The 72,089-nt window shown below is 39.2% G+C and overlaps 2 protein-coding genes across 3 annotated transcripts in view; one reads left to right on the forward strand and one right to left on the reverse strand.

Moving 5' to 3' along the window:
- Window positions 1-2,270: 2,270 nt before the first annotated feature.
- ECT2 (epithelial cell transforming 2) lies at window positions 2,271-29,385 on the forward strand. 2 transcript variants are annotated; one of them, XM_009288020.2, is made up of 24 exons: window positions 2,271-2,400; window positions 3,468-3,547; window positions 3,651-3,743; window positions 4,683-4,865; window positions 5,428-5,517; window positions 6,544-6,651; window positions 7,800-7,873; window positions 8,007-8,137; window positions 9,143-9,258; window positions 9,455-9,517; window positions 9,910-10,132; window positions 11,818-11,954; window positions 12,630-12,749; window positions 14,442-14,510; window positions 15,651-15,761; window positions 16,779-16,875; window positions 17,609-17,690; window positions 18,641-18,719; window positions 18,908-19,027; window positions 20,408-20,546; window positions 22,125-22,279; window positions 24,272-24,379; window positions 25,529-25,675; window positions 29,044-29,385. In XM_009288020.2, the coding sequence occupies exons 1-24, from the start codon at window positions 2,271-2,273 to the stop codon at window positions 29,131-29,133; spliced, it is 2,745 nt and encodes a 914-aa protein (XP_009286295.1). In that variant the 3' UTR covers window positions 29,134-29,385. The 2 variants fall into 2 exon arrangements, with proteins under 2 accessions (XP_009286295.1, XP_009286296.1); XM_009288021.2 differs by lacking the exon at window positions 3,651-3,743.
- Window positions 29,386-41,096: 11,711 nt separating this feature from the next.
- SPATA16 (spermatogenesis associated 16) overlaps window positions 41,097-72,089 on the reverse strand; it is a 103,609-nt gene continuing 72,616 nt past the window's right edge. The window contains 6 exon segments of the mRNA XM_019474306.1: window positions 41,097-41,297; window positions 53,901-53,984; window positions 59,131-59,295; window positions 66,268-66,380; window positions 66,619-66,765; window positions 69,911-70,058. Of these exon segments, the coding sequence (XP_019329851.1) occupies window positions 41,097-41,297; window positions 53,901-53,984; window positions 59,131-59,295; window positions 66,268-66,380; window positions 66,619-66,765; window positions 69,911-70,058 (858 nt within the window).

Genomic DNA, 72,089 nt, shown 5'->3' on the forward strand with positions numbered 1-72,089 from the left:
CCCGCTGCTCAGCGCCGCCCCGGGCCCTCTTTAGGCCGTTAGCCGTCTCCTCTGGGCAGAGCGGAGTTCCGGGCCCGCTGGCACCTGCTAGCTCGTAAGGTGAGAGTAGCTGGCGGTATCTAATCTTGCCTCCGGCCACCTCCCAGCAGGGCAGCTTGGTCACGCTCCTGGGTGGTTCCTCGGGAGCGAAATGGGCAACATGGGAAGTTTTTTAATATCGTCTCCTTGCTTTAGAAAACGTATTTTAGCGTGTGGATGTTTTGTGACCTTCAGGCTTTCCACAAACTATTGGGAGGTCATTTGTAAGTGTAACGCTGTAAGGGCATTCAGGTCTGCCTGAATCCTGTAGTGATGGTGTTCTGCTTTTTGTTCTTTTTTATGTGAGGGGAAACTTATGTTCGTATCTTCTGTGTGCTGTTTGTTCTCTTCTGTATCTTGGCACTCTCAGTGTCAGTGACTAGTATTATGGTATTAATTAATATGTGACTATTAAAACAGGGAATATTTTTTTAAATACACCCAGAATGGAACTCCATAAATAAAAAAATTGGAAAAGCCATAAAGACAATAAATGCCCAGCCCAAAGTATGGGCTTCTCCCAAATATGCTATGAAATTCTCTGTAAGTGTGTGTTCATACACATGCTATAGGTATAACAAAAGCAGCATGACAGGAATTGTATCGATGTCTCAGACTTTTTAAAAATAATCTGTAGGGTTTAAACTTAATGGTGCCCTTAACTGGAGGGTTTTTTTGGTCTGATTTTACATACAACTGTGTGTGGTGATCATGATTAACAATATGGTTTGAATCTTCCAAGATTATGCTTCCCTCCACCCTCACTGCCAAAGAAGAGGTAATTGTCTAACAGTTCCCAGTGGTATCTTTATAACCTTCTGGACAGGTGATTCCTAAAGACTCTTTCTGGTTAAAGTTACTTTCTCCTCTTGCTAGGTCTCAAGCTATTCTGAGATAAACTAGCTGGGTGACTGGGACTTACTGCTAGAAAACTTAATTTTGTGGAGCCTGCACAGTTGTGTGTGACATTAAAATTGCAACTAGGGTGGCAATTTTGAGAACTGAATATGCCTAGAATTATGATAGATTTCTAGTGTTGACTTATTGCGCATCACTATATTAGGAACTTACCTGATGTTTTATGAAGACATGAATTCTGTCCAAGAGTCTCAAACATGATCTACTAAACTCTAGAAGATAAACTCTTTTCTATATTGCCGTTATGCCAAAACACCCATTGTTTTTTGTCTTCTGACTTTTTGCTTTGCTATGTAATTGGACAGGCATTGCACAACTTGAAAAATAGCATGTGCTATTCTCTAAGGGTTTTACTACCTCATGAGTCCTCTTTCAGACAATGCTTTAATGTACTATTTGGGTGGCTGCTGTTTTAAAGGGGCATTTACAGTCATGAGGAGAACGACTTCAGTTAAAGTGATGATGAATGGATGCTTCTACTATATTATAGCTAATGTAGGACAATAGACTATATCATACAGATAGACGTAGATATGCTTATTAACTTTGTAGAGACTCTCATGCATTTTGAGAAACCTAATTTTTCATTCAGTAAATACTGCTGGTTCTAGTCCCTGGGTGGTCATTTTTATGTAACCACAGTAACTCTAGCCAGTTCACCTGAAAAATCAAATTTTAGCAAGGTGCTTTGTGTACCCTAATTCTTCTGCTAATGTTTCACTTTAACAATGCTAACCTTGGTCTCAAATCCAAGTTATAATAGTTTATCGCTGAAGGAAATGAGTGCTTTTAATTTGTTGGTGTTTTGTGATGAATTTTTTAAAATGAACATTAGAGTTAGTGCCTCCCTGTTGCTCAGAGTTGAATTACCCTCAAAGAATCATAGAATCATTAAGGTTGGAAAAGACCTCTAAGATCATCGAGTCCAACTGTCAACCCAACACCACCATGCCCACTAAACCATGTCCCTAACCCTCTCTGCAGCTTTCTGTGCAAATGAATTATTTCTGCGGTAAGCAGCCTGCTCAGAACCATTTCTGTAATAGGTTTGTTGCCAGTCCTTTCTACCAGTTGTGTGACTCCTAATACTCTTTCGGAACTACTCTGTCAGTGTGAGTGGGATTTTAATGAGTCTAAATGTTTTGTTTTCAGAAGTCTGAAGTTACTTCTGACTGCCTTAGTCATAAAACTCTTATTAATGAGCTTTTTTGCAACTGTAACTTAGTTTAGCACATCTATCTTCTAGCTGTTGAAGAAAGAAACAAGGCATAATCATGGCTGACAACAGTACGCTGGCGTCTGAAACCGGGAGGAGCCTCTTGGCTGATTCTTCTGTTCTTGATTCAAAAATTATAGAAACCTCCAAAGAGAATGTATTTCCTGGATCTGTTTTGGATGTTGAAGGTAATGGGAGAAGCTTATTTTAAGACTACTATGTTTTTATAATGACCGATTACTTTGTAGGTATTTGGTAGTTTTTCAAAACCAAAAGTACTTTGCTGAACTACGGAATTGTATGTAGGGTAGCCAAAAGTGTGTTGGTTTGGTATCCTTTCACCAGCAAAGGGACTGTCCTGACTTTTAACTCATCTTGTTATAAAAATTTGGGGTTACAGCCATGAAATCAAATGTCTTCTGGCTAATGTATAGAAAGCGGTTCATTCCATTTGATGCCTCTTCTGTGGAGCAAATCATTCCAGGTAATATTTTGACACCAGTGTTTGGAAGCTACAGCTGCTCTGTTGTGTAGGATTACAGGTAGTCCTTAGGGAGATGAATAGTCTTGAGCGTAAAATTAATTCAAGAACAAATCTTGAAATTAAAAAAACAACGAAAAAGGTGTTTTTGTTTTCCTGCAGTGCAGGAGCCAAAACCCAGTGGCAGTCTTTTCGTGCAAATGGCATGGAGGCAGCACTTGTCTCTTCCTCCTAATATTTTGAAAGCTTATTAATACATGGATTAAAAAGAACAAGATATCTAACTTCAGTTCCAATATTCCTTGGTGAAATTGAGCAGTTACTAGGAAGTAATGGACCTTGTCAGCCAGGAACACAGAAACTAGAAAAGAAACCAGCTGTCTATTTTCCAGCAAGTCTTGGTATCTAATTCTGCTAGAAGCATTAAGTCAATAATTTTGTTGTTTTTCTTTCTTTTTTTATTTTTTTCTTACTCTTGCTGACTCTCTTGCATGTTCTTGCCTTGACTGTAAGGTAACTGGTCTTGAATTGCAGGATCTTGTTTCACCATAAGTGAAAATTTAGGCTCTAAGGTCAATTGGGTATGCCTTAATTAAAGGACAGGCTTCTTGAGGTAACATTTATTTTCAGGCTTGTTCCTGATAAACAAGGTATCTTGAAAGGATGCAGTCTGCCTATATTCTTCTATATATTATTGATTGATTATTTTTTTTTAGACCTAACATGGATTTTTCTATTAAAATATTCATATTATCCTTGTTTCTCTATAAACAGAAGAAATGCCTCAAATAGAAACAAGAGTGATTTTGGTTCAGGAAGCAGGGAAACATGAGGAGCTTCTGAAAGCCTTGGAGGTATGTGGGTCTAAGATAAAACAGTCATTGGAATGAGATGGTATGCTTTTATAGACTTCTAGTAACCAATTTGGTTCTGTACTAAAGTTCTCCTCTTCCACAGACCGTTAAGATAATGGAAGTACCAGTTATAAAGATAAAGGAAACTAGTCCTGGTAAATCAGAAGAAAAACTAATAAAAAGTATTATTCATATGGTATGTCATGCAATTAAGCACATGTGATTGCATGCAGCATGTTGTACTTCACTGGGACTGAAATGTGCACACGCTTTAATTTATATTAATTGGGCATAATGGTCACAATATATGCTAATGTTTCTGATGGTGTCACTTAAAGCTTGTCAAAATTGGCACTTTTTTACAAACACTTTCTCAAATATGGAAGTAATATCTGCAGCTGTTAATTAGTGGTGTTTTCTAATGGGGATAGAAATATCAATGGAGACATTCAACTGCATGCTTATATTGAGTCAACACATAAGTTTTTGCTATGAACTGACTTCATAATTGGTTAATTGACTTCTCTTTCAATTGAAAGCTGCATTTAAAATTCAGTGTAAGAAATGGTTCTCCATTTCTTGATGTGAAAAACCTAGAAAATAAAATTTGGAACTAATGATTGAAATTGGAACAGACCAAATTTTTAAAGTCCTTAAAAATATCAAGCAATGAAGAAAACTGACTTCTGTTCTTTAGATCTTATGCAGCATGGAGCTTGCTATTGCAAGCTGGACGCTACTTTTTGGTCACATCCAGAAGTACCTAAAGCTGTTCTGATAGTCTGAAATTTCATTTCTCTTTTTTGCTTAGTTTGGTTTTTTTTCTATCTGTAGATATTTCCATTACTATATTATTAGTGTGAACTGATATGTAAACTACTAAAGTAACTAGAATTCTTATTCTTCAGAAGCAGGAATTGCTTTAAGACCTTTATTTTAGGTGCAGTTCATAGCTATTCTTATGCTAGAGAACAGTGCATCTCATTCAGCTTTCACAAATCCGAAGAGTCTGTCTCTGTTAAAATCTGAATCATACATTTTTCTAATGGTCCAAAATAAAAAATCAGTTGAATTTTGACACTACTGTAAGTATGTTGCCTGAATAATGCTTTCCCCTTCATCCCCATAAATCAAGGAAATTAAAGTGCCCTACATAAAGACAAACACAATAGAAGAGCTTGGAGATTCTGATTCCCCAGAATTTGAGACTATCTTCGTCATATCAGACTTCCAAGATTCTATCTTTAACAACCTTTGCAAAGCAGATTGCCGTGTCATTGGACCTCCAGTAGTACTGCACTGTGCACAAAAAGGAGAGGTATGTGCTTTCTGTTGAAATCAGCTGAGTAGTTCTCTGGTGCAGTGAGTTCTAAATATTAAATGTTCAAAATAAAATCTATTTTGCTTCACCAATCAATCATAAATATTCTTAGCAAGAGAATTTTAAGAAAAGCAAGTTTCTAATATCGTGTTAGAATATTGCGTGTAGTGAGAAAGCACAGGCAGGCAGTAGTAAGGCTACAACTACCGCAGTAGTTGTGGGAGCTGTTGACCCATTAGTTGGGATTGTGCCATTGGGAAAGGCAGCATACAAATCATGCTCCGGCAAACACTTTATATTTCCAAAGGTTGTCACGTAGAGAGGATGGATTGGGGAGGAAAAAAAGGATGGAGCGCTACCTGTGGAACTTGGGGATGCTCTAGTTACTTTATCCAGAATGCTGGCAGGTCTAGAGCTGAGGTATAACTTGAATACACAGACTTGGGCTAGTGTCTGATGCGTTTTAATGCTAGGAACAATAGTACTGTATTAAAGATAATGTTAAAACTTTAATGGAAGCAGTATGCTTTTGACTAATAAACTTACATCTTACTTTCAGCCTTTACCTTTCTCCTGTCGTCCACTGTACTGTGCAAGTATGTTGAACTTGGTACTGTGCTTTACAGGATTCAGAAAGAAAGATGAATTAGTAAGACTTTTTTTCCTTTGGATTGGTAAAACTATGTTAAGTTTATTTTCAAAATACTCTTCTGTTCTATCACCCATAGGGTTTAACCATGACTAGAGCTCGTATGGGGGGAATGAATTATTTGTCCTTTTGTTTTGTTGCACGTCCAGAGGCTGTGATATTTGAGGATGGGAAGAAAACTGTTTCCTTGCCCAAGTAATTTTGTCCATGCCATTTTTGGTCACTCTTGTTGAATGACATTAAACAGCTCTAATTCAGTAGGGCTTGAAGACTTGTAGATTTAGGCTTCAGATAAGATGATGTTTACCCAATAGTGTCCTCTTATTTTTGCAGGTAGTAGTGTGGTCAAGTAAAGCTTTGTAGTCCTGTTCAGAGCACTTGCAGACATGCTATCTTGCTATCATGCTATTGGGACTTAAGTCTTAACGTATCTAGGTATGAAGTGGTTTGATACTCTAGCACTTTGCTTTTCCACTTCAGTGATGCAGTTGGCAGCTAATTTCCCTATTGGACACCTGGGAATCAACAATATAGCTCCACATCTTCATCTGGGGGAAAAAAAAACCCAAAACAAAAGCCTTTCCTCAGTGTTAGCGATAGTTAGGTTTGATCTGGTAGATTCAAACTGGACAAATTGCAATCTTATGTAAATTCTGGCAATTGCCCCTTCAGGTAGAATTGACTAAATCAATGAGGATAACATGCCTCAAAACTATTGTGCGTGAAAAGGTGAAGGTATTATGTATGATGATCACAAGAGTACTGGTGGCTTGGGTAGTTTTCCTCAAGCTATGAAGCAAGGCTATATTAAATGTTTAAAAATAGAAGTTCTTCTGATACCTTCTGATATACCTTCTCCTGTAGATGTGAACAAGTTGTTTTAAGAACAAATCAGAGCATTTCTATTCCTAGACATTTAATGTAACCTCCTATAGCTTGCTTTGTAAACTATTTTTGTACCGCGCTCAATCTGCACTGTATGCTTCAAAAGAGATACTGAAAACTTATTTCATCTTTATTTTTCAGGTTAAGCTAGTGACCTTGGTTCATCATATGGGTGGAATTATTCGAAGGGACTTTAGCTCAAAAGTTACACATCTGGTGGCTAACTCAACACATGGAGATAAATTCAGAGTATGTAAGCTTGAGTTGGTACTTCATGGAAACTTTCAGAATTTGGCTCTTGTAGGCTAGGTCTGTAAATTATACTTCAGCTCGTAAGTTGCTAGGTTTTTTCCTGTGCTAACAACAGTGACTTGTAATGGTGAGTTCATCTCCGTCTGGTGTTGAGTTTTGACATGTTTTTGTCTCTGTTAGAGATCTAAATAATATAAATTGCCTAAATGCAGAGATTTTGGAATAGACTAGTAAATAACAAGAACCAAAGTGTTTCTTTGGTTCTGAAGACCTTGATGAACACTTGTTCATCAACGAAGAAGTGTTTATATATGGACATGCCTGTTTTTTTCTGTCCAAACAAACTTCAAGGTAACTTGCAAAAAACTTTAGTACCCAATTTGTGTGCATCTTCTTTTAAAAATTATTTAACTTGTTATGTTTAAGCATTCAAATCTTCCTTTATGTATAAATATATGTGGGTTTTTTTTTCTGAGAATACCAAAAGGGAATCCTTCAGGACATGTATGTCCAGTTGACAAGTAAATACAAGCTTATAGGTTTTTGTAGCATGGAATATGACAGCAATGCTTATGTCCCTCGATTCTCCCTTGTTTGAATTCTTAGTAGGCTCTTGCTTTTTTCCTAGTCTGTCTTTCTAATCTTCCAGTTGGAAGAGAAGACCTACTTCTAACTCTGTTCAAACACTCCTTTCTGCCAACTCAAAGGGAGAAAGTAGGAAAACTTTACAATCTCTCTTAAGCAGTCATGGAAGTTACCTTTGGAATAGTCACTTTCTCTTTGGTAAAAGCAGGCTGGGATATTTGTCTTCATACAAAGTATCAAAAGCAGAAAAAAGATCCCATATTCCACTGGAACAGAGGTTTGGTTTTGCGCGTTTGTGGGTGATGAAGGATATCAGACTAACAAAATGGTGCACTTTTGAGTAAGTGTCAAAATAGCTATTGATCTGATCTCCTAGTCACTGAAGAATTAATACATTCTAACTCTGGGGAGTTACAGTTGGACATGATTCTTGAAGGAATATGTTCACTTTTTGCAGTATCTGTCTTAAAGTAAAAGCAAGCGTATGAATTTTCTTGGCATGGGAAAGACTTAAATGGAAATACTTACTTGGTACAACTTGTGCTTTTCCTGTTTTGTAGATTGCTGTAAGTCTTGGTACTCCTATCGTGAAAGCTGAGTGGATTTATAAGGCTTGGGAGAAAAGGAATGAAATGTAGGTGTTTGTTTTCCTTCAACCTTAACCTTGCATCCTGTTCACCTGTAGTATTGTGAGCTTCTGTTTAAATAATGATGTAGCACTGATTTAGTGACCTTCTTGTGTATGTTTTTTCTTTTTTTTTTCCCAGTGATTTCTGTGCAGCTGATGATGACTTTAGAAATCAGTTCAAGGTTCCTCCCTTCCAGGATTGCATGTTAAGTTTCCTTGGATTCTCTGATGATGAGAAAGCTAACATGGAAGAAATGACAGAAATGCAAGGTTATTGTTTATGAAAGTTGACCTGTGGAATGAATGGGGTTTATAGCTGATAAATACTTCACTGAAGCTGAAATGCTAGATTGTGAATCCTGAAGCATTAATGAAGACTCTTCAACTTGGCGAGCTATAAGTTGGTTTTTAGATGTTGGTGTATGCATAAGTTCTGGTAGCTGTTGAAGACTTCAGATTTTGTAGGCTGATCGAAACTGGACAATTTAAAAAGAAGTAATTATAGGATGCTTGAAGGTATCCTGGACAACTTGCTATGTGATATGTATATTGTGCTTCAGTTTTCATAATCAGTTTTGTGGTATGCATCTTTACATAATTCACAGAAAGTATCTACAACGTTTACACCTTTGATATGAATCATCGCTGGTAAAACACTTGATTCGAAGTGTTCCATTTTTTGGTAGTGTAGTACAATATTAATAATCACATTAACAGTAATGATGTAACAGATAAAAGGCTGGAGACTGGGAAGTTATTGCTAGAGTTGCATGTAACAGAACTATAGAAATGGGGAAGGAGCAAGCTTGTAACAGCAAGGCTTTCTCAAAGAGGTGAAAGTTGGCTGGGTTTGCTTTTCCTCCCCTGACCTGTTTACCTAAAGCTACTTATGAGATTGTGACATGCAGAGGTTCTAGGTTGTGGATGTCTTTAGGGTGAGTATTCCTGGCTTGCTCTTCCAAGAAACAAGAAAAGCTTTCCAGGAGAATATTGCATTTATTGCCAGACAGGTTTAAATGCTCTCTGAACTCCGTGTACTCTTGACTTTTCAATGTCTGCTTTACTACTGCGTGATACATGCTGCTTCCTAAAAGCTGTCCACTGCTGATAATATCTGGGCTGTTATGTAAGCCCAACAACTGATCGGCTCACTGAAGAGTTCATCTCTCTTGGCTCTTCTCTCATTAATGATAGGTGCCACAGAACTATCAAGTGAGCTACTAATTTCTAACAATAATATTCTTCAGTCTTGCTAATGTGCCTTTTTTTATCTAGGAGGACATTATTTACCAGTTGGTGATGAAAGGTGTACACACTTAGTGGTTGAAGAAAGTACAGTAAAAGACCTTCCATTTGAACCTTTAAAAAAACTTTATGTTGTAAAGCAAGAGGTTAGTGCTGACAAATTTTTGAAAGAATATTGCTATATAATACTCAGTATGTGAGATACACTTTTTTCAGAATAAGCCACATGTTTGCATTTAGTAGGCAAACTGCCTTACTATTATATATATTATTTTGAATATTTTTAACTTCGGGTGAAGCCCTGTAATGTGTTCTTAAGGTGTGTTTTCTTTTTTCCTTTAGTGGTTCTGGGGAAGCATTCAAATGGATGCCAGAGCTGGAGAGTCCATGTATTTATTTGAGAAGGTATGTTGAACTCTCTCACATAATGTGCAGCATGTATTTGGTGGTAAAATTAGCATGTGCAATAGTATGTGTGGGGCCAGAGATAAAATGTTTTAAAGCAGCTTTTAAGTTTCAGATAATCTGTTATAAATTTATACATAAATAATAATTTGCAAAACACTTTTTTCTGCTTCCCAAGGGCTGCACTTATTTTTAGTCAAAGAAAATAGTAGTGGTGTTTCTAGGTTAAAAGAAAAAAATAAAAAAAAAGGGGGGGGACTTCACCTGTTTTCCCTCAGCTTCCTTAAGAAGGGAAGTGTTGTGTGCTGGTCTCTACAATTCACTTACCTTTGCACTGACTTGAGCTGGACAGAGCAGGTGAAAACACTAAACTAAACTTTCTTTTACTACAGTCAGAGAGTCCTGGCCTCAAGAAGTCTGTGTCACTACTTTCTCTGAATACTCCAAATAGCAATCGTAAAAGACGCCGTTTGAAAGAAACTCTTGCACAACTGACCAGAGAAACAGACATGTCACCATTCCCTCCTCGGAAACGCCCATCAGCTGAACATTCACTTTCTATTGGGTCCTTGCTGGATATTTCGAACACTCCAGAGTCAAGCACTACCAATGGAGGTAGAGCTAAAAAACTTTCATTCAGACCCACTTGCAATGTTCAAGAGCTCTCTGCATACAAGTGGTAGCGGTAGGGAAGTCTTACAGGTTTTGCTACAGATTTTCTAAGTAATTCCAGGCTTTCTCCTTTTCAAAGTGTGCAGAAAGCAGAATTGGTGTGAAGAGTTCAGACACAGACAGAGGCCAGGCTGCCTCTTGTCATTGCAGTAAGTGTATTCATACCCGAAGGAAAACAAGGAAAAGATATGGAGTTGATAAATATGAAGTACAGTACAGTGTTACTCCAAAATGCTTCAAATACTCTGCTGAAAATCTGCAGCAAATAAGCAACATAGTTAACAGTAAATCATCTAAAAGCCTCTCCAGTAGGATGTTTGGAGAAAGGAGGTTAAAGATTCTTTTCTAAAGGAATTAAAGGGAAAATTCCTGCAAAGGCCGCTCCTCCTAGGTCTTTGAAAAGTTCTGTTGAGGTAACACTATTTGTGCCAGCAAACTGATGTCTAAAACTTCACAAGAATATAAATCACCAACTGATTTTGATCAGTTAATTGGCAAAGAGATTTTAATGCCTCGGCACATGGTTCTTGTGGAAGAGAGGAAACTGCAAAATTGTGGATTACTCAAAAGCTAATATCTGAATCTAAAAAAAAAAAAACCCAACAAAAAAAACAAAAAAAAAAAAACCACAACCAAAAAAAAAAATTCCCCCCCCCCCCCCCCCCCCCAGTTCCATCATAGGTATCTGGAGTTACTACTTACTACTGCTTTTAAAAAGCCCCTGTATACAAGTCAAGTAAGTAATCTCAGTGAGGCACAACCTGTAAGTGATAATTCAGAAGGAACACAGGAAAGATAAGCTTACTCTTGAAGACCAGCTTTCTTAGGTCATGCTAGCGCTCTTGTAACCGCTGGTATGGACGTTTCTTCTAATCCAACATCAGCAGATAGTTTCAGAAAAAGTGCTATTTTGAAAACAACTGGCAAGGTACTTATTTCATAGTAACTGTGACAGTAATGAACTCGTGACATCAGAATGAGTGAGTACAGGTCTCTGAGGTCCCAATACCTGAGCAAGTATTTAAAACTAATGGACTGCTCCCGGTTGACCTTGGCTTTAGCTTTAAGAGAAATGATTTTCTTGTGTCCTTCCCGCCCTCCCCCCCCCCAGTAGGATGAAACGTGTTTCATGCAAGGACTGATTTTTAATAAATGGTGTTGAGCTACATACCTAATGCAAGGATGGTAGGCAGCTGAAAGATAATTGTTTACATGGCAAAATAAAAGTAGAAAAGTGCTTTTACACATAGTGTATGTATAAATAACGTTCAGCACCTAACCCTATTATGTTTAGTAGGAAGTGAGGATTAAGTCATTGACCTGCCCATAAATGGCTTACGAGTTTCAGACTAATTTTGAGGAATAATCTATTACTGTTGTTCTATAATTAGGCTGTAATAAAGAAAGCCATTTTCTAGAAAGAGCTCTGATAACTATAGAATAACCTACAGAATAGCCTTTTAAAAAAAAAAAAAAGCTTCTTCCCTTAAAAATTCTGAAGGTTTTTTCCTGTCTTTTGAGGGTGAGCTCTTAAAAATTGAAGGTGTTTTCCTGTCTTTGAGGGTGAGCTTTTTTTAGGGACTCTGTTGTAATAAAGCTCTGTTTTCATTTGGGAATCTCTTCATCAGAAACACCAAAATCCTGTGCCAGGCCTTCCAAAAACTCAACTCCTCTTCCACTAAAGCAGTCTGCAAGATGGCAGGTTGCAAAGGAATTGTATCAGACAGAAAGTAACTACGTTGATATTCTAACAACAATCATTCAGGTGAGCTGGTTTTAAAGCAAGTACAGGTCAATTGTAATAAGACATCCAGTGTTTACATCAATGATTATCTTCAACCTGTGATCTGCAGGCTTTTGAGGGCTTGGGTGCATCAAAGGTTCATAAAAAGATGACAATGTAAACAGTCTCATGTAATTTTACTAACATATTAAAATGTTTAGTATCTGTTAATAATAAAGGCTGGAAAATACAATTTCTAATCTGGGATCTGCTGTGGAATTGCAGTTTGTATGAAAATTCCAAGCTTCAGGGGAATAGGGTCTTCGTGACTATATTAGTGAATAGAGAGAGATGGCAGGGGAAAAAAACTTTTTTTAATTATTCCAAGAAAAGCAGAATAGCAAACAGCTTACAGGAAGAGCTTAATTTCTAGAAGTTTGTTTCCATTGCAGCTGATTATCTACTTAAAGAATGAGCTAAGATGTGTGTGAAATGAAAAGTAGATGAAAGGGGGTTATGCTGTAGTGATGTATCGAACTCGGTGTTTGTATCATAAAACCACTCCTCTATAACCCACTCTTGCTAAATGGGAGTATCTCAAGATTGTGACTGCAGGAAAGTATGATCTGGAAGGAAAACACTGGTGCTTTCATAACTCTTTCTAACACAATGCGTGGCGGTTGGGAAGGACATTAACTTTTTTGTCTAATTCATCAGTTATTTCAAGTTCCGTTGGAGAAGGAAGGACAACTTGGAGGACCAATCCTTGCACAGGAAGAGATTAAGACCATATTTGGCAGCATTCCAGATATTCTTGATGTGCATACTAAAATCAAGGCAAGCTGCAACTTCTCCCCCGCAGGGGAAGCTTTGATACAGACTTTGACTCTTTTCTGCATGCTTTAAGTTGTATCTGCTAGATAGGTGTAGATTCATCCTGGTGCTGTTACATACTGTTCAACCTATGGAATTATGTGCAAATCCAAAGTAAGCTTCAAGATTTAACGCTTATTTATAAATATCTGAAGTCTGAGTATTGTGCACATAACTAATATTGTCATTCATGAGCTGGAGTCTCCTTTTCCCATTTTAATACCTTTTCCTGGAGGAGGTTTTCTGTAACTGATACAAAACTGGTCAAAAGGGCCAGTGGTATCAAATGGTAGTCTAGCTCTTACAAGTGCTTATAACATACATGTTTCTATTAAAACAGTAAGCAAGGACTCTTGGAAGGATAGCTAAAACTATGGAATTAAAAAAAAAAATCTCGGTGTTTTCCTGGGCTTTAGACATGTTCATATAAGGAGACTTCTATCATTTGGTAGGAAAAACTAATTCCTCCTTAAATGGCTTTGAACCAATTGTCAGGAACTACCAGCTCATAAAACTGGCTTGCATTTCAGCCTCTGAAGCAGTTGACCTGGTACTGAGGCCTAATAAGAGCTGATTAGAATTCCCTATGAGATTGTTTTCTTGAGGCTTTCTTTATTTTATATTTTGATCTGGATTGCAAGCGCTCTTTGAAGCCATCTCTGGTCTCACAATAGATTATGATGCAATTCTTTCTCAAATATGAAGTCATAAAATCTTCAAATAATGGCATATGTCTGTTCCTGTCTGCATTTCAAAGTAGTCTTTTAAAATAGAGGGACTTGCAGACTGCCTGTAACTCAGTGGTTTGGGTTTTTTATTTGTTTTTTGTTTTGCTTTTTTACCAACCGTTGGGATCCAGTCTAGTTAATCACGATAGGTATTGATAAGTGCTCACTGAGACTGAGATGAAAGTAGAGCATGCGTGTCCATGTGTCAAGTACGATTCACCTGCAGCATGCAGTGTAGACAGAGTTGCTGAGATGTAATGATTGTGTTTTCCTTCATCTTTGGTGTAATAAAGATAAGAGAAGTGGCAGCAACAAACCAATATTAATGGTGAATCCTTTTCACTTAAGGTGAACCCTGAACCTTCAGCTGTACCCTCCTGCCCCTGTTGTTAGCTGACAGTGAATAAGCTTGATCCTTATCAAGCTGATACAGGCTTAACAGCTTGGTCTCACTTTCCTTGACACCCTGGTGCAGCAAGTGAGGGAAATCTATGCTAATTCTATTTCAATCCTATCTTACAGACTTAAGAGTCCTATATTAGTTGTGCACTCTTAATTAGAATTGGTTCAACTGTCTTCTGTGTATACTTTTTCAATAATCATCTGGGATATATTCAGTAGTGTGTTGGACACAACAGCAGCATCTTGTTGCTGAGTTGGCTAGTGCTGATACACTGCTAGGCTCTGCTTGCATTGATTCAAAACTATATATTCAGTAAGTCAGAGCTCTCTTGCTTTCAGCTCTCAGTAGACTGAAGGGGCTTAATGTGAAATTGTACAGTTTTTAGGATTGCCTGGTTTGTCAGCATGGAAACACACAGCTAATTATATGTGTTTGGCAGAACACTGATCCCATCTTACAGCTTTATGGAGTTCATTCTCATCTTATTCTCTTCCCCCCCCCCCCCGGTCCCTGCATGTATTCTAGGAAGATCTGGAAGATCTTATGATGAACTGGACTGAAAGCAAAAGTATTGGTGATATCATTCTTAAATATGTAAGTTGCTGTTTCTTTTTTTGTGCATTAGAGCTATTATCTTGCCTTACAAATAATCCGTTTGTAGGAGCTAGAAAACACAAGCAAAGCACTACTGAGTGAGAAAGAACACTAACTTGTATCATTGTATTTTCTGTTTAGACTTTTCAGTTGAGTTAGATGATAAACTTGACATGGATTACCTATATAAAGTATAAGTCTATGTGTCTGTCCACTTGTATGAGGGGGTAAAACTCCAGATAGATATGGTTTGAGAACAGTAATTTGCAACACTACAGACATGCTTTTTACTCAGACATTAAAAGGGTCTCTTCCTGTAACCTTAGCTATCCGCTGCCTCTGATTAATAGTAAATAACTAGGAAAAGAACTTTTCATGGAAATGTCTTGTGTTCTTCCTTCAAGACTTGAAATACATAAGTGAATAAGGACTCCTTGTTTTCCCAAGTACAGAATGTGCAGAACAGGAAAGCTAGGTCTGGGACTGCAATGCATTTTAACCTAAGTAGTCTGCTAGGTATCTTGTGTTTTTGCTGACCTGATCATTTTGAGGCAAATGGTGTTTGGCATTCAAAAGTTTTCAGTTTAAGGTATTGCTTCTGGTGGTTTAGTGTCTTTTAAAGGTGATTGCAGTAACTGGAGAAAATACCTGTCTGAAACTTCCAAAATTCTCACCAAAAGCATCTTGCTAGGTGAGAATCTGCCTTCTATTGGAATAATCTCCCCAGGGAAGTGGTGGATTCCCCAACATTGGACACTTAAGATTTGGCTGGACAGGGTGCTGGGCCATCTTGTCTAGACTGTGCTTTTGCCAAGAAAGGTTGGACCAGATGATCCTTGTGGTCCCTTCCGACCTGGTATTCTATGATTCTACTTGAGCTGCTCAGCAGCTTCGAAGATTGTCACATGTGTACTTGATGTTTCTGAGAGCAGTCTGCATTTAATCAGCAGCATTGAATCTTGGGCATCTGGCATGCAAAAATGTCTTAACTTGTTCTGTGAACATGCATAGGTTTACAACACATTTTTTATTCTTTATTGAAATGTGCCTTTGAGCAGCTTTGTATGGCTCAGGGCATATGAACATATGTACAATGCTACATAATATGTAAAGCAGAGCCGTAACAGTTGTTTCTTTCAGTCAAAAGACTTGTTGAAAACATACCCTCCATTTGTGAATTTCTTCGAAATGAGCAAAGAGACTATTACTAGATGTGAAAGACAGAAGCCAAGGTTTCATGCCTTCCTAAAGGTAAGTGTCTGCAGAACTAAGTCTTTGAGTAGAACATGGAGACCATTACCAAGTAAACTACTTAATGCACTAGATAGAAGAATGTGGCATTTTTGGAAGCTTGGCAGTATGTGAACATCTCTTGGTGAGACGGAAATAGAAAAGATTTGAACTCCTTGTAAGACTTTTTCATAAGAGGTCCACGTTCTTCCTCTGCTATACAGCTTTTAGGGTAGTTTGATTATATGCATTTGTTGCTGGAAAAAGTGCATTCTGATTACTTTCTCCCAAATACATGTCTTCTCTTTTCTGTAAAGCTAGCTAGAGCTGCTGCTTTTCATTGGTCCCCCTCCCTGTGTATAAAAGACTTGTATTTCTGAAATAGCTTTTAACTCGCTTTTGGCAGCTGTGAAGTTACAGGGAGGTAGAATCTCTCAACATTCTTGTGACTAATGAATAGGAGCATAACAGTGGAGATTTAACAGGAAGATGATCTTCAAAGAAAGAGTTACCTGAAGATGAGTCTTAAGACTCTTGAACCCTTCAGGTAAAGGTATATAGTTGACTAATAGTGCAGCATAGCTTGAAGTCCTCTTCTATATCCAACAAGTGTGTCTCAAATAGTGGAGTAACCAAACTGACAGATTTCAGCTCATTTTTTTTGAGGTACCAGGAATTATATCCAAGTATCGATGTCTGAAAGATGAGGAAATGAATAAGAGAATAGGCTGCCCACTGTCCCACTCCATGTTAGCATCTGAAACAAGGACTGAGGGGTTGATAATATGGACAGCTTAAAACTAGACATTCTGAGAACATAAATCATGTGATAAATACTGCGCAGATTTGAGTATAACGTGCTTTTTAACATGACCTGTTAATGACTGAGTATCTGTGGTAAACGATTCTCAAACTTTATTGCCATGCTAGTTTCAAGGAAGAAAACTTTTCTCCTAGTTCGTGATTTTTTGGGGTTTTGTGTGTGTGTGCATGTGGAAAAATAAGAATTACTTCCTTTCTCCCCTTTCTGTTCCCCAGATAAACCAAGCTAAACCTGAATGTGGCCGCCAAAGCCTAGCTGAACTCCTTATCCGTCCTGTTCAAAGGCTGCCTAGTGTTGCTCTACTACTAAATGGTAATCTAGTGATGTATTTTTTTAGTAGTTTGTCTGTGAAAGTGTTAAAACCAAGGTAATGTCTGCTTTTAGTCATAATTAGCAACAGCTTTTCTCATATAAAACAAGCCTGATTCTGGGAGTTAATCATGCTTAATGGCAGTCAGCAAGACCAATTACTGCAGAAAGCATACTTTTGCCTAAATTTTACTTGTTCATATATTTGTCTGCAGGATACAGGTAGAGGAAAAGTTTGCTCTGACAACAGTTTTCTCTTCAAATACAAATATAATTAAGATTCAAATGCAGCTAGTATAAACTAGAGAGCAATTTGTATTGACAAAGCTTACAGCTTCATGTGTTCCACCTGGTCTCAACCACTTGCTGTAATAACGATTATGTTAATAAAAATAATAATAAAAAAACGCACACCACCACCCTTTGCTTCAGTTAGAAAAAGACTTCTATACTTGTCTCTGCACTTCAACAAAACCAGCATGTGGTCTTGTTGGTTTTTTTTTTAATAGTTTGAGGGTTTGGTCTTATATGGCCTTGTATTGTAGGTGGGTTTTTTCTTAATGAGATGCATGGACAATTGCTGCTCAGCCTACTTCCCCACTTAATCAAGGCTGTTTGAAGAAATCACAGCTATCCCGGAGTCCAGTCATCTTATCTGACTTACAGTTTAAACTTGAATTTTTCATATTACTTTTCAGGCACTTGTAATGTGTGTGGTTTTTTTTTTCAATTGTAGATATTAAGAAGCATACAGCAGAAGAGAACCCAGATAAAATAACCCTAGAGAAAGCTATTGAATCATTAAAGGAAGTGATGACGTAAGTGATGCTTGTTCTATGAAACTTACTGTTACACATTTAGATCTCTCTGTTCCTTCTAAATTGCTCTTAGTGTGTTGTTGCCATAACATTAGCCTCCATGTAAGTATATGTAATTGTATGTGTTCTTCAGTCTCCCTTTGGCCACTGTTGTCACTTTGGCATTCTGTGCCAGAGCTCTTGAAGTCTCTGGCGTTGTTACCCAGCACTTCTACTGAACCTCTGCTGACTCCCTGCCTCAGTATGAAGCTGAACCTCCTGAGTCCTCTGTTCTCTTCCAACTCTTATTTCTATCTATTCCCTCCAGAATGGAAGAGATGTGTTTTGTCTTCAAATCTTACTTCTGTGCATATATATCCACTGAAAGGACACGCTATTGGTGGAAGATTAGTTTCTCTTCTGGCCCTGAATTAGCTATTCTTGGCACCATTCCATGAGTTAATTAGCTTAAAGCTGAAGCTGTTTAGATTGTAAGTCTCACCTCTTTTGAAGTGTAGCGTATGTCTTCAGCAATGAGACCTCCTGTACTAATTGGGTAAATGTTTGTCCAATTTTAACAACAGCTTTTAAATTGTAATTATTCTTGCATCTGCCTCTTGGTGAGCTGCAGTCCTGACTTGGGGGGATAAAATGCAGGCTGTGAAGAACTGCATTGGGTTGGTCTCTAGTTCAAAATCTTATGGGGCAGAGGAGGGGAACTACATATTAACTGAATGGTGTGTCCACTGATAACATGACAAGAAGATTGTTCTAGGTCTGAAGTTTCCTATGTGCTTAGCATATAGTATTTGGATACTTTAATGAGCAAGTGTGGTGGATTTTGTTTTCCAGTGCTGCTATGTAAACTGTATCTCTGAATGTTTAGCTTCATTATTTTTGTATGTCTTAAATGCAGTGCATTCATTTACTGTTGCTTGGTATTGAAGATAAATATAATATGCTTCCCTCAGACATATTAATGAAGACAAAAGAAAAACAGAGGCACAAAGGCAGTTCTTTGATGTTGTCTATGAAGTTGATGGATGTCCAGTAAGTAATTTCTCTGAAGCTGCAGACCTGTAAAATGACTGTGCACTAGTTTGCTCCCTTTGCAAAAGTATGTGAGGTTAAAATGCAATGGTGCTGGTTTAAACAGATTTTCAGTGTTAAGTTGTAAGCAAGCAGTAATCCAGTCCTTGAACTAAATGCTTAATGAGCCTTTTGCTTGTATCACTTAGGCCAATCTCTTGTCCTCTCACCGAAGCTTAGTTCAGCGTTTGGAAACCGTAGCACTTGGTGATGACCTCTGTGACAGGGGAGAACAGGTCACACTCTTTCTGTTCAATGATTGCCTAGAGGTAAGATGACTATATAAGTACATCTCATGAACTGAATTAGAAAAGGCTTGGCACTACATATGAATATAAACAAGTAAAATTTAAAAACTCTTGAAGCAGAATTCTAAGACACGGAAAGCTGATAGCTCAACACATGCTGATGTTACCTTTACATTAGCTATTGTATAAGCCAACACAAGTAGCTAGTCAATTCTAGATGGTTGAGAGGTGTTAATGTAGCCTTTAATGTCTTGCAGCCAGATCAAAAATTTAAAAGCAGCTCAATATGTTAAGAAATAAATGTTTATCTGAATAGCACTTTGAGTAATATCAATGGATGAAAAAGTGCTGGAGTCCTTGGCTCAGCAGGATGTTTGTCCTTTTAAAGTTTAGTCATATTTAATATGAGTAAACAGTGGGCCTCTGGGGTAGGTCTGTCTGTGCTTAGGCTACAAAAAAAAAAAAATCACCTATTAAATGCCTTAGATTAACAGTATGTTAGGAAGAACTAGGAGAGAAAAGTAATCTAACTGGGTTTTGGAGACTTACGTGGAGAAACTAAGGCTGTAAAGGACACCTTATGAAAGTACTTGTTACTGTCTACAGCAGTAAAGAACATTGTCTTCATAGAAGACCAACTCTAAAATAATCCAAAATTAGTGCTGTCTTAAGCAGCACTTAGAGACAAAGGCCTATTGTTGTGACTAGTGATGAACTCTTCCTGGGAGTCAAGTTGACTCGGCTTCATTACTTCTTGTAAAGGAAGGAAAGGAAAATGAAAATGAAAAAGCTTTTAATAAAGCTTCTTGACTTATCTCTTGTACAAGATACATGTGTTTTAAGTAAGGTATTTTTAGTTGCTTGTAAGATACCTATGTGTTAATGTAAAGTAAAAACTGACTGACCAACCTCCACTGCAAAATCCACTTGATGGCTGCATGCACAAGCAACAGCAAGCGGTATTTCTAGGACACAACACACCACAGCCTAAGTTCGTTCATGCATATAGCTGTTGTCTTTTCTGTTTAAATCTAGACTACCTTGTGGTAGGTTTAAAAGGGCTCTTGCTTGCTATGCAGGGTAGAATTGAGGTCTGTAATGCAAAATTACTTCCCCTCTTGATATTTTTTTTTTAATTTATTTTATTTTTGAGGTGAGTGTATTGATGCTAAGTAACAAGTATTGCTGGGCCACTTGAATTGTAGACAGTGAATAGTGAGATAAGTGAGTTCCTTAAAGATTTATGTGGTAGAGTAAATAGAGTAAAATACTCTTTAGAGTATTTTTCTGTAGCAAGGCTTTCTGTGCCTTCCTGTATACTAGAAGGTAAAAGAATAGAGTAACAAAACAACGGCAATAGACCTTCTAACTTTAACCTCTTTGTCTTCTATTTAACTGCAGATTGCGAGGAAACGGCATAAAGTTATTGGTGCTTTCAAGAGTCCGCATGGCCACACAAGGCCTCCTGCATCTCTCAAGCATGTTGTTCTCATGCCTCTCTCCCAGATCAAGAAAGTCCTAGACATCAGGGAGACAGAAGGTCTGTATGTTTTGAAGTGCTGTGATAGCTAATGAAAACTGTGGTTCAGAGTATAAAGGATGAAGGTCTGGGGATAGAATGCTAAGGTATGTTTGTTGTATGGTATGTTAGGTATGTGATTTTAGTATAAGCTTCTGTTTGAAGCTCTCTATGAGCTTGAGAATTCCTTGCATTTGACACCTTTTGGCTTTTCAAGAATAGCTGCAGGATGCTGAATTTGGCAGAACTACTAGATGGCATTAGCACAAGCCAATCAAATGGCAGTGTGAGTTAAACAGAGGAGTACACTTGACAGCTCTGGATTTACAAAACAGAAAAACCCAAACTTCAGAGCACTAGACTGACCAGAGACAAGTGCTATTGCTGTGAAACCAAAGCTTCATTTAACTGGTGATAATGATGCTCAGGAGGAGCTGTGCTTAGCGTCTTAAATGAAAGATTTAGATGACGTAATTTCTGTGGCTGCTTTGCCATACTGAGACTGTAGGGGTTTCACTGAAGTAATACCTTGCTACAGCAGCAAAACTCATGCTACAATACTGTTCCAGCCTTGATAGTGACTTCTAAAGAAGTCTAGTCAGACTAGTTTCTAGATCTATGTCCTAGAAAGCTAGATTTGATATTTCACTGTAGGTGATGGTATGCACGTCATACTTGTTCTGCCTAATGTTCTCTGAAGCACCTGAACATAGAAACCCAATAAAAAATAGAAATGGCAAAGAGGGTAGGTAGTAAACGTGATGCCTACCTGCATTTTTAAAAGGTACTTTAGGGTTTCTCTCTAAGAATTCTCTTTAAATTACTGTGCAGCAATTAAGTTTTATTTGGGACTTGGGCGATGGGAGCGATTTGTAAGCATACCATTAATATTTGCTATGAACTTTAGTATGCAAATCTTGGGAGAGGTCAGCTACTTTCTTTTATATACACACACTTATAGGGCTGCTTTTCCAGTGCTGCTTTTCTGAATTGGTGATGGGTAGTTTTTTCTTTTTCTCTCTCAACTGTGTTTAGCATGCTTCAGCTGTGTCTCCTATAAAGGAGTATCAGCAATGGATTAATTTTCCGCTATCAAGTGAGCGATCTTTGTCAAGTTTAAACAGTAAAATAGTCAAGTTACAACAGTTTGAATGTGTCATATATAGTACTGATGTCTCTGTTGCTTTTTCCTGCTTTACAAAATAGGGTAAACGTTGTTTTCCTCGTTCTGATTAAAAAAAAAATGATCTGTCTAACACTTCATGAGTTAGAGAATGAAATTATATTTACTGCTATATCCAGCAAAGACTGACTAGTCTGCAGACTATGGTATGCAGATTATTTGCTGAATAAACAACTGTTGCATGAACAGCTGATTGCAGCCTCTTGATGAAGGTTGTGGACAGAACTCAGTGCTCTTGCAAGTGATACAACAGCTATAGTGTAAATAAAGATAAAATCCTTGCACCAAATCATATTGTCCTTAACTCTAGCTCCTGGCAGATGGAGGGTTAACTCTTCTGAAGGTTCCCCCCTGAATTATATGAAAAATTATTATTCTTTGTCTTAACTCCTTGTCTCTCTTTTTATAAACTGTAGATTGCCATAAAGCTTTTGCCTTAGTTGTGCGGCCACCTACAGAACTCAACAACAAGCTACTTAGTTTCCAGATGACAACTGAAGAACCTCCTAAAGAAGATTGGTTGAAGATGCTGTGTCGGCATGTGGCTAACACTATTTGTAAAGCAGATGCAGTAAGTACTCTGGAACCATGTTGCTGATTGGAAATATTTCTCTCTTTTTGGCTTAAGCACATGAAGCTGAGGAACTTGTTAATAGTGGACATGCTTGAGGTGAAGTAGAGCAGAAAACATTTGTGCTAGCAGGTCTGCAAGTGAGTGGTTAAAAGGTGGAAAAGGAAACAGCCTGGAATTTAGCTTCTACAGAAGCTAATAACTACTTAAAAATCAAGAATCATGCTCTTCCCCCATCACAACTTAATTATAAATAATTTAAACTCTGCACTGCAGATCTAAACAGAATTGTGTTGAGCTTGCTTCTTTCACAGCTATGTTCCAATTTACAATCCCAGCATTATGAATCGTATGTTTTGGTTTAACTCTGTGTTAGGTTGAATTCTGTGTTCTATACCTTATTTGCATGGGCACCATAATGTAAGAGACATGAAGCATCTTCCTCCTATAGACAGAAGCCTACAACCTTTAAACAAGGAAATAAAGAAAGCAATGAAATAAAGGAGATACTGGCCTCCTCGCATTTTCAGACGTTCAATGTGTGGGCTCTCCACAGCCAGAAAACTACTAATTTGAAGAGTAGATCCTCTCCAATTAGGGCAAGAGACTTTCAGCTAACGTTTTAATTATGTAAGAGTGTATGCATATCAGTCATCCAAATTTGCTGAAAATATGTGCAGTACATAGCTGAAACAACTTGCGTTTAAGCTAGAAATGTTTTATGTTCTGCATTGTACTCTTACAGTAAAACATTTGATTGATTTTTTTTTTTTTTTAAAGACATGCTTGTTTCAGGAGAGGTAGTTAAGTAATCAAAATAGCATCTTAGTTTTATTTTGTTTGGCTTGTCATCTAGGGACTTAATGAGAAACTTGGCTTTGTGCTTTTCCTTCCTTTTAGGTACTGAGTAGGAAAAGTACTGATTCAGAAGTGTTAATTTACTTTAATCTGTCTGCCGCCTATCTTCAGTCTTGTGTTACATATAACACAAAGGGATGGAAAAATGTTGGGTTTTCTTAATAGAAATTAAATCTTTGTGTAATAAATGTATCATTCCCTCTTGCCCTAGAACATCCAGAATCATATGCTGACAAATTGTAACCTACTATGCTGAATTCCATTAGTTATAATTTCTGTAACTACTGCTTTGTACCAACTATATAAGACTTTTTTTCTTGCTGATTTAAATGTCAAATTGAGCTTCAATTTAAGCACACTTCCCCTTTTCCCTGTTCTCAAGAACTCTGTAGCATCATGTGAGAATGAGATAGCATTGGCTTTGCCACATGGTGGCAGTAAAGGCTTTAACTGCTCTTTGTTAGACGTTAGGAATAGCCATACAGCTTGCTGTCTGGTGTCCTTATGATTTCTTTTTTCAAAACTTTTTTTTTTGGTAAACTGTCTTTTCTCAAAATAAAAACCCAAAACAACAACAAAAAAACCCCAGCAACTTCCCACTCCCATGCATGTCCCCCCGCCCCCAAGTTTTGTAAGTAGCTAGCCAGAGGTTGCTTTGCACATGCTAGAGTTGAAGAATGAGGCATGAAAAAAAAAAAACAGAACTTGTGGGTATTCTGAAACATCTATTGGGCTTAAGCTGAAAGACTTAGTCTTAATGTTTGACAGCTGGAGCTATCAAGATTTCACTTCAGAAGTGTGCTGGATGTGTTAGTGAAACAGAGGCATGTATCTTGTGAAACTCCCTAGGTATACTTCAGAACTACTGCCTTTTACTTTGGTCAACCCTGAACTTGAAACTGAATCAAACCAACCAAATGTAAAACTACTGATGAAGTGGTTTCATAAACTGATTGTAACAGCAGTTAATCTAATGAAATGGCATGAAAGAAAATAGCTGCTTAACTGTATATTAAGAGTTAAATATGGAGGAATATGGCAATTAAAACCTCTAAATCTGACCTAATGAACTAGAGAGTGATATTTTGAGAAGTGCTGATGTTTGACCATTACTAAGACTATTTTTGTCTATAGGAAAATCTCATTTATACTGCTGATCCTGATTCAGTTGAAGTAAATACTAAAGATATGGACAGTACTTTAAGCAGAGCATCCAGGGCAATAAAGAAAACATCAAAAAAGGTAAGATACTGTAAAGATAGTGCTTTACAGTAAACCCCATTTTAGTCAGGGAATTGTGCTAGTATTCCTGTTTCAGGTCTCTTGTAGTACTTAGCGTGACAGGAAAAACTTAATCTGAACTAAAACTCTTAAGTATAAGCTCCTTAAAGAAGGTGGGGAATGTTTTTGAGGTTTTGACTGAGTAGTTTTGGAGTATCTGTATATAGTCTTAAGTATTATGGTCATAAGTATTATGTAGTCATTTTTGAGTCTGTTATGGAACTTACTCTGTTTAATATTTTGAATCTTTGAATCTCTGTATATATTACAAAAAAACCCCCAACCCTCAGCTGTAACTGGTTTTAGCATATTGAATGGAGTTTTAAAGCTGTATGCAATTATCTAAATCTAAGTACCTTCAAAAGTGTGGGTGTAGAGTATGTGTGTCCTGGTAACAAAATAAACTTTGAAATAGCAACAGAATAAGTGCTGAATGCTGGTGTCTGCCTGTGTACGCTTTCCTTTTGTGTGTGGCTTAGCTGCTCTCAACTAATGGACTGAGGAACTGTGCCCTGTTCTGCTAAGAGGACCTGGCTGGGAGGCAGGAGGAAGGCTGCCTGTCTGCTCTGTCTTGTTGGCCGTGCACAGGGTTTGGTTTTGCTAAAGTTTGTGGTGTGTGAGAAGGGGTGACAGAGAATGATGCAGCAAGGAGGAATCTGTTCCCCATTCTCAGCAGCCTCGCAGCAGGCTTAGTATGTTCAAGATGATAATACTGTTTCTTAGAGAAAACTGTAGAGGCTGCTGTAGTTTGGAAGCTGCTGAAGACTAAATTGAGAGCAACTTAAAGGAGGGGGGCCTGACTCTGCAGAACCCAAGGGATGTGGGAAAGCCTAGTTGACTAGACCTTATTTTGACTTCTCCCTGAATATCCACCCCTCCCCATCCCCATGTTGTCTTCATATTTGGACAGAGTGAGAAGAGCAGGGGTGATGGGGGGGCCTTAAAAGTCAGATCAACTTGTGGGTGTGTGTGTTTGGCTAGTTTTGATACAGTCATATTAACATTTGATACATGTCCTACAGATGTTCAAAGCTTGAATGGTAGCCTGTATTGTAGTAGGTATTGCAGCCTGATTTTTGTCAGTGTATAACTGCTTGTCAAACTCCTCAGGTTACAAGAGCGTTTTCTTTCTCAAAAACACCAAAGAGAGCTCTTCGAAGGGCTCTAATGTCGCATAGTGCAACAGAAGGAAGAAGTCCCAGTTCAGCTAATGAGAGTTATCTAGGCAGCCAACTGACTAGTACGTCGTCATTAGCGGTAAGTGATTTGGCTGTGCAGGCCAAATAAGTAACCTTTTTAAGATCACAGTTATTTTAATGTCTGGTGTTGATCTTACTTTAACAATTTCAAGATCCACAGTGGAAAAATGTATTTTTAACTACATTCATAGACATGTTATTTTCTGAGCAAGAGTTGTTTAATGAGAAGGCTTACTTGCTGAAAATGCAGAAATACTGTATGTACTAGAAACTGGGAGATGCCTTGTACAATTAAGTTGAGGGGGAAAAAACCCCAAGCTCTTTTGCCGGAGATGGAATATGTATCCTCTTCTGAGAGAGTGAGAAACTTCCAACACGCTCTCTTATGTTGGTTCATGCTTTTGATTTTGGACAATATATACAAATGTGGTGTACAATCCTGAATAGTATGGTGAAATTATCAATGAAAGTAGCGAGATGCTAGACATCCTGTGAAACAAACTGGGAAGAAAGGGTAGAGAAATAATAGATGCTGCAGCCTGAGAGTTTTTGAAAAGATAAGGGAATTATCTCCTTATACATATTTAAGAAAACTTGGTAAAATAATGTATTGTCCTACATACTGCAACTCTTTCAATTTCCTAGTACAGTCTAGTAAAGCAGACTAGATTTGAAGGAATTTTTTCATCCTCTTTACTTTTATTCTAGTGTTTGAGTAAATCTCTATGCTGAGTAAACATACTTTAAAGTCTGTAGTTTGTAGGACAGAAGGCCAAGAACAGGATTTCCTGTGTATCTTTCTACTACTGCAATCTCTATGGAGTAAACATACTTTAAAGTCTGTAGTTTGTAGGACAGAAGGCCAAGAACAGGATTTCCTGTGTATCTTTCTACTACTGCCTGATATGTCAGTACCTTAATATAGAGATAATTCAGTGTGTTTGAGTGGCCATTAAGTTGTACAACATAAAGATATTGCCCTGCTCTCCCACATGAGATAGGCAGGAGAAAATGTGAATTAATAAGGGAGGAAGTATCACAGTGGACTCCCTTGCTTTAGAGGAAATAAAAAAATCTACCAGTGGGGCTATACCCCAGTTCTCTGTACAGATTTTCTTCCTTCCAATTATGTTTGCTCCAACAATTGTTTTCGAATTCTAATATTCTGTCTTCATTTTGATACAGCACTGTATCTCATTTCTCATGAAAATGCAAGTCATGCACTTTTCTTTTTGTGTGTGTCTACCCCATACAAAAATACTTTTTTCCACAAAATGATAGGAACTTATAGTAGTAAAAACTATTTTCCTATTTCAAATTCTTCCCAGAGTTCTTGGACCTCTGAGGTAGTAAGCTGCAGCTTGGCAGCAGATCATGTGTTGTGTGTGATGTGTGTTTTTTGGTTTTTTGTGGTTTTTTTTTTTTTAACCGATCCCACACACCACTGAACTTGCATAACATCTTTTTGGTTGAATCATAAGGTTGAGGGGAAAAGAGAGGTTTAGATTCCAGCCCCTCAAGCTGGGATACCAGTGCAGTTCTTGAATAGGAAACTAAAGCTGCAGGAAACCTGTCTGAGTCCATTGAGAGAGTCAAAGCTGTTATTCAGACATATTGTTTTATTTAAATAAAATCCTGGCCTGTGCTTAAGTGGGGATTTTTGGTGTAGAAAAACTATAGACTAAAAGTATCAATAAAGCTTGAATGCTTAGGTTTTTTTTCTTGTTTGGACTAACTCTTGAACCCCTTCCTAATTGTAGATTGCTCGTTCATCTTCTACGTGCAGCCTAAATGGATCTGTCAAATGTGCTGTTAATGTTCACCGCTCCAATTCTGTTGATTGGAGCTCTCAAAATTCCAGGCCTCGACCTGTGCTGTGTCCTGGCTCTCCAAATATTCGTCTTTCAAATGCTGTAGAAGAAAAAACCTCTTCCAACTTGGAAAGCTTAAATGGTCATGCCTTGGACAGACCGTGTCCTATCCCTATTATTACTAGCACTTATGGTGATGCTGGAGATAATAACCAGTGTGGTGCTGAAAAATTCTGTACATCACATCCTGACTGTTAATGCCCATCTTGCATGAAGTGAGCAAAAAAACCTTGATTCCTCTAAACTAAGATAGCGCGGTACAACTATATAAAACCCTAGAATCCACAAAGTGTTTTAAATGGTGTTGGGTTTTTCTTTGACTTGTTCTAATGCAAGGGGTTGGAGTCACTACTCACGTGTGGTCTAGTTCTATTTCTGGTTCTGGGTACAAAGTTAATTCTTTTACAAATCCTTTTAACTTTTCTGTGTGTTTTTCTTAATTCAATTGTATAGAAATTAATTACTTACTGTTTCAGTTCAGTTGTCCAAGTGGCAGTATAGTTCACTGACCAGAGTTCTGAGGACTTTAATAACTTGGTTTGCAGGGAAGTCTTAAGCAGCTAATTTTACCTATGGTTTTTGTTCCCCTATCTGTAAATAGAAAAAATATCCTGTATAAAATACTTTAAAGTCTAATAAAAGCTGCTGTATAAAGAGGAGTTTGGGATTTAATTTTCAAATATTGCCTATGACTGCAAATAGATGATGTGCCATAAACAGGCATTAGACTTCATAGTGAAGTGGTATAGCCTTACCTGCTCAAAATATCCCTATTTAAAAGATTCTTGAAGCATGCAGGTGTAGCAAGTTGCCTAACTACCATGACCTGTTTATATGCTGAAAGGCTTGGCTGTGCTATAAAGAGCAACAGAAGATTGCTTGTGAAAGTATCTTGAGGTCTAATGTAAAAAGAATATAAAATCTCAGCTGATCCAAAGAGGTTAACTTTTAGGACTACATATTGATGTAGAAGCAGCCTATGTTCCTAGCACCAGAAAAATCAGCTTTTTGCCTAGTTTGTGCCCATCCAGGCGCAGCTAAAGCAAGCTTTGACAAATCATTGTGATGTTTATTGCCTTCTGTAGCCAAGAAGGCATATGTTCAACATCTGATTTGGGGCTCAGAGCTGGTAAGAATACAGAAAGTTGTAGGATCTGAGGGGAGCTCCATTTCTCTAAGAGATTATCATAATGTATCTTGCTTTCAAGTTGGAGGGAGATTATTATAGCAAAAAGTGTGATGCAAGATGTATGCTAATACTTGGTTAACAGCTACTCTTCAAAAACATGTTCTTGTATTCTGAATCTCTCAAGGCTGGTAACAAGGAAAAATCTTTCTTCTGCATTTTTTAAAATATGCATTCTACTCACTTGGTGCTCTTAACTTTTCTGTTCAAAATCTAGAAATGCTGTATCATTAATTTCAAAAGCTGCCAAACAAATATCTTCTGTGCTGTTACATTCCTTATGCTATGTATCAGGGTTGAGAAATGACTACTTAACTATTGACATAGGCTAACAAATGATCAAATAACTTTTTTTTTCTTCCCCAACAGGGTATTCCTTCTCCTTCCTTGGTCAGTCTTCCCTCGATCTTTGAAAAAAGGAGTCATACATTAAGTCGATCAACAACCCATTTGATATGAAGCAGGTTTAAAATACAATGCTGTATTGTAATGACCGACAAGCAGCTGGCTGTTCAAATGACTTGTTACTGACATTAATGGTACCTTAGTCATTAGCACTTAGCAATGATTAGCAAAATGTTAGATAACACTAAGTTAATCACAAGGGGTTTTTAGTTGTATTGAAGCAGATCAGCTAATCAGTGGAATAAGTAACTTGGTCTTCATTTAAGACACAGTATTCCCTTGCACAAATTTATTTTCTCACCACCATAGCATTTTCTTCTATGGAAATTGTCCCCTTTAGGCAATAACCTAGTCTGTCAGATTTTGAAATGAAGATGATGTTCACATAACTTACCGCTAGTTTGGATGACTCTTATGCTTGCCTAACTTCATCAATTGGCAGAGCACTCTAATGTTTGAATTGTTGATTTCTTAAACGGAGATGCATTATGAAGTACCTGACCTTTCAAGTATGACAGTTAACCTGTTGTACAGCTGCTTATTCCAGATATTTTATAAATGTAGTTGTTTATAAAAAGGTAGAATTGAGTTTCCGAGATTATGGTCTTCTGCAGCCTCACTGTAACACGGTGGTATGTTACGTGGGTTTATTTGAACAGTAAGTTTGAAGGCTGCGCCTAGCTTTGACCACCAAAAATGATCAATTGAATTCCTTGAATTTCTTTGAAATGGATGTCTGAGGAAAATAATTACACTACCTTTTAGTAGGGCTGTTAAACAAACTGACCCCCCAAAACCCCACACCTTCCACATACTTGGTTAATGAGTCATTATTTAATGCATGGGATTATTGGTGTGACATGGTAATTTCATGGCCCAATTTGGGTGTGTCAAATTTCAGGTGTAGTACTCCTAAGGCTTTTACCTGGCTTTCTCATGTATTTGTACCTTCCTTCAAAACTATATGTTCACTTCCTTCATCTCTGAACAGTTGGTATGATGCAATGCTATCTCAGGAACTATCTAAATATGTATATTTCTGCATTTCATTAACGGTTTAACTGTCTGTATTAGCAGGAGTTCTCAACTTCTGGTTTCTTTTTAACCACCAGTGTCTTGTCTTATGTCTATATGTAACTAGTGATGCTTCTGAATGTGTCAGACTTAACTGTTTTTATATCTCTCTTTGCCAATCCAAGCAATGTAAATAAACTGTTTAAAATAACACTGCTTATGGCTTTGCTAAACAGGCTTTTATGAGAGTCTACTTTGTCTTTTCACATAAAAAGCGTTGTGTTGGGCTCCAGCCTCCAAATGTACTCTGATTAACTATATAGCTATTCCTAATAACGTATATGACTTGGTAGGCCTGAATCTGCCAGAACCAACCTTTTTTTTTTCCCCCCCTTAATATATTCACCATTCTCCCCTCTTCCCCTGGATATATGTATCCATGGGTTTTTTGTCCTTATCCATTCAAAATAAACATCTGAGGTAAATATGCACTGACACTTGCATAATGAAGTGGCTCTAGGAAATAAACTATTCAATAAATACTATGCTAAAAAATCAACAATGGTTTTTGGTTTCTTTTTTGTTTTTGGAAGGGCATCTTCAACCTGGTAAACTCCATACAAACTTACGATAATATCAGCCTGTCATTATTCCTCTGGTTGTCTTTAATTTCCAAATTATTTGTATTTAGCTTCTATATCAAGTTCACTTGCACTCAAAACCGATTGAACCTCTAGTGCTTACTGTATTGCCTAATCTTGTCACTACCACTACTGCACAGCTCTGTTTATGCTAAATGAAGGGAAAATGATTGTTCAGGGTGCTGAGTCCTACTGCTCTTCATTTGTTGCATGTGGCTTCCTAATGGAGGAACTAGTTCTGCTCAGTCTTGTTAACTCTTGAAGGAGAATGAGGAAGGCTATGCCTGCCTTCAGCATGAATTTCTGGATGCATTATTATCTTAACCTGTTATGTCAAGCTTCAGCATGACATGTCCCTAATTTTATTTAAAAAATAGGTGTACTGTTAGATCTTCTTTTTTTTTTTTAAGAGAAAAATGGCAGCTCAGTCTCCTTGTCATTAACTGAGATGATATATTCATTAGTTTGTCTACTGCTCTTTGACTATGCTCTAAGGTGATGTACTCTAGCAGCAGTTAATTGAAGACACACTTGGTCCTAAACTGGTGGGAGAATACGCTGCCGCTGTGTATCATAGGGTTGTGCTAAAGCCGTTAACTGCTTTTTAGACGTTGACTGTCAGAGGACCAGAAGTTTTTCAGTGAGACAGAGAGAAGTGAAAACAGTGAGGATTTGGGTTAAAATAACAAGCTGATAGGTAATTAACGCTGATTTGACAACTTGTTCTCAATCTAATTACCTAGAGTGGTGTAACAAGTCTTTCGGATACTGGAGGAAAAAGCAGGAATCATCTGACCCAATTTTAGTAAGGCATTGTCTTGCATAACACTATTAGAAGTTTGCTAGCAGAGGGGAAACTACTAGTGAGCGAATACAAAACTGGCTGATCTCTACCCATTGGACAACAAATCTTATTCATTTCCACTGTGGTCATATTGAGTGGGGGTCCCCAGGGGTCTGTTCAGTATTTCTATTGACTGAGTGGATAATGCAGTGGGAGGGTGTGCTTATTAGTTTTACAGCTGTCACACAGCAGCAAGAAGCTTGAGTACATGACAGAACGGGATTAGAGGTGGAAGTAAGCTCTCCAAGTTAGAGAGGTGCTCCAGAGTAACAGAAACAAGCAAAACCAAGACATTTTTACAAATGAGAGGTTTGCCCCCACCTTCTCCATTTCCAATACTACATGTACATGTTGTAGCATTAGAACAAGTACATAATTTTGGGGGGTATTTTGGTTGGTGCTCTTTTAAATTTTAGGTGAGACTGGTTCTCAAAACCAGAATTTTAAACAGTAACGCTTTCACCATCTAGCTGCTATGGGATGTGCCTTGTTGAGTAACAGTAGTCATCTGGTTTTGTACAATACCTACCTTCAATCATGATACAGACAATTCAAATCTCCTGAATAATTTTTTAAACTTCAGAGAGTTTAACTGAATTAAGTATAATTTCTTAAGTCTTTATGCTGAGATTTCTCTATCAGTAAGTTATAGGATCTGTTCTGCAACTCTTTAAGGAGCAAACTTTGGGATAAAAAGGACATTTCTTTCTAACCTAGCTCTCATTCGCTTACCGTTGTGCTAAAGAGTTAGCCAGCACACATTCAGCATACAGAAGAATTGTTTTCATTCAGAAAGACTGGAACTCTGAAGAGGAGGTCAAAGGTTGATCTTTGTTTAAAACACAACCTTGTCTTGTAGACTGTACAAAATCAAACAGTTCAATGAGCTCGTGGTCGTTGCTACAAGAATCCTTGCTCCTAACCATTGTTCTAAATTGGTGCCTCTTAAAATTGAAGAACAGCTATCAAAGGAAAGGGTCTTCTGTTGGGTAGGTGTTAGGTGGGGATGTCTCATGGTTCTGATCCAAACTTTCAAGGAGAATGCAGTTTTCTAGCAGCATGCTTGCTTGCTTTCTTCCCTTGTTAGTAGGTGTATCTTGAAGTTCTGCGTAGTAGTGCTCCAAGAAGAAAATTCCTTTGAGTAGGTGTGCTATATGTACATTGCCATGGAGTTTATTTAAGTATGCCCTTCAACATTTTGAGAAAATTATTTATTGTGTTACCAACCTATCTTTGTTACTAGTTGAAATATGGAATAGTGCTCAGAAGTTTATACTATAAATGGTGTTTAAGAAGCCTATATAGCTGTCGGGTGGTAGTTTGGAGGGAGTACGCAGGCTAAAGCTTGTACTGAGGCAGAGTGATGCATAAGGAAGCAATTGTTTGTTTGCTTGCTTAAAAAAATTAGAAAAAACCCCACTGAGACATTAAAGAAGCCGGCAGTTGGCCAAGAGGCTGGAGGAAGTCTGGGACACATGTTGGAGCTGAACTCTTTTTCTTTTGTTGATATCTGAATCATGTGAACTTCCTCACGTAGCTAAATCTGGGCTTGAGTGGTCCAGCCATTCACAAACCTATACCTAGAATTCATAAACATACACTCACGGCAAGCTACTAAAGCATTTATGGACTAAGATGATTAATCATTTATAGGTTTTTGTTCAAAGAGAAAAGGTGGAGAGATTACAGCTGCTTGAGAGCACCTGTTTGTGAATCTGTTGTAGATTCAATAGAATGGCTTGACCTGTATTTTGCAGAAAAATAGTTGCTGTTTCAAAAATAGGAGCTGAAAATGCCACTGTGAGATGGATGTTTACAACCTCTGAAAGCCAGCCATCAGAGACAAAACAGGGGCTAGCTAGAACGTACTTTAAAAACACAAAAGCTGTTGAGAGCTTAAAATGTTGGCTGAGTGCTCTATGCAGCTGACATTGGAAGGGTGAAGGCAAACTGGTGCCACGTTCTTTGCCTTGGGACCGGTTTTAAGCGCAGAGCCAGAAACCTGCTCTCTCCCATCAGTAATGAAAGCTAAAATGGAAATGAGAACACCATGAAAACAAACTAATTAAACATCTAGTAAAAAAGATGTAACACTGTCAGACGTTAGGCAAACAAAAATCATTTTTAGATAAGAACATTACCACTATTTAGGGCTGAATTTTCAGCTGGCACAGAGTATTCTATCAGCCTCTATACAAATGCAACCATGCATTTGTATGCCTAATTTAGGCAGTTAGAAGTGCAATTATCACCCTACCTGCAAATTGTAATTAGTTTAAGCTGTCTTGGTGCCTTTATCAGCTGATCCATACACTGACACTGACTAAGTATAGAGTCTGACTATAGTGGGAGCTACCCTCTTGTTGAAGCAAGTTATTGTATATATAAATACATATATGTATGAAGTAGCGAAAAACAGATGCTTACAAAGAGATGTGAAGCACCCTTTTATTTTTACCCTACGTGGGGAGGCCTAGTGCGGGTACTCTATATTGGCGAAATTAAGCAATTAAATTTCTGATACTTATATTAATATGGGTAAAAAGAGGACAACCTTTATACCTCTCATTCCCCCTCTCCCTCCGGCACTTTAATTTCTTCAAGGGCTGAGGAAGAAGGAAGTGGCTTTTGGCTTAATTCTGGAGAGCCCAGCTTTGCTGCTCAGCTTACCAGGCGCACTGCAGAGCCCACCCTATTTTGGAGGAGGTAAAATCTTGTGCCTACCAAAGCCCGGAAGCAGGCTGTGTTCTGCCTCGGCAGCTCAGGTTTCCCTGGCACCTGCGAAGATCGGGTAAAGGATGACTTTTTGCACTTCTCTTCCACCACCTCCTTCTCTATCCAGAGATCGAGTAAAGCGCAACAGCCTGGCAAGCACGCTATCCATTTATTAATGGATTCTTTAAAATGGGATTGACTGGAATATAAATTGTATTACCTGAGCCCTTGGAGATGTTGTTTCATGTACAGTTAAAAAAGGTAATGTTTATTTGTCAGTGTTTGGAGGTACTAACTATCTCTTATAAATATTCAACTTCTGTCTTTACCCAAACAGTCAGTAATTCATTGGCTATGTTGGATTGTAAGCTCCTACATGCTTTCTGCTGCTCTGTGATGGCAAAGATGATATTTCAGTAGTTTCTCCAATGTTTCAGCCTGGAGGGAATGTAAATATATGCATAAATGATTTTGAAAATGTGCCTTTTTTCTGTGTTTCAATGGCTCGTGCATTAGAGTTGGTATGGCTGACAAATCAGCACTGATTGCTAATTAAAAAGCTGAATATATTAAAGAGTTTCACACTTCCATTTCCTTCTCAGATTGAAACCCTAGCGGTATGAGTGAGTGCTAGTGAAGCTCTAATGGATACAGTCTAATTACTTGCCATTTTTGCTTTGACTTAACAGTTCATGAATTACAGTAACTCTGACTGACAGACCATTGCTGATTACTAATTAAATGGCAGAATTTGGTTTTACGCACCTCCAGCTTTTACCCCCACAAAAAGTGACACTCCATATCTTAACAAAAAAGCTTTCTCTCTGCTTGTTTGTTGATATGTAAAAGCTGATGGTCTCATCCCTCTGAAAACAAAAATTCTTAGGGCACATTTAACAATAGTGGTGGATAAATATATTTCAAAAATAAAGTTACCGCTGTGTTGCTTATAAAGGAGGCTTTGGAGAGAAACTGTTCAAGGCAGTGTAACAACTCAGCATGTTTCCTGGCACTCTCATTCTCTTATGGATTGCCTCAGCCCTCATTTAGTGAGTACAAAGAACAGTAAGATTTTTAGTCCTTTATCTGCAGGAGGGGACAATTCATTCCCTGCCATAGCTACTCCCTAGGTCACCCAGACACTAGAACAAATGCAGGAATGGATCGTCTTTCTTGTTCTTTCTCTTCATTTGCCTTTTCTATTCAACACGCCCAGAATTTAATCTGGTTCTTGACAAGATTACTATTCTCCTAATCTGTGATATGTTTTAATTTGTGATAGTGATCTGTAGAAATGAGCTGTTGAGGTTGGGAGTTCTTGTGATGACGGTATCCCTCTAGTCCTGAACGGCAGTGGGTAGAGTTATGGAGAGCCAGTAAACACTGTAACTCTGCTATACCTTTTCTCACTAAATGCTCAGAAATATTCAGTTCTATTCCAGACTTTAAATCAAGAATAAGGACTCATTAAAATTGCTACAGATCTTTTCAAATCAACATTAAAGATATTGCAGCCTGATAAACTTTTCTTTGTGCTGATTTCAGTCACTGAAATTGTCACAAAAACACAGTAAAACTTTTATCCCAAAAAGAACAACTGCACCTCTAAAAGAAAATTGTGTTTCTCCAATCTCTTTCAGTGTGTGAGCATGTCACCAGGTGTGTGAATATTTCAATACATAGTTTGTAAAAATCCATCAAAGATAATGCTCAAGAGCAAGGGTCAAAAGAAATGGTATGTTACTTGAGATCCCATATATCAAAAAGCACAGTGTAAAAATCCTTGGCATATAGGTGATCTTAATGGTCCCTTCTGGACTTAAAATGTATTGCAGAGAGAAACCACAAAGTCATTTTATAATTTAAAGCTTTATCTTTTCTTTGTTAGTAATTCTTCCTGTCTGAATATCACTGTTCACCTTAAGCAAAATAGAGATTATATTATTACTGTGAGGTAATATAAAAGACTGTGTTATTGTGGTCAATACCTGTAATAAATGTAAAATTTGGTGTTCTAATGGGTAGCGGAAAGGCCCCTTTCTCTTTGCCCCCACTTCTTCCATCTAAAGTAAGTATTTCATATCATTGCTTTTAATAGCAACTCAGAGTAACACATTTGTACAAAGAGAAGAATATGGCAGTGTCTGAAAAACAAACTATCCCAGGTCATCGTAACCGAACCACCAGGGTAATGTTTAGAAAATCTTTATGAGCAAAAGAAGCTCATGTGAAGTCTTGAAATTAGGTCTTTTGACTACAAGACTTCAGAAAACATTTTCTGATACTCATCTATATAACTTTGTGTTATTCATGATGGTGTGATCTTTCAAAAAAATGGCAAGATTTTACAAAGATGTATGAAAACCCAGAGAAATGTGGCAGCTGCTTCCACCAGGCACTTCTGAAACTCTACCAAGACCTACTGTCTTGGTGAATACTGAGATAAAGCTTTCTGCAGCTGGCAGCCCACAGGGTGGAAAAATTCCACCATTTCCTCTCTTTGACTAGGAAATGACTGGAATGACTCAGCTCACGTTGTTAGTGTAGCAAGCATGACCTTTTTAAAGAAGACTGCCCTATGGAGCTTTTTCACCTCTACTTTCTCCAATTTTCCTTTACTCCAGAATGACCAGCTTCAAAGAAAAAGTTCACTGCTCTAATTGAATATTCTCCATATTGAGAAGGGTAAAAATAAACATTCTTCTCGGTTTATTCACGCATAGACTAGAATCATCCAAGTGTGACATCTGAAAGGAACTACATGATTATACTCTAAAATGAGAATAAAGTTCATCTTGTGTGATTTCTTATTTTTTCCCTGCAGACTTTGAAAGAGGAAAGAAATTTCAGAATCTTAATACCCATTAAAGCTCAAGAAAGCCAGGGCTGTGCGCTCCTGTGTTAACCTTTTTAGTATTCTGCTGGCTAATTGTCTGTCCGTTCCACCTTCTCCTCCCAGGTTAATGGGGTGGTTAACAGGGGAGGACAGGAATGGTTGGCCAATCACACTACAAAGCAAACTGAAAAGGTCAAAGTAATGCGCTGTATTATTCATGGACTATGCCTTGCCGAGGTATCTTAGATCTCATGTCTTCTCGTGATGAATTGCAACAAGAACAAGAAACAGCCCAACGTGAAATTGGCTCTTGTGACAATGATTGTAGTTCAAATGGAAAAATGTAAAACTGTGGCCTGCTGTTGTTCTGGTTTTTGAATTTAAAGATGTGCGATCACATCTAGCCACTGAATAAGCAGCAGGTTACATTTGTATGACTTCTCAGCTGGGTTGTAGGTAAAATACAGTGTATATGTATATAGATTCTTCTAATTTTAGCCATGGACTTTGTTTTGGAAGTACTGTGTGGTGCCTAATATCCCTCCTATGTCTTCTGTATTGATAACCTCATGATTAGTTTATAGATTTCTTAATATGACTTCTTTTTAAGTGGTGTTTTGTTTAGAGGTATTAATATTCTAATTCCTAGAGAGGCCACCTAGAGTGGGCTGTAAAACAGTCCTTGTTCTCAGGAGCTTGCAATCTCTATAGTCAAATTTGAAGGCAAACTTGATGTAACCATTCTTTTCTCTTTCACCTTTGATGTGAAATGGAGTTGGAGGGAGATACTGGCAGAGGCAGAAGCGTGACTGAGGTACTCTGAGTGCTGTCCCTCTCATTGAATACAGAGGGAGATTAGCAACAGCAGACTACTGATCTAATCCCTAGCAGTGGATGCCATTAGTGCATGTCCTCATTTAGTCCCTACCACTGGATGTCATGAGTGCATTTCGTCTTCTTCCTCTGGTGGTGTGTTTAATTTAATACTTTAGCTGTAGACCCATTCTCCATCACTTTGAGTCACAACCTTGTATTTTTCAAGTGTTTTTATCATGTCCCATTGACAGGAGAGACTTCACAAATGGTGAAAGTGAAAAGTGTTTATTAAGACCAAACACCATCTAGTCTACCTTCTCTGAGTCGTAATTAGTGTTGTAACCCAACAGTAAACATATACCTAACACCTGAAGGAGCTGACTCTGCTTGTGCTCATTGTCCCTTCCAGGGCTTAGTACAGAAGTTCTGGCATTTACAAGGAAGCAAGGATTGCAACAGCAAGCAGAAGAGTTATGAGGCAGTCTTAGGGGAGAAGGTATTTATACCTTTTTATTTTTTTTCCCCCCTTTCATTAAATTGGTATAGCGTTCTTTGCTTTTCATTGAGTGGTTTCAACTGACATCAGTTGCCTGGGGCCAGTGAACCTAGCTGTCAACAGATAAATCATTTTTGTGACAAAAAAATTCTGTGATGGAGGGAAACAAACTCCCATCATTCATTTGGAAAATAGTCTTTGAAAGAGAAGTGACCTGAAAGTGGAACTCTTGGGGAGTGGTCTCAGATGTGTCCTTGTGTATGAGACTAAAATAGCCACAGCAACCATGGGCCAGACTGTTTTTAATGTGCCCTTAACAAAAAGGAAGATGAGGAATGAAGTCTAACTTGTAATAATATTTTGTGAATGAGAGGAGCCATGGTGTATGTCATCACCCTATAGAAATCACCAGTTAAGAGACCAGAGAATCATTATAATACAGCCTGCAATTTCTACAAAAGGCAAGTTAATTATTATGTGTTTTAATTTTTGTAGATGGTCCTAGTGAATCTCATGCTTTAGAAACTATACTGCATGCAGCAAGCATCAAAAATCTCCCCCCCACATACTTCTTCCCCATTGTCCAGCCAAAATGTAGTTATATTCATGGAGTAAAGTTGACTCTCAGCGAGTCCTGACTAAAATACTATGCAGATATGCAGATTTGGGCCTGGGAATCTGTGCATTACAGATGGTTATTTTTGGAAAACAGCAACGCCCTTCTCTAGGACAGAGGCTCCTTTCATGTTTGCTTTGTGTTGTTTCATAGCTGACTTCATCTCCTGACAACTACTTTAGTCTGTGTCTTTCTGGAGGCTAAAGGGCACTGTAACCAGGTGTTGGCCAAGATGTTTCCGACACCTTACAGATTGATTTGGGCTATGGCCTCTCTCTCTCTCAGTGATGTATTGATCCGCAGCATAAGACAGGTTTTCCGCCCTACCTGATATCTGAAAAGTGAAATGTCACATCTTCTCTCGGATCTGGGTCTCCCGCAACGCTCTGCGATGAGACTGGTGCGTCTTTCTCAGTGTGCTCGGATCAACTTGTTCATGTCACACAGACAACTGTTTTTCACTGGCAATATTGCTTTTCTGTTCCCAAAGATCACCTGTTTTCAGTGCACTTTATTCTTTTTCATCATTCTAGGTAAAAATACCTGATTTTGCATTAAATATTGCAGAATTGTAAGCCAGCTTGCATGAAATTGAGAGTATTTGCTTAAGAGCCTCATGATTTACCAAACTGTGTGTTGACTGTGACTTGATGATCCGTGGGGAGCAGTCTTTCTGATTTAGTGTGTGTCTGCTCATCAAAGATGGATGATTGCCACTATGTGTCATAAAACTTCATCTGACAAAACCAACTCCATAGCAAAATAATGCCGTCTCCAAAGGGCAATAATTCTTCGTTTCTCTGTACCACATGTTTAAGGAGCTCAAGCTAGCTCAGATTTTCTCAAAAAGATTTCTTTATACTTATTCTGTTAACAATGAACAAAGGACCATTGAGTCTTTTGCCAGTTCTTTCTTAGTTTTCAAAAAGCTTTTAGGAGAGCCTAGGAAAATGGTCTATAGCAGCTAAAAATCTGTAGGATTTAGACTCCTATCTATGATAAATAGATAATGGGAATTAAGTGGCTAAACGCCTTTGAGGTCCTGGATTTTTAATTAAATCTTAGGGCTGGGAGGTGGGTTTTTCCTTTCTTTCTATCTTGTTGTTTTAAAGTCACCCTTTAATGAGAAAATGTAATGAACTGAATGCTGTTTTTACAGGGTGAGGTTATTTTCTTACAAAGTAAACACAGTGAACAAAAAGGAGATGCCAGCCTTAAAAGAGACTGCACACATCAGCTGGGGATGCCTGTCAAATGTCATCTGATAAGGTGATCTCTATTGAAAGGTAGGTGCATTGCTTTGCTCACTGATGGCAGGTCTCAGATGATTTGGGAACCTGCACTCCCTTGAAGACCAAAGCGATGTAAGATGCGCCTACATGACAGACTGCTGCCGTGGCAGTGCAAGACGTGTTGCTGATCCTTAACCAAGAGATTTGCACTGGAGAAGGCAGCTGCAGTTATTCTCTTCCCTGGAGTGTTTGTGCATTTTTAAAAAAACAATTACTATCTAATGGGGGAAAAAAATCATCCTTAGGGCACAGATGAGAGTGAAAGACTTCACATTCTTAACCATGGGGCAACAGCTGGGCTCCTTTTTTTCCTTTCTCGTCGTGTCATGTTTCTTGCATTTGTAGTTGCTGCAGCCCTAAGGTGCAGGTTGCCACTTTTCACCTATAGAGTGTACCAATATCTGTAGTGTAAGGCATTGACCTGGAAAGAAGGCAAGGTGAGCCTGAATTCCTCTTAGCTGAGGATGGAGGGATCCTTGTTTTCAGTGCTTCTTGGGCAATAATCAAACCAGGAGGATTTTATAGGGTTTGAATGCAGAATATTCTCAGAGCAGAAAATACAGGCCCCTTTTTGGCTGGGTGTTACTATTTAAATAAACAAGACAATTTAAAATAAGCCTTTCACAGACATTTATTCCAGCCAGTTAAGACTAATGAAGTGCAGGAGTGTCTTGCTAAAGATACCCCATGGTGAAGGGAAGGCTCATTAAGTGGAAAGGTGTCTTTTTTGACCTATCTATCAAATATCTACAGTGTTAATTTTCTTGTTCACTGTGTGGCCATGTCTTTAGGGCTGGTAAGGGACAGTTTTGTATTTCCTAGGCTCCAATGTTGCTGTGTACTTTGAGTCCTCTTCATTTTCATTTTTTCCATCCTAGTTGTTCTCAGCCTTTTGTTCTTTAAGTAATTGTCTTCTACTTGGTATAAGTAGTCTTCGATTAGTCCAATCTGCAATTATAAAGAAGTGGTGTCAGAAGCATGTCCCTTCCCTCCTCTAAAACTTTAAAAACTTTTGCAATTAGTTTATTTCAAAACTAATTGTCATTAGAAAGAGAAATACATGAAGGCACCTCTCATACAGTTGGCTGGAGTAGCAGTACCTGATTTCATAATTTTTTTTTTTTTTTGTCCCTTTCCATTTGGATTCAATTACTTTACTGCTGTGGAATAGACTCTTTCATTGAAATCTGTACACTGAAAACAGGAATTTATCACAACTCTGTCTTTAAATGGCATTGAAAAACAGCCACTTTAAAAGGAAGGGATGATGAGGAAATTAATCTCAGGCAAGTTTTTCTTGATAAGGAAAGAGAACAGAGGCTTCTGGCATTTATATGCCAAAAATCAACACGTGGAGAAAAATGAGTATTCCACATTGCTGTGGCAAGAACCATTTTTCTATTAAATCAAAATGAAGTTCTGAATAAATATGTTTCCCCATGAATATAATACACTAGAGAATACAGTAAAAGAATAGATGACCTGTTGTCCCCCAAAATAAAAATGTAATTATTCTAATAAAGAGTACATTCAGATAGACACATCTTCCTTGCAGAGGTGGTTTCAGAACAACCAAAAATATAGATTAATAGTACTGTGTACAGGTATTCTGTAAATACCAGGCATTCATAATTTTATGGCTATGTCTCCCCATACCTTACCTTTATTCATACCCTCTGTCAGCTTTTGCGATCTGCAGCGTTTCTGTAAGGCGAAGATGAGAATCATCTCCCTTCACACTGAGTTATACTCAAGACCTAGACCCTATATAATGTGAGGATCTAAAGAATCAATCTTCCAATTGCATTTTAAGCTGAAATATTTAAAAAAAAAAAAAAAGTCCTAATCTATCATCCTGACACGCATTCAGTGGAGCGTTGCGTCTTTAGGCGCAACACAGAACAGCTGACTGTGAATTAATCTGAGCGTGGCTTCCTATTGTATTTATTCATATATTGAGCTGTTACTAAAGTGCTCCTCAGCCCTGAACTTGAAGCCGTGCCGTGCGCTCTGGCCTTGGTTTGTGCTGGTGAGGGCTGTGCGTGTGTGATAGAGAAAAAATGAGGCAAGCAGAAAAGTTTATGGACCATTACTTCTGCCTCCCTGGGGTGCCAAGTGCACAAGGAACACATTTGGGAGGGGAGCTCTGCCTCCTCCTCCCCACGAAGCTTGCAGGGGTGACATTTTCAGTGGATCGGCTTTGCATAGCACCGTGTATGATGCCATGGAAAAGAGTTTTCTACTGTGCTGGTGAACCTTGATGGGCACTTGCTCGTGGGCTTTTGCTCCTCTGTTGCCAAGAGGTCCGTTGCAACAGGAGCACGGGGAGGTTGGGGCTCTCTGGACAGCCTCACGGGCTGGCTCTGCTGTGACGTGCTCACCATATAAACATGTGGAGGATTAGAGAAAGGAATCACGATGCTAACCTCATTTCTAAGAAGCTGAAGTAAAAGCTTAGGAAATCATTGATCTGGCCAAAAGCACACGGGAAGTCTCAGAAAGACTAATCACTTAGTGCCAAGCTCCAGTCCAGGGGCTTAGCCATATTAAAAACAACCACCAAACCCCCAAGACTCTTCTGCAACAGACCAAATTAAAATGTCTACATAACTTTCTTCTGCGCTTCAAAGTAATTTTTTCTATTTTGGGGGTAGTGCTTGTGTTTGGGGAGCACAAAGGGTGGTAAGAGGAAGGGAAACGGGTCCCGGGTGATGGATAGGGTGTGGGGTGAGGGCAAAAGGAGCACCAGAAAAGCAACAATTTTTACAGCAGCTCCTTTAGGACCATCCAGCAGTGCCTGCACTGCTGGTGACGCCACCAGAAAGCCCCGTTGGAATGATGTTCCTACCTTGAACCACGGCTCAACTGCTGTTGTGTGCTTTTCATATTTATAGAATACCTGTCAGCTCCAGCCCCCAAAATAAGTTCTAATATGGCATATCAGGGGTGGAAATAATAGTTGCTTACATAATTGCAATGTTACTGACACAGCTGATGAGCTGATGATGTTATTTGCACAGCAGTGATGGCATTCAAACCCTTGCCGACTTACAATTACACTGTATGCTCTGAGCCCTAGCATGATATAAATTACCATAAAAACACAATGAAAACACAGTCTCTTGACAAGATAAAGGAGGGCGGGGAATGGCTTAAAAATCTCTTTTTGGTGGCTGCAGTGTTCAGTAGTGTTTATTCATGGCTTTTTACCTTGCACATTTCATTTTAAGAAAGTAAATTGGAAGCATTATGTTCTGCCTTTTTGCCTTGATTTAAAACCTCCCTGTGCCCGCTCTTCTGCTGTCTGACTGTGGTGAGCCACCTTCGGGGCTCTCATTGGGAAATGCAAATTTTTTAAATCAATAGCTTAACTTTTTTTTTTCTTCCCCCCCAATAACTGTTTAAATAGGAACCTGTGTGGATGGGAGTAGGTAGAAGGACGTAGTTTGTAACCAGCCCAAACGTGATTAGTGTTAGAGCCAGAGCTGTTGTAGGAAAGTGGATTTTGGAAAAGACTTGTAATGTATTCCCAAACAGAGCAATAGCTGGCCACAGACTGATGCTGAAACCAAATCCCAGGGTTATCTAGCTGAGCCCTGCAGCCACTCTATAGGCTAAAGCAGCACTGAAGCCCAAGTGAAGAGCTCTGCAGGACTTGGTTCACAGCAGAGCATTCATTATTGGTGTTGCCAGTGATTCACATGAGGCTCATTTTGGGTCTGATCCTAACCTGCACAGAGATCAACATCGTTGGGTCAGTCCTTTGCACTATTTGTACTTGGATTATGTTTCCCCACCTCTAATCCCCTGAGCCACATAGTGTCCATGTGTGCCACAGTCTGTGCATGGGAGCTGGTCAGCAGCATCCCATCTCCGGGGGCTGTGCTCAGGTTTCAGTAACTGAACATGCTGCTTGACATCCTTGGAGTGAAGTCCCTTAAATACTCTCCTGAACATGTGAAACCATGCTTCTCCCATCTACCCAGCTATACAGTGTCTTTATGGTCTTTTTCTCAAGTGCCTGGTGACCTGAGAACTTATGAAGATAAATTGGGCTTCAACTTATTTTTAATCTTCCACTGCTATGACATCTTACTTTCAAGATATCCTCCTCAGTTACTCCCAGCAGTGCAGTGGCAGCATTTCTACTTTGGATCAATGCCTACAGCCCTGGCCCAGCTAGGGGCTCCTCAGTGCACAACTGCCCCTCCGTTCAAGTTCCTCCCGTTTCTCCCTCATTAGCTCCTGATTTCAGGCTGCTCCTGACCCTCTTTCTTTCACTGGATTTTTCTCTCTGTGTTTAGTCTGGCCCCTGTGATCAGCTGGAGGGAGCAGGGAAAAAAGGGAATAGACAGAATGAAGACCAAATGGAAAGAAGGAAGAAATAGAAACAAAAGTTGCCTTTAAAGCAAATTACATGCTTAGTCCACAGCATATCTGTGTGGTACCTGTAGGTGCTTTGGGATCAAGGTAAGCAGAGAAGTGTAGGGATCTGGGGACATAAATTTGAATATGAACCAAGTACTCAGTAGAGTTCATTTTGTTCTTTTTACGTTAATACTGCATTTATTTTACATTGCCCCAAAATTCTCCTTTGCGCTTCAAATTCTTGCATTGATAATATGTCATGAGAGATATCAATGGTGGAAATTGTTGATTTGGGGAGGGGCAGAACAAAAACCAAGGGAATTAATACCAAGAAAACACTTGGGCTTCTGCAAGAGTATGATGTATAGTGTTGGTGTTTCAACTGTCTGCCTTCAGTTTTATACCCACGAAGGTACCTGGGGTATCAAAGCAATGGGCTAGTGCCAGGTCTGCATGCCTAACACTTAGGGGAACTAAGTTAGGATAGAGACATCTCTAGGCTGGTGGCCAAATGAAAACAAGAAACAGGACAAGAAAAGCAAACTTGTTTGGCTCACCTGAAGAAGATTACACTTTTTTTTAAGCCAGAGGAATAAATGGGAAGGACAAAACCTCTGTGTGTGCCCTCAGACCAAGAAGCGGCTGGCCTTGGTGGCACAGCCTTTGCTGTGTTGCTGAGACACCAGCACAGAGCTGCAGCACCAACAGGACACGTCTCAAAAGTATTTCTATTCTTTTATTCTCAGGGAAAATCAGGTGAATGGGCGAGGTCGTGTCTGCCTTTCCTCAGTGGAAGGGCATTTTTAGTCTGACACAGTGAGAAGGTGAAAAGCATAATTAGTGCACCAGAAGTACCTGGATAGACTATAAGTCAATTAGTCTGCTCTGAATTCCAGTTCTGAGTTTGCTGGGAGAAGAAAATGATCTGTGGTCCATGCGAATACTCAGGTGATCAACTCATTCTTAACTGAAATTGTTTTACACCATTCTCTAAGGTTGGGCAGAATCTGTACATGCTTATGGTTTTGGTACACTTATCTAATGCAGTTTATGCAATGAAAACACAGAGCTCTTTGGGTAACAGGCAATGCAAAAGGATTAGCTGGAGAGATGAACTGCAGAGGGTCTAATCAGGCAAGGCAATATATGGTTTCCCTTTGGCTTAGGATTTGATTCAGACCTACAGGTGTTTTTGAAAATGACATTATATAGATCTGCACAAAGGTAAGGAACAATACAGGCCTTGTTTGGAGCATATACAAATACTTCCTATCCTGCCCTTTTGTACATGTTGTCCAGTGATGGATAAAGGGGGGAGACTCGCTGCTGTGAGCGTTCAGCCCTGCTCTCTGGATGCCATCCTGATTGATTCGCTCGTGGCATGGAGGGATACATAAGCAGCACTTGCTGGCTGCAGCTGAATTACAATCATCGAAAGATTTCAGTGTAAGGGACCTCTGGAGGTCATCTAGACCAACCTCCTACTCAAAGCAGGGCTTTATAGGAAGTTCACATCTCTTTTTTTGTGAAAAGCATTTCTGGTAATGCTCTATCAGTCACTTCTGAACTTGCCTAGATGCATGATGCATTGCCCTGAAATACCACAATGCAAGTACATTCTTTGCCCTTCCTACGCACTCCTACTCAAAGCAGGGCTTTATAGGAAGTTCACATCTCTTTTTTTGTGAAAAACTTACTGCATTTCTGGTAATGCTCTATCAGTCACTTCTGAACTTGCCTAGATGCATCTGGTTTTGCCCTGAAATACCACAATGCAAGTACATTCTTTGCCCTTCCTACGCACTCATTGGGATAAGACATCCCACATACGGCTCCTAATTACGTGATATGTACCAGCTACGATGAGGGAACACTGTGATACTATCCATCACTCAGCGTGGTTTTGTCCAAGTCCTGATGGGCCACAGATGTCATGAAACTTGTCAACCTTTGCTGCAAGGGGGCTGTTCCAAGGAACAGATGTCTGTGTTCGATGGCTTACTGATGGTCCAAAGGAAGCTTCGTGGCTTATCCAAAAATGGGGGAGATATTCTTGCTGCAAGCTAACTTGAAAGCACGTCTTTTAAAAGATTGGCATGAATTTGAATACCAATACAAACTATCAGTTATATTACCTGCTAAAGAGTTTAGAATGAAATGAGAAAGAGCCAGGATCCCACAAGGACAAACTCCTGTAGGAAAATAACTTTGTTTAGAAAAAAATGTAGATGGATAAGCAGCAGCAGACTCTGTAAACTGTAAAATCATAAAAGTATGTCTCGCATGGATGCATGTGTATGCATTCTCTACAATGCCTAAACATCCAAACTTCCTAAATCCCAATAAAAATCGGGGGAGTCACTCTCAAATAAGACACAGGTGCTTTTGAAAATATATGCAGGAGCTATAAATAACATGTAATGGCAAAAAGGGTGATCTGGCATGCAGAATCTATTTTTATTACTTGGGAGCTATTAGTAATAGAAGGCAAATGAGCTGCCTTTAAACATGAAGTATCTCTCAACATTTTCCTTTGTCTCCCAGAGCTACTTGCTAAAGCACTCTTTGGAGTGATATAACCAAAGGAACAGTACTTGAAGGGCCTATGATTAAGTAGGGATGGCTGTATAGAGTAAGGAGGAAAAGCTGAGCATATGCTTGAGAAAAGCTACTGATATTTTAATAAAAATGAAACCCCAATCTGTACCCTCCGTTAAGGTCAGTTAGAACAAAGGTTGCTCAGTATCTGGAAAAAAAATAATGATTTTACTGTTTGTGTGTTAAGTGAAGTGCATTTGAGCTGCTATGGTTGCTTTTGGAAGGGAGTTTTTGGAAGTGGGTTTGCACAGTAGCTCATGATCTGAACTGCCACGGGCAGGCCAAAGTCACGTCTACTTCAGACTTGAATAACACCTTGTACACCCGAAAGCTCACTGTTTCTTAGAGTCACAGCCTCTGCTTTTATATTGCAATGCTGGTCTAGCTGTGATCAGGAGGTATAGCTGTTTAATGTGTGGTCACTAAATAGCTCAGCTTTATGTTAGATACTGGTGTCTGGAGGGTTGGAAATGGGCAGGATGCAATTGCTTCTTCCAGTGTAGCTGAGGGCCATGTAGGCATCTTGCTGGGGCATCTTTTCTTCTCTTGTGTGCGAGACACAAAGAACCAGAGACTCACAAGGGCAGGAATTGATTTTAGGGACCAGGAGTATTGATAACTCCTGAAATCCCATTGAAACCTCTCTCTTACACAAAGAGCTCTGTGAATGCTGTCACGCTTTTATTGTCCCTACAGTGGGGCTGAATTTATTAATGGGACTCTTTGGTTGCCTACATTTCTTTTGTATCACCTCAGATTCAGTGGGGCAGATCTTATTTTCTGCTCACACACCCTCCTAACTTCCTCTGCCTGTTCTGAAAACTTCACTCAGTGCCAGGTTAGAAACCTCTGCCATAGTTTCTTCTTGTCCCCCTCAAGGCTGTTGCTGATTCTGAGTTAATCCTTTCCAGAATGTCTTAATATGTTTTCTTTAATCTTAGCATGAAGTCAATCTTTGGTCAACTCTAACAAAAATTTTTGCATTTCTACCTAGTTGCTCTGCTCTTCATTTCCTTCACTCTCATTCTACCTGAATCAGTGCCGCTAACATTTTCCTTTTGCATTTGCACTTTTCTGACTTCATTACGCATTAGATATTACACATTAGACTTCCACTCCTGTTCCAGAAAATGTGCTTTTCCTATCCTTTCCCATCCTTTGCTTTCCCCCTCCCTTTGAACAATGGGTCCATGCATTCATGAAACACGCAGCTGCATCACGGCCCCAAGATGAGAACAAACCAGGAACCACTTTCCTTCTATTAGTTCAGGAATAGCCAAATTAAGAGAGCGTACCAAAACGCAACAACTTTTGAAGCCTGCATGCTCTGAGAACAAGTGCGGTTCCTGGTGGCTGTGGCACGGGCTTGGATGACTTTACAAGACGTTACAAAGTCGTGTACGTCAAATAACCGTCGTAGTAGCCAGCATAATACTATTCAGCAACACGTCCACTTTCCATCAACATACTATGAATCTCCCTCCTTGCTCCTCTGGCTGACCGAAAGCCTAGCACGTCTATGGCCCTTTTCCATGGCTTGATTTTCAATTAAGAGATAATGTCAGTGGAAGAGCACAGTTCATCAGACAGTGTTCCCCTGCTGTTGCAGAAGGCAGAGATGTAGTAAGCAGAGGTCAACTACTGAAAATCTGTGTGCCTGGCTAAAAGATTATATAATATATTAGGCTAATTTTACTTCATTTCATATTCACATATATTAGTGCAGCTTTTGTTATATACTTATCCTTACGTAAGTTACATCTGTTCTTTTATTCACTCATCCATGTTTGCTCTGCTTTCAGATTTATGAAACAGGCGTTCCACTGAGCTCAGCAAATGATGGGCATAACTTATCTAAATTGCAAAGTATGTGATGCCCTTGAGGTAAACTCAGATGTGAAGGTTTTATGAAGTGTCTCACATGTGGAAGTGTAGGAAAGTGTTTATTTGCCAACTCCTGTCTATCCTTTGGCTGCTCAAATGATGGTAAGAGGATCCTATGAAACTGCTATGAAAGCCTAGGGGCTAAATGGAGAAGTTGAACTACATTATTATCTTCATAGGGGAAGCAGAGCCATACTGGCACTTGCACTTATTTCGCTCTCCTCTCTTTGGATGTCAAAAATTTCTGGTTGATAGACTCTAAAGTATCTATTTATTTAATGAAATGTCTCTCACTGTACAAATATTGTGAGGCTTTATTAATGAATTTATTCTTATGAGATAGGAAAGTAATCTCTTTTTATTTCTTTATTTTTTCTCTTACAAGACTGCAGAGAAACAAAGTCTCTGTAGAGGAAAGGAGGAGCCTTCCTGCCGTTTTATGTATCTGAGATACTCTGAGCCCTTCTGCCTGTCTGTAGCTGCTATAGAGTCCTGCAATGGCCATGCAGAGACCTGGTTCCTTGAGTTACTAAGGGCCAAGCTTTACCGCTAGTCCCAGCAGTCATGTTCACAGCAGATTTCGCTTACATCATATGTAACTCTGTCAGCAAAGAAACTAGTCAATAATGGCCAGACCTGGCTATTATGGTAGTGCCTCCACTTGCTTAAGACCCAGCGGCTGGACTGAGTCTTGTGGGACTGAGTCAAATTATCAGGCTGGTTCCCCTCAATCTTTCTTGGAAGTTTCCTGTTCATTGCTGCTGAGCCTTGTGCATCAGAGGTCATTGTTCAAACCACTGGGCTAAGTCAGTCTTGTTAAAATAATACTTTGAATTAAGAAGTGAATTTACACTTTAAAGTCCAGTAGGCAAAAATACATTTCTACCCCTGTTAGCTGGTGAAGATTTAAGCCTTTTTAAAAGAGGAGGTTTGATGCTCTTTCCCATAGCGTTTCCTATTGACTACTTTAGGAGGGCTTCCCATTCATAAGGGTTGCTTCAGAGAAGTCTGTTCTCATGAAATGCTGATGGTGTGATATTTAAGTACCTTCGTGACTCAACCTATAACACAATTTGGACCGAGCCAGTAACTAAAAAAAAAAATTCCTAAGCCCTAGTATGGTGCCTTGAATCCTCTGTAAGCCCAGCAGTCTGGCCACCAGCAAGTTCAGTTTGGGAATTTCTGACAACTATAAAAAGAAGGAAGGTGGTAAAAATTTTTTAGGAATGCCCACGTTCCTGAAGTAGACTGGGACTCAGTCCGTCTGTTAATTGCTTGCCAGGTGTCTGTTTCCCCAAATCGCTAATACAAAGCTCACGTTTTATCCAGGGGACTGCAAGGAAAAGTGTCGGTAAAATCCTGGACAATAGGGATTTTGGGAGACTGACCTGGCCCATTTTTCCTGCCTCCGAGGCATTCTTTACAGATATCTAGTACATGGGTAAAGCCGCTGTAGGAAGATGTTTCTTAATCTCCCAAGGTAACCTAGGGTCTCCCAGGTCAGCTCTCCTTGTGGCTGGAGAGTCCATAGCCTGGTAATACTGAGAAAGGCATCTTCTGTGCAGCGATGTTCTTTTTCTCCAGCTAATTACGAGGTCATTTTTCATTTCTTTGTATTTAAAGCTTCCAAAAATAATTAGCCCATTTGATAAATTAGTTCGCTTAAAACCATAAATTTGTCAGTGAATTGGATGAGCAGCGCAGCACCCAAAACACTTGAAGCTACACATATATTACTACTTTGTCAGTCCTGTAAATTCAAAATTGCCCAGATTAATTTCAAACTAATTTGATAAGTCCTCCACTGTGACAAAAGGAAAAGTGTTTGGGTGTCACGCTTTGTGCCCTTCTGTGTCAGATTTCAGCCTGAATTAATTTTTTATGGCTGACTCTAGAATATAAAACTCTGAAAACAGTGGGTTGTAATGGCAATTCTGACAGACCCTTCAACCATTTGGAAAATAGGCACTGCTATAATTCTGCTGCATTAGAGAAAAATTTTGAGTGCTTTCATTAGGTGCAACAGCTGTTTCTATTGCAAAAGCCAAACTTCATTGGTGGTAGCATCGCTGTCAGCTTTCCAGAGTTTTGCATTTATAGCTGATTGTATAAACTCCTTTATGTTCTTTCTCGCTTTCCAATATATGTAAAATAATTCAATAGCAAAAATACAAATAACTACCTTGTAACTAGATCTGTGTGAAGGTTCTTTGTAGGCTCCTACAATCAGCCTCATGTGATGAGCAAACTGAGAAATACTGAACTTTTCAAAATGGTTGTAGCACAAGTGACATGTGGTAATCCACACCACATCAATTTTTAATCATCAGATTTAATCCTCCTTCTTAGTAATGTGTTAGAGTTCTTTAGCCTAGCGTAACATTCTTTATTGGAGCTGATTTAAAAAAAAAAACCAACACAAACCGACAAAAAATCCAACAAAAATACCCCCAAGCTCCCTGAGTGTTTTCCTGTCTCCTCTACTTCAACAGATTTTTTCCTAAGACCATTCTGAATATGCTGAAATTAAATTTCAGAAAAAAAGTAAAGTAGAAAAGAAGTATTTGATCATGCTTTTCATTTCTTTCTTCTGATATAATATAGAAAAATATTTTTGTATTATGAAACAAACAGTGAGTTCCACTTGGAACAAGATGCCTCAAATCAAATAGTTATCTGAGTTGTCGAAAATGAAATGCAAAACTATGTTCAGAATGCAAACAAATTTTGAAGTACCAAATTCTAAAATGGCAGAGAGCAGATTTTCATGGATTCAGTAAATTTTATTCCCGAATATTGAATTATGCACAGATTCATGTGGCATAATATGGGATACCAGTCCATTTATAAACATTATCTTGATTTCCATTAAGATTATACTGAAAGTAAAAGTAACCAGAGAAATAGAAAGGTTGTACATACATATATATGAATACATCAAAAGAAAATACTTTGTTTTACTGAATTTACAATGAAATATTAGCCACTGTCTGTTGAAATATGTGGTAATCCTTTTGGTACCACCACCAAACTTTTAATGAGCCTTTAATAAATTTAGATATCTATGTACTTGGTCTAACTTTCAGCCGTGATCCTTTCTCAGGATTTCTCTGAACTGTGGTCATTGAGAGTTGTGAAAATCGGGCTGGTTATTTGAACACCTAACTGTGGATTAAAATCCCGACTTTCGGAAAAACTTTGGAAAACTGTCTTTGATATTTAAGTCTATTGTCTGAAAATGGGAAGGATAAATGCTAGAGGAGTACAGGGAATAGGCTATTTGTAAATATATCATTGACTCTTTGCATTCATCTAGTTATCAATGTTTATTATATATGGCAGGAAATATGTATGTAATTGTCTAAATATATATAATTCATATCGTACGTAGCGTTTGTGTTGCAAAAGATTCTCATATGATCTGTAGGCAGGTGTGAGAGATTTAGAGACTATCCTGGTGCAATGTAAAAGCACTATGAATATTTATCCTTTGTTTTGCCTCAGGAGTGTTTGAAAGAGATGAAACCCAGTCTGTCTATAATTTTGGGCATGTAGGTTTTGGTTACTTTCTGAAAACATTCTGTACTTGGAAAACTTTATTAAGAGCCGCCGATCTGACAGCTAACCGAGGAAATGCACCTACTCAGACTTTCTCTCAGAGGAGATGCCTTCTGAAATTTTAATTCAAATCACTTGGAAATATGGACTCTGAAAATACCTTGACCCTTCAACCCTGTGATTTCTTTCAGACATCTCTGTCTTACTTGCTTATCCTGGTGACACTGACTTAGTGCAGCCAGGGTTTGGGTTTTCAGTATCTTCCCTGAGATCTGTCTGTAAACCCTAAATCCCAGAGAGGGACAATTTCAAGTCCTGCCAGTGCAGAAATTCAAGCCCTCTGTCCTCCAGCGTCCCATTGCAGCTGCAACCCAGAGCGAGCGTGCATACCTCTGGGATCTGATGTAGCCATAAGACATAGGGTAAGACCAAAGCTTTGAACCATTAGTAACATTTTCCCTTCCTGGTGATGCGTTGCTATCCTTTTCCTCAGAGTGGCTGAATGTCGATGGTGTTGAATGCCCAGAGCTGTGATTTGCTCTGGTTTGAAATACTGTAAAAATGTAAGACACTCCTCTTACATCCCAGCCTGACATATTATTCGTTACGTCGGGTCAGATTCATCTGTATAGAGAACCAACACAAGACTCCCTGCCTTTCAAAAATCCTTTAAGAATTAAATTGACCGGTTGCTGTGCAGAGACTCCAGAAAGGCATTTACATGTCTTTTACCTCTCACATCACCAAAGCCTCATTTGAGCTCCACTAAGGGACCTAATTTGTTGGGCTGAATTTTATTCCCTAACAACTCCCCCCTATACCCAATTAGCACAGTACCCCATATGACAAAGATGGAAGAGAAGTATAATTATCAGCCAAAAATAAGCTATTCAGTTGTTTTTTTTTTTCCATTAGATAACCACATGAGACTATTAACATGGACAAAGATCAACCATAGGGGCTAAAGCAAATAATAAATATGTATTTGTGGTTAGTGCCTGAGCACTAACAGAGTTCAAGGCATGCAGTCAGGTTTCAAATGGCACCTGCTTTCTTTTCTACCTTTTGAACAGATATGACGCAGGTGGACATTTACTCCCCAAAGAACAATATACTCTCCTGCCCTTTGCTGCAGGTTTTTACCTTCTGAATTTTATTCCACACACGTCCTTTATCACTTCTTCTTCCTTCAAGGGTGTCCATGGCATCTGCCATTAGCGACTGCAGCTGTAGCACCAAGATAAAAATTATCAGTGTGGAATTCACACAGAAATAACTTCTCTAAATACACAGATTAAAACCTAATTAAAAAATCATTTGTACGCTGATGATTTTATTACTCATCTTTCACACAATGAGCACTGCCACCTCATCTTTGCTTCAGCCATTACACTGTATTATTATGGATATAAAATACAGAACAATGGGAAAAAATCCTCTTGAAAATTTGTATTTAAGCCTGTATGTTTTAATGCAGTAAATGTTTATATTTAGTAAAGGAAGACTTGGGTTGTAAAGAATAAAGGCTCCATATTTCATTCTTTAGCTGTCTGGGGTATTCTGTGTCGTACATGAACACTTTTTAGTATTTTCTCCCAAGGCTAATGTATCATAATTTAAAGCAGCGTGTAAAACCTCACAAGAGGACAACACTAAAGCTGAGATGTTTTTACTGTAGCTGGAAGTACCTAGCTCATTTTCCTTGCTTTTACTATCCTTTTTCTTTGGCAAACCCTCCCTTCTCTCCATCATTCAGCATAACAGAGTATAAAAACAAGGCTGACAATTTCTAGTGTAAACTATAAAAAGGTGCCGTAGGAAAATACTTGCTAATCAGTCCTTAGTGTTAGAGGAAAGGCTAAAATTCAGGTTAGTTGTAGTATTACTTCACTCTAGTACCCTTCCAAGTTAGTCATAGCATTGCCTTACCCTGCACCCTTCCCAAACACTTGTAAATGTTTCAGTTGCTCTTAATTCAGTAACAGAGAGACAAGGGTCGGATCCAGGGTGTCCTCCCGTGAGCAGCCATTAGCATCAGTGTTTAGGAACAAACTGGGTGAGACTTGTATTTAATACCTGTGATATTGCTGTGCTCTGTTAGGTCTATTCCAAAATGTTTAGTTGGTTAAAGTGAACCCAAACAATAGTTTTTGGTGTCTTCCCAAATTTGTTACTCATTACAAGTAATTGGACAGTATAAGCATAAGCTTTCATAGAGAAATTGTCTCTTCTTTCTGTACCTAGACGGGCAGCAGTCTAATATGAGTACATAAGGTGATGAAACTTATGTCCTGGTTTCGGCTGGGATAGAGTTAATTTCCTTCCTAGTAGCTGGTACAGTGCTGTGTTTTAGATTTAGGGTGAGAACAATGTTGATAACACACCGATGTTTTAGTTGTTGCTAAGTGGTGCTTACACTAGTCAAGGACTTTCCAGCTTCCCATGCTCTACCGACTGAGAAGGCGGGAGGTGCACAAGGAGCTGGGAGGGGGCACAGCCAGGACAGCTGACCCCAACTGGCCAAAGGGACATTCCATACCGTGTGACGTCATGCTCAGTATATAAGCTGGGGGTAGATGGCCGGGGGGCAGCGATCACTGCTCGGGGACTGGCTGGCCGTCGGTCGGCAGGTGGTGAGCAGTTGCATCACTTGTTTTTCCTGGGTTTTGTTCCCCTCTCTCTGTTGTTTTCCTTTTCATTACAATTTATTATTATTATTATTTTATTTTATTTTATTTCAAGTATTAATCTGTTCTTATCTCGACCCATGAGTTTTCTTACTTGCTTGGTTGCGACTGGGGTTAAACCACGACAAAACTTAAAACATCAGTGTTTAGGTTCGTCTGCGCAAGATATAAAAATGCTGCCTTGAGATTCAAGGAACAGATCTGTATTTCCTCAAGTTTACCTTTGCATTCAGGTTTTTGAAGTTAAAATTCTTTGTTTGTGTCCTAATACTGGATAAAGGATGCAGGAATCTTCTTTTGAATCTCTAAATAAATTTTTTATGATCGGTCCCAGCCTGCTTTCTCTGTGCTTGTGCAGCCATTAAGTTGAATCTTATTGGTCCAAACATTTGATGAAAACTTATTTTTTTAAGTCATGCATCAGTATTCATGAAAAACAAAACTGCAGATCTGCCTCTGACTTTAATGCGAAAAGAGTAAAGAACATGTCAGAAATTTTCCATCGCAATACTTTTATAACAGATAATCTCCTTCTATGAATCCAGAATAGACACAGCCTGGAGATTAAGGGTATTAAGGGCAGAATGGGCAAAGCACAGATCCTGCTTCAAACCAGGCGGAGGAGGAACCGGTCAGGGGAAGGGGAGGATTTCTCCATTGCTTTTCTTGGAGTGATTCTCTCTGAAGAACTGGTCCAACAGCACTGACTGGGGCAGGGACCAGGACATCGGTCTGTCACGCCCAAGGGGCCGCTCTGACAGCCCACCCAAGCTGGGGACCTCACTGCTTTGGGCAAGAAGTTAAAACAAGAAACCTTTCCAATTAAAGTTTCACTGATATTGATACATGTCAGTGAAAAGAGTCCAGCGTGTGCTCTGGTTTTAATTTTATCACCCAAAGTTTTTCACCAGCTCTACTGGCAGAGAAAATGTGCATGCTACAAGAGCGGGCAGTTGGCAAACCACAGTAATTCTGCCAAAGCTGGTCTTTTTTGGAAAATCCACTCCAAGGAAAAATGCTGCATTTTTTTAAAATCACCCAAAGTTTCACCAGCTCTACTGGCAGAGAAAATGTGCATGCTACAAGAGCGGGCAGTTGGCAAACCACAGTAATTCTGCCAAAGCTGGTCTTTTTTGGAAAATCCACTCCAAGGAAAAATGCTGCATTTTTTTAAAATAGCTTGTCCTCATTTGATTTTAAATTGAAATAGATTTCTGCTTTTTTAACTAGCTTTCATCTTGATTTATGGTGTACAAATACAGTGACACTGAAATCATAAACCTTGGAAAGATCTTCTTCAGGGTTTTTCCGCACTTATATTCAACTATTCGAGCTAACTGAAATCTTTATTTTCCCAGGGCCTATGGATAAATACTGATCTAAAAAGGCCTCAGTTGATGTTCTCTTGTGCCATAGATTAGGACTCTATTTATTTAGTTACAGGAAGACATTTACACAGAAGAGTTTATAATTGAAATGCCTTTGGGATCCTTGCTGTATCAGTGCAAATTGCACTATTATAAATTCAGTGTGTTTTAAACTTTATACAACTCATACTGTATGTGATAATAAACATTTGGCATCTTTAGCATTTTCTAACTCGCACAGTTTAACTGCCTTGCTTGGTCATAAAGTCTTATCTCCGTTTTACCAATGTAAAGTCAGAATGACCTCAGAGGAATTACTTTAAATTTTTATTAGTACAAGTGAGATTAGAATTTGGCCAGTTCAGTTTTCTTCATGGAAAAATTTAGATATCTCTTAGAAATTATGCTGAAGAGTGAGAAGCACATGGAGTCAGCATGGGTGCTGTGATTCTGACCCCATGGACATGGGGGGGTTGCCTCTGTAGCATCCATTGAGGGCTGCTGAATCACACCAGTACAGCCCAGTCCTGCAAATGTTTCATCCTGCCTGGACCCCGGTGAAATGAGGAGGATGACAGGTAGGCTGAGAAAATGAGGATCTTTCGCTCGGTCCCTGGATGGTGTGGATGTGCAGACCCAACGATGGGCAGCAATGTTCTGTGCTTGATGCAGTTGCGATGTGGTAGGGAAATGGTCCCTACTGGCATAAAGGGAGCCTGTGCCATGCGGGCTGATGCCACCAGGAAAGGTAAAGCCCATTAATCGCTCCCTTGGTGAAGCCACTCTGCAAGTTCTTGCTTGCAGTCTTGTGCCTTAACACTGTGGTGCCTGAAGTTTACTAAAATATTCTAGCTACAAAGCATCCAAGCTTCCATTTGCACACACAGACTACAGATATATTTTACAGCAGGATGACAGGACAGAGAAAAATAAATGAATGCTGGATTAATACATTTTAATGCTCTGGACAGGATAGCTGCTAGAAATTTTCTGCCTTTATTCTTTTAAAAAACATTTTTACCTTGGGCTCAGTAAACAAAGCATATGTGTTTCATTGAAAGATTTACAATCTGTCACTTAAATCTCCCAGCACGGACCCTCGTTCTGCCCAGTCCTACCCCTAAGGGACTGAAGACCTTTGCCTCGGGTGGCCTAGAACCTCCCCCAAAAAGCTTTCCAAGGAGGTCAGGCTTATGACTACTGCATGACAAGATACCGGCAACAGTGTAATAGCCTGTGCCTAACGTGTGATGTACTGAAAATATTGTACCCTGGAGAAAAACCTATCACTGAAATATGTACCAATAACTCAAGACCCTTTAGTCAGCCTTGAAATGTGGGCCTGCTGAAGTTTAATACTAGAAAACTTGCATCAAAAGGAGAACGTCCTTTAATAACACAGTTTCTTTGCAATGTCTTTTCCCCTTATCTCGAGCCCAGACTTCAAAGTCTGGCAACCACCTCCTGCAGTTGCAGGCCACTGCTCGTCTTCCCTAAAGCAAGCTGCTGTGAAGCTTTAATTCTACAGAGCTTAGGAGCTTTGCAGGACTGCAAGCAAATGTCAGGGGACCGGCTTTGGTAAAACCAAGAGTTTCTAGTGAACTGAAGTTGGATCATCAAAATTGGACTGCATTTAAATGCAGGGACTGTGAAGAGACGTAGTTTTTTTTTTGCTAAAATGAAATGCTAAAAATTTGCATGTGAGCTCCCTCCCCCATCAGAAAACCCGACAGTCTTGTGGAAGAATAACCATACGGTACTTTCTGATTGCAGGTTATCAATATACTATCAAGCTATTAATGACTCTATTCTTGCAACAGCCCTGCTAGCATCACTGCCCTCATTTTACGAAGGGAAAACAAAAGCATAGCAGGTAGACGGGTTTATTCAGAGACAGGGAGCAAGTCATAGATGGAGCCAGGGAAGAAAATCTTTTCTTTCCTTTCCCCCTTCTCCTCAGCTTTAACTAGATTTGGCCTGTTTTGCTGCAGGTGGCTTCTGATGTTAGATATCTTAAAGTAGCACGATCTGAATAATTGCAATCATTTTCCCAGACTGATTTGTGGAGTTTTGGGGGAAAAGAAGAGGTTTTAAAAATATGCCTACAGATGAGTCATGCTGGTTCTATAAAAGTCATCCTTGCAGGTGATTAGCACCTCCTCTGACAAGGCACTGCAGTCGGATTTTAAAACTACTTCAGGTCTGCACATTCGAAAAATGACTTCCAGAGCAAATTGCAGCACAGTGCTCTGCCCCAACCCTTCCTCCCTGGCTCCCTGCCTCTAAAGGCCAAAACAAGTATTAGAAATAAATACTTACCAGCTCGGCATCCTGCTGACTGATGTCCTGCAGGTAGGGAATGGTTGCTAGCTCAGCCATCGCTTGATTAATCACTTGGGACTGTTCCTCGACTCTCTGCAAATGGCCGAGGAGGCTGGCGTAATGCAACTTCTCTATCCCACGTGAACACGCACAGAGATTGTCCTGTTTTCTCAGCAAAAGCAAGTAGGTTAGAGAAGAGTCGCAGAAAACATACTTATCCTTTGAGTCCTATGCCTTGAGGTTTTATCATCATATATATTTGTGCTGGTAATACTATAAGCAATATGGCATCCAGCAGCTTTAAGATAATGCTGCTGACAATCTTCATAGAGGAAAAAAAAAGACTTTCTTTCCACAATCTCTCTAGTAGTACTAGAAAAATAAATATGTAGTCATAATATATGTGAAGGGGAGACAGCAGATAACAAACATGAATGCAATTTTCTCATTTGGAAATGGCTTTTCCATAATCCCCTCTGTTAAATATGATCTGACTGTTATGAATTGCTTTTAAAGTTTCAGTGAAGAGGTTGAGGAAACCGTGCAGTGTGTCAGCTTATGGTTTGTTTGCAGACTAGGCAAATCCATAGCTTTCAAATATATAACCTCGAGGGACTAAAACCTGCAGAGGTGGTCTCTGATCCTCCAAGGCAGCCAGGCACATGGTAAATTTTAAGCATGTGAATACAGAAATTCAGCCAAGTGCTAGCATAAAATCTCAGCACCTGCTGAAGTGTTTGATGAATGGCAGCCTTACCACCATATTTTCAAAAGTATTCTGATGCCAAAAATGCAAATAAGCACCCTGCTGAGATTTTCAAAAGCAATTTGGCCTAGATTCCCAATGAGATGTAGCCATTGCATATCTGAATGCTCAGTCCTTCTGAGTTAAATTTCCATTCATCTAATCAGGGTTTTGAACGTATTTAAGTGCCTGAAATTCCAAGAATTGGCATGAATTTTCAAAACCACTTCCAGTATTTTTAGTAGGCCTTTGTTCTGGCAGTTGCATATGGTGGCACATTGATGCTGCCATTTACATACACTTTCAGGTAGGTGATTTTTAAGTCCAATCGTATATTGAACAGGGTGAATGGAAAGTTTTGAATGACATTTGTTTTTCAATAAATGGTGTCCTGTTTTTAAAGCGAACTTTTCTTGGCAAAAAATCTTGGTCTATTGGTTTGATGTTGATCTTGGCTTTGCAGAAATTTGCACTAGGCAAGCATCAAGTGTTATCAAAATGACTATCAACATAGTTCTTGTATCAAGTCTAAGAATTTAATAACAATGCTGTTCTTGCTTTCTATACATCTTACAAGAATAATAATGGGAAAAAAGCTTAGTTTTCTTTTAACGCTAGAAAAATACAAATAATCCTGGTATAGTTAATTTTATCCCTTTTAACATAATACCTAATATAATTGTAAAATAGTATAAAATGAAAGACAATGCATTGGAGACCAATGGCAGGAATGCAGCTATAATCTGGGAGCTCCAGATATGAAAGCAACCGAAAAAGAAAGAGCTGAGCCAATGAACTGGTATTTCCATTAGCTAAAGGAGAGAATCAGGCGCTGCAGAGGGAAGAGGAGCTCTGGTCAGCAGTTCTCTGGAGTATTGCAGATAGCTCTAGTCAGCTGTGTTTGGAGAGGTTAATTTAAACCCAAGCATCATGGAGCAGAGAAGCCAGCACGGTAGGAGATATCTCTTTTGAGAGAAGTGTGGTTTGATTAGTCTATTAATGAAAATGCCAAGAGCTTATTATTATTCTCAATAAACATAATGCAGGGCTAAATTCCAAAGAGAGCAAACTGAAAAGGGAAGGAGAGAGAAAAGACAATGATAACAGAAGGGCCATTGTGTATAAATAGGTACAAATAAGACTGGGGTGTCAATTAAGCTTATAATTCAGGTTGAAGGTCTGCAGTGTGTTTCACCAAAGTAGAAAAGGCAGAAAGCCTAACTAGTTCTAAGATGGATTTTACTCAATTTATAAATAGGATACTATGTGACACAAAGGTGTATAATAGCAGGTGATTTGACTTGAGGAGCCAGGAGAGCCCTTCCAGGTCTACCTTCTTCTGAACTTCTGATGACCCACCTCTAAGAAGGGAGACCGGGACAAACTTCTTACCAACTATTTTTATCACTTGAAGAGTCCTTTTCTGAGGGCCTGACCTAGAATTAGTAGGAGACATCAGCAAGAAAAAAAGATTTCTGTGATCTCTGACATGTGAAATTGTAAGTCTGACACAGTCTAGTTAGCATGGCACTAAAGCAAGTAAAAAAATGGAGCCCCACCTCCACCTGATCATCGGTGTTTGAAAGCCAGATAGCTGTGTTCCCAGGTAGAGCTGTGTGCATTAAAATAAGGAGAAGCAATCAGTTAATGAGAGAGAAGGAGAGCTCTTATCAACATGAAATAGTCTCACAACATTTTAGAGGCAGCAAAAGGTTTTTCCCTGCTATTCTTGAAATCCGCCCAAAACCTTTTTGTGTAAGCACTAAGAAATGAGTATATTGAGTCATCAGCTAAGAAAGCAGGTAAAAATCCTCTCTCATCATGCTGTGTCTGTTGGGGGCTTCTCCAATGATTAAGAAAGTAAAGGCAAAAAGAAAACAATTTTTCCTCTGCTTGACTCTCCAGAAAAATATGAGAGCATGCCATGTAGCTATGGGAAACAAATTGGGCATCTGTGCCAACATGCACTCTGTGGACATAGCAATGCTATTTAAGTTTATAGTAGGTTGGAAGTAAATAAATAAATAACTACCAGCAGGGTTTTTTTTGAAGGGATTAGAGGAGGTCGAACATTGTCAGAGGTGGCGTTTCAGTGACAATGAAAAATGCAGAAAGAGAAAGTAAATAACTGCTGCTGGCAGGAGAAAAAAATTCCGTGGGGAGCTGAACCACATGATGAGAATTGCATGAACTATAGCAGAATTCAAGGGGCTACTAAGCTGCAGTAAAAAACATAATAAAGTGGCCAAGCAATCAGATGAAGATGAAACCAGCTCAGGTAGACACAGTGAAGGTTAAGTAAAAGAGCAAACTTAAATGGAGACTTCAGTGGAAAAGAGTGGGCTCCTTTAACAAAGAGAAGAGATACACTTCTGAGGAATCAGGTAGAAAAGTAACCAACAAATGCAGTATGTGGAGTCACAGTTGCATCCTGGTTAGAAAGGCAGTAACATATTAAGACAATAAATGATTAAATTATGATGCTGTTACTTTCTAGATGGGCCTCACCCCTATTGTCTGGTATTCCAAGGAGAATTTAAAGAAAAAGGTAAAAATGAGCAATTGATGGACTTTCTCTTGAGGACTTTATTCTTAATGGGCAGCCTTGCCTGAGGCAGGGGTCCTTCTGAGAGAGCTTTCCCCAGAAATTTTTTTGCTGCACGAATTCCCTTTAAACAACAACAACAACAAAAGGTGTTCATCCCCAGAGACATCTTTGAAGACCTTCCTTCTAGGAGAGGAATAAGGTCCCAATGCCTGAGGATCAGCCCTGGGACATCTTCATTCCTCTGACCTTGGGATGAAACAGCATCTACAAAAAACAGATCAGCCTGTTCTGGATGGAGCTTACCTGCTATTGCTAAATACCCAGCACCAACAACCGGAGCAAAGATAGGACAGGCTTTTATTGCAAAAAGGAGCTGGAGAGCACGAGAGAGGAGTGAATCATGTGTCCTTTCATGTATTGAGAATTTTGGGATGATACCCCCACTTTTTGCTTTTCTCTATGCTCAAGAAAGGAGTCATCCATTATGCCACTTCTATTTATAAATAAAGTTTAATTGCTGATTGCTAGGAGTGCTAAAGAAAAAGACAAGCACAGTGGCTGGTCAGCCTGGATTTAAAGCAGGATCTGTCATATCCAATACGTGTGGCATGTTGAACCATCAGCTTTAAGAGCACCACTTTGCGAAAGTTTGGAATGCCCCCCCAGTAGTTCTTCTTTTCTATTGTGGAGCCTTTACCGCTATTTTTCAGCTCAAAATCTGAATAAAGTTATGCCTTGCAATCATCTCTGTAGTGTATTGCAATAACAAGCGGAAAAAATCCATCATAATGTTTCTTTAATGCCCTTGGTATCCTCCAGAAAATGTGTATGCTGAAATCTGTATGTAGTAAACACTTTCCCTCTACTTAAAAAATAAACAGCAGAACAGTGAGATCTGTAAATGTACACATCATGCTGTGAATCATATGGTAGGTTTTGTTCACCTTTATAATATGAGCAGTCTAATAAGCCCCTATGGTCACTGGTTCTCCTGTTAAGTAGCATCATGTGCCATCGACATGAGACTACAGCAGGAGAAAGGCAAACTTGGTGTGTACAAAGCAGCAGAAATTACTCCGGTGAAATCACTTCATAGAATAACCACTTGTCAGTGCTGGTAATCTTGATTGGAATACGAGTAGCTGAAGGTCTGACTGATATATATTTTTTAAGGCACATACAATAAACTTTGTGTCATAGTATGTATTTCTGGGTAGATGAGGTTTATAGCATTACCCCACCAGCAGCAGACGATGCTGCGCGGGGACCAGGCTGCAACATCTTCTCTCACACACTTCTTGCTTTACAATACACAAATGTCCCCTTGATTTAAATGGGACTGGCTGTTGTTTATGAAGAAGGGGGGCCAATAGAAAATGCTCTGCTTTTTTAACCTTTAACTTCACGTCTTACCAACAGTGGTGCGTGTATAAATCATGTAATTAACTCTAGGTTGTGTAGCTGCAAAACTGAGGTGGAAGAATTGACTTATGTTAAGTGTTGTCATGGTTTAATAAGCTCTGCTTTAGCACTGAGATGTTTTTGTCAAAAAAAATCTGATTAGGACACGCATTTTGGTTTGTATGTTTGCGTCTGCAAATGAAGAAGGCAGAAAGGAATGTTTGTTCTATTAAAAACAAATACATTCTTTTATCTTCTTAAAAGAAGTTGTAAAGCTAGAGTCTGTATCTGAAGGTTATCTTCCAGAAGTTTTTAATTTATTTTGTGTGTGAAGGAAATACGATGGAATCGTATTTCTAGCTTGAAGAAAATTTTGGAATACTTTCAAGGAAGCAAAAGTGGCCACATCTCTGCCAGGCCCATAAAGAGATTTTAATCACCAGTAGCAGAGCAGTTCTGGCTCTGTGCCTATCTGTATTATCAGGCATAATTGGCTTTGTCATTTGCTCTTTGGGTCAGAGGTTCTGTCTTGCCCGGATCATTCAAGGCTATGAAAACTGAAGGGAAAGTGAATGTTTCCACTGATAATGGATGTGGAATTGGCAGCTGTTTGTTCTAACTCAGTGATAATTTCTTCTGTCTTGGGGCTTTCCTCCTCTCCATTAAAGCACCCATACTGACCCTCTGGTGGCTGGTTATAAATCTATAGGACTGTGATTCAGGCCTGTTATCCTGTTCTTGCTGCTGCTGGAGGTGGCACTTGGGTAGATCTTGCCTGAACCACGTGAATGCTATGCTGAGTTCCTTGGAAAAAAAGGAAGTTTGTTGCTGACTTCAGTGGTGCTGGGATTTCACCCTGTATTTTTGGGAGCCCTCTTCTGTTTCAGCAAGAATATTTAAATGTATGAGGTGAGGTCTAGAGCTGGTAGTAAATTTTACTGTGTAGGAGCAGTGTAAATTCATACAGCTAGTGGGGACTGGCTTGAGCAATCCTAACACACCGCTCTGCTCTCATCTCTTACATGATGAGTTTGTTTTCTTTTCCCTATACCCTGGGTATATTTTCTCTTCCTGATACTCTTTAGAAATGGAATAACTGCAATAGAGGAATCTCACCTCTAAAAGGTCTACGTTGTACCCAGAGAGAGAACTGTGGTGCCAAGAAAAATTTTAAAAATTGGAGTTTTACTGAGGCTTTCAGAAAGACCGGGGGTTTATTCTGTATCCAGTACCCAACCCACTGTCTGTTTATACTTCTACCTTCTTAAATTTTCGAAGTGCAATGCACACAGCAATAACAGATATTTAACTTTCCCGGCAAAGATGCCGCTTCTGTTAGCCTGTACATCAATAACTTGGGCTTTGGGTCATCCGAAGCCAATAGCACATGGCTTCAGGAAAGAGCTGGAAAGAAGCAGCTGTGTGTTTCCTGTGTCTGCCCTCAGCTTGCTCCACCTGCCTCACATCGACGCAGATGCTTTATGAGTGCCCATTTTGGCAAAGCACTAAGCACCTTTACCTCCCAGTAAGCATGTGAGTTCAAGCGCTTACTGTTGTTTCAACAGCTGCTCTCTGAGACTAAAGGAGATATAGCTTCCCCAAATATCTAGCTAATGTTTCTTCCTTGCTAGGGGTTGCTAAGTAGCAGTTTTTGTCAACCTCTTATCTGGTATCAAAACCTAAGAATATAAATCCTGTGATTTGCTAAGACACCCCTGATGAGGAAATGGCTCTGATTCCTTCAACATACAGAAAACTAAAAAACTGTTATTGCTAGGGAAAAAGCATTAACATTAACATTTACAATCTGGGGAGCAGAGGCTTCTTCCACATATTTTCAGGAGAATAATTTAAGAATTGCATTAAAACAGTCTAGTCTACATGCAAATTTGATTTTTGACCTTTTGTGCTAATCAAAAGCCATGGTGCTAAAAAGCTGTGTACATTATTGCAGAAAGTATGGAGTAGAATTAACTAATATACCTTCGATATGGTTGTAACAGATTTGAAGGTTATTTCACATACTTCACTACATAGGGATCAGGATCTAAATCACCAGAAATGCTTCAAGTGGCAATTATTAACTCTTGGTGGAGATCCTGGTGATATGTATAGTACACTATGGGTATGAAACATAGCGAGTAGTTTTGGCGGTTATGTGAAGTAGGGATATAATATAATGGACAGTAAAGATTTGAGACAACTGCACGCAAAGTGATTTTTAAATAAGCTGGATACACTGTCAAATAATTAGGGCTACTTTTTAAAAGTGTCTAAAACACAGCTGAACTCTGTTCCTAATGGAATTCACTGAGCATTTCTGGACACAGGAGGAGCATGTGCAGAATGAATTACCCACCAAAAAGCACACGTCATTCACTCACGCACAGGCTTCTGCTGCCACACAAACTACACACCAGAAAGTGAATTTTATACTCACAGTTAATTTGGTGCTTCTTATGAAATCCATTACTGGCACGATCTTTTTCCCAGTGTTATCCCAATATCTTTTTGCTTCTTCTTTTGTGAGAGGACTGAAAGGAGCTTTCCGGTCTAGGAAATGAAATCACAAAACCATATACTGTGTTTATTCATATACATTTTCCATAAAGGATCTAGCAAGATGATGGGTAAACTGTAGGAGGAGAGAGGAGGATGGGGAGAGCTGTCTGGACCATTAGGGCTGCTGGCACAGAGAAATGGGTCCCGAGAACCCCCCGAACCCCCTCATTTAGCAAGGATCATGGAGGTCACCCCTGAGCTATCACAGCTATTAAGCAAGTTGGTGTACCTGAAAAGATTGGCAGTTTTCTGCTTGACCACCTTTCCAAGATTTTTCCAATATGTTTGTTTCTGAAACCCAGAGTCAGTAAGTAGTGCTGGGGAGGCAGAGACGGCCACCTAGCCATCTGTGGCAAGATGTGAAGTCCATGAGGATCTGGAATCGGGAAATGAAAATAATTTCCACTGTCACACTTCTTTTCAGTTGCAAGAGAAGTTACTTTTTTTGAGGAAAAAATAGGAAGGCTAAGGAGGAGTGAAATGTAATGCAGAAAGCTTGCCAAAACAAAGGTGACCAAACCAACCCATCCAGCTATAACTGGGTTTTGAAATTCCAAACTTTGCAACCTTTTTCATCAACAGCTTAAATTTTGCTGTTGCATAAGATAAAACATGTTCTTCCCATTTCTGCACTTTTCAGTGCTGATCATCCAAAGCATTAATAACTCAACACTTCAGTAACATAACATCCTGATCTTTTAACTGCAGAAAAAGCTGTTTTGTTGTTTCCTGAATTTATGAGGTTTGATTTCCTATAGATTTGTGCTTTTACCATCACCACCACCATAATCCCAGGCTTCCTGCATGTCCTTTCTGATTCACCCAGCTGGCACGTGACAGCCTGTGCTGTGGCTTGTGCAGAGTTTGTGACTGCCACTGCCAAAATCCTGTGTATCAGCTGAGTCGGTCTGCCCTGACCTCAGCAAGGACAGATGCTCAGAGCAACTGTATAAACCACCTTTACTTAGAGAACCAGACCAGTCCTTTCCTCCCTCCCCTTCCCCCACAAAAAATAAACCTAGATTGAGTGTCAGTGTCACTTTTCACAAAGGAGTGCTCTGTTTTCAGTGAGCTCTGCTTTTAAGATGCCAGGCTGTGCGGTCACAGTGACAAATGAAGAACCCCACTCAGAGCTCTCTGGACTTACCCCTATATAAATCAGAGTGAGTGGACCTGATATTTCCTTTGCAGCATGTTCTGCTTCTGATTCTCAATTTTGCAACAAACGGCATCATATACTTGGATTTAAATGTGTATCTGCTCCTTTTCCTTGGAAATAAGGAAAACTTTGAAATCAATTCAGTCCTTACACTCTAGCAGAACTTGGACTAAAATTGGATGGATGATTGTTACAGAATAGGAAGGTTATTTAAAATAACATGTTTGTGAGACATCTGGTATTTCACACCCACCGTCAAAATGGGGCTTAGCTCATATTTTTAATTTCACCTATGTGAGATACAGACCTGCAGGTTGAATGCCACACCGCTGACAATGAGCTAAACTTGTTGCTTGTGAGGGTTTTTTTTGGTGGGCAGTGTGATTTTATGTCAGATGTGAATAAGTAAGTTGAGAAACCCCTACTAGGTTGACTTGACCTAACACTGTTGTGAGTTATCTCAGCATCGAGTCTAGGGAAAGGAGCCGCGTCTGCTCTGTCTGAGAGGGTTTCCAGGACAAAAAGGAGGGAGGTCGGCAGAGGTCCCGTCTGCGTGAGACCTCTCATATCGCTGCACTCTCAAAACCCCAATACCCATATTGTTTTTTCTTGGTTATCTATCCCATTTAATTCCTAGAAACTTCAGTGATCCCAGAACCTGCACTCAGAGAAATTTGTGTAAAATTGAAGCAAGTCTTTTAACAAATAGATTTTTGTAAACATATTTGAGGGCAGAACTGGCTCTATTTGATCTGTTTTACAATTGACTAAAGTACTATAGGACTGGGATCTTCTGCTCTTTTTTTTTTTTCCTTCTTCCTTTTCCTTATTGGGAGGAGTGAGAAAATGGCTGGTGATGCTTTCAGAGTCATTCAGTGTTTTATGAACATAAACTGAGTTTCAGTACAACACTTGAACACTTTTGCTGCTTATGCGCTCCTGGAAGTCTCACCCTTGCTGTAAATTGAGGGGATTATGTGAAATAAGAATTTATCTTTTTAAAAATCAGATTCAGGGAGTTTTATTTTATGCTCCTTTTAATGCCAATACTTTTGTCCCTGGAAATTCTCCACAAAGTCACATCAGCAAGTAAACGGTAGACAGGGGTTTTACAATCTCTGTGATGATAGATAAATCCTCATTTTCCCTCCTCGAACAACCCCAAAGCTACTGCCAGAAACCCAATACATAGGTGGTCTGCAACTTGCAAAACACGACCTAGTTTTATACTGGTTTCCTAAAGCAAAACAAAAATGAACAAAACAAGTTTACTTGTGTTAAATATTTGCAGTTTTGTGGTAAACACTTGGTTTCCTCATTCCTATTTGTGTTTTTCAAATAGATTTTCTTTTCCTCCCCAAATACACAATGTGTATCCTTTTGGAAGCCTTATTTATCTGCTGAGTGCTGGGGCTCAGCGGCGCTACAAGGACTAAGCCGTCATCTCTGACCTGGGTGTAACTCAACTCTTGCAGGGAGCGGGCAGCATCTCAGCCTTTCAGATCACGCTGCTGGAAGCGGCAGTGAGGGGTGAGCTACACATCTACTTTGCGTGACGAAGATAGAGGCTTTCTAGAATTTGACCCGAGAAATGTACTTTTCCCTTTATGTTTCTCAATCACCAACTCAAAGCCAAGCGTTATCAGGGTCAACTATGTTCCAAGTCACCAGGTTAATGATAGTAAGAAATGCCTCTTATCCCCCTGCCTCTCTTCTGCCCAAATGTCATGCCCATTCCTCTTGAAATAAGGCTGTGGTCACCAGAATTTAAGCATCTGTTTACTCCAGGAGATGCTATTTGAGTTCACTCTGCCAGGAGATGACAATGGGCTCTTGCAAAGCCCTTGTTCACTCTGGATCCTACTTGTCTTCAACAGGCTAAAGAAAACCTGGCTATCTATTCCCATCCCTGCAGCTGAGATGCTCTCAAAGGTGGCGGTCAGTCCATTAGTGCTTGTAGAAGGGACGATATTTTTGGAAAGCAAAGGCCCTGCTGCAAGGCCTGACTGATGGAAATCGACAGGAATGAACCCGGATCTCGCTGTCACCACAATACACTGCAAATCTACCGTTGAACAAAAGATTAGTTGCAATAATGAAATTCAACAACTGAAACATGAGGCTTCATGGATAAAAATCATCTTTGTGGGGATTTGCAGTGTAAAGTCTGTGCTTTGCCTAAGTACTGATTTGATTACCTAAATCACGTACAATCACAGAGCAAATCTCAGAAGTTAATTCCCCCCGCCCCTGCAGAAGTGTAAAAATGTAAAGGCTCATGCTCCAGACTCTCAAACTCTTTTTGTCAGCCACACACACAAACAGTATACAGTGCTTAAGAGCATGTGAAATCTGCTGTTACCTGTATATATGTGCTCCACATAATCAGGGTGCTTTTTAGCAAACATGTCCTTTATCTTGTTTATTTTGTCAGCCTTGACTTCTGTCACAAACGGTGTGTACATAACCGAAAAAGATTCTTCTGTAGTGATGGCTTCTTCAATCATAGCCTAAAAAAGGCAAAGAAATGATACATTTCATGTTGGTTAATGGCTAGTTAAAAAAAAAAAAGAAAAATAATTACTTTCACAGATGATATTTTCCCTTTAATAATTGCACAGTCATGCAAAGATAACATATTTTGGTCTTGAATATTAATTAGAGGGGAATTTAAATTAGTTCCAGAAAGCACTGCCTATCTATACTCAGAAAATCAATTTAATGGAGAAAGAACATTTGTAAACAGTTTTCAGTGCAGCGAGCCTATGTCTTCAATGAGGAGAAAAGTATTAGATAAATTATCTTTTAGATGAAAAGAAAAAGTGTTTCCATGCTCTCTGAAGGTCACATCTTTCATCTGAGGGTTTTATTCAGTCCTTCGGAGCTGGTTAAACAATACTAAGCATTCATATTACCCCTTGGATTGGCATGAATCAGACACTGTGTCTATACGGAATATTAGTCTTAAAATATTGCATTTAAACACCATTTGCATTAAGAGTAAAATTCACTCCTGTGCAGAGGGCAACACGAAGCTTATGAACCTTGTAATCCCTTAAAAATGACTCAAATGATGCATTGTGCTGGTCTTATGCAGAGAGGTGGATTTCACACTCAGTGGACCCCAATGAACTGGTGCTGGAACTGCCAGGAGGAGCTACCAGCCTGGAAACAGCCATGCTCAGTACTCTTATTGATCAGTGCAACCTTATCGATCAAGGTTGAGCTGCAGTTCCTCCTGGGTTGGGGTTTGGGTAAGACCACGTTCAGCGCTGCTTTGGCTGCATCTGTTGCTAACAAAGATTTTGTCTTCTTGATGTGGGCAGTTCTTTCTGGAAACTGGGGGAACTGCAAGGCTTCATTAACGTATCTTGGCAAAAGCATAAACATGGTTAACAGTGACAATACTAACACAAAGTTAATAGCGATGGTCAGAAAAGCATGAGAGGAAAAGATACATCTTTTTTAACAGGGTGTATGAATCTCCCAGATCACCTTATACACTGAAGTGCTTCACAGAAGGTATCATTATGGGCCTAGCTTGGTGTTTTATTGACAAGTCCTCGCTTTTGTTCTCCAGTCTATCCTCCACCTATGTAAAATTATCCAAGACATAGTGTGCCTCCGTGAGTCATTTTTTTAGCTGACGACTGCTCCCACCAACCCAGAATGGAAGGCTGAGTGCCAATTAGTTAAGTATCTATGTCCTTCTCTTTAATGGCTTTAGACAACAGGTCCTCTGATACGGTCTTATGCCAGTTTATTTCCATCCTGTTTATTGGTATGGGGTGTGCAGAAATACCATAGAAATGCTATAACTGTTTTGAGCAGATACTGGGATAGGCTGCCATATGTGCACCCTGAGTGCTCTTACACTGAATACTCTGCCTGGATGTCGATGGTATCACTGGGGATTTCTTTATATTTTAGATTACTATATTTAGTCAGCCCATTATCCTTCATTTACTGGAATGGAAGCAGTCTGGAGTGGGCAGCATTTAGCCCTGGAAAATTAACAAGCTTCAAATGTGTGTAATATAGTATCGTGACCACCCGGGGCAGTAATAACGTTCCCCCCCAGTGAGTAGGAGTTCTAGCTTTCCACAGGCACAGCCGTTTTATCCACGGTTAATGCCACAGATCTGGAGGTATCAGACCAGAAAATAGCAAGTGTGTCCTCCTGCCAAGAGCTCGGGGGCCCATGAATGGATCTGTGCCTGTTCCTCCCTGCGGGAATACTTACTAGTCTGCACTGATTTATAGGAAAGTGATTTTAGGATTTCATATTTCTATGGACTGTAATTATCTTGTTGTTCAGGGCCCTTAGAGGATCAGTAGCAAAACAATGGTACCAATCTAGCTTTCCAAGGTACATTTTTAAAAAAGCAGAGGCTTACTTGTTCAAGTTTTACTGAATTTCATGTGTAAATATAGGCACAGAATTAGGTCAGCCTTATTTTGTGTGAGATGTTGGGTGTTCTGCTTATTTTCTGTAGCTTGGCAGCCATTTCCTAATCTGGATTAATATGAGCATGTGAATG

The sequence above is a fragment of the Aptenodytes forsteri genome, unplaced genomic scaffold (assembly GCF_000699145.1).
Source record: "Aptenodytes forsteri isolate BGI_AS27 unplaced genomic scaffold, ASM69914v1 Scaffold72, whole genome shotgun sequence".
Taxonomy (NCBI): domain Eukaryota; kingdom Metazoa; phylum Chordata; class Aves; order Sphenisciformes; family Spheniscidae; genus Aptenodytes; species Aptenodytes forsteri.

What these genes read in the sequence shown, in the direction of transcription:
- ECT2 (XM_009288020.2), top strand. Translation starts at nt 2,271, where the DNA reads ATGGCTGACAACAGTACGCTGGCGTCTGAAACCGGGAGGAGCCTCTTG. An exon ending in ATCTGTTTTGGATGTTGAAG is followed by an intron (nt 2,401 to 3,467) that starts GTAATGGGAGAA and finishes CTCTATAAACAG; the next exon opens with AAGAAATGCCTCAAATAGAA. An exon ending in TTTATGTTGTAAAGCAAGAG is followed by an intron (nt 9,259 to 9,454) that starts GTTAGTGCTGAC and finishes TTTTTCCTTTAG; the next exon opens with TGGTTCTGGGGAAGCATTCA.